This window comes from Carex rostrata, chromosome 10, assembly GCF_964058835.1.
Source record: "Carex rostrata chromosome 10, lpCarRost1.2, whole genome shotgun sequence".
NCBI lineage: Eukaryota > Viridiplantae > Streptophyta > Magnoliopsida > Poales > Cyperaceae > Carex > Carex rostrata.
The window spans coordinates 8532981-8605069 of record NC_135927.1 but is presented as its reverse complement, the minus strand read 5'-3'; the positions used below and the strand labels follow the sequence as shown (position 1 = coordinate 8605069).

The window sequence follows — 72089 nt, the reverse complement described above, 5'->3', positions numbered from 1 at the left end:
AATGTTGAAGAATACATAAATTTCCGAGTAGAACTAGGGTGTTCTTAAGTTCACCAAGCTCTTTGGTAAACTCAAGTCTAAAACCCATCAAATCGACTTCAAATGATAAATCCAAACCGTTGAAACATGCCTACCTTATGAGTGAAACGTCTACATATGAAAATTTTTAAACATTCGAATTAATTTAGTATAAAGTCAATCGGTCAAAATTAGAAGGTTAATAAATTAATTTTAATGCATTTATTTTTTGAACAGTTTTGACCGCTTGACTTTATACTAAATTAATTTGAATGTTTAAAATTTTCACATGTAGAAGTATCACTCGTAAGGTAAGCTGGTTTCAACGGGTTAGATTTATCATTTAAAGCCGATTTGATGGGTTTTAGACTTGAGTTCATCAAGAGGCTTGGTGAAATTAAGAACACCTTAGTTTTACTCTAAATTTCCTACTTGTAAATATTATTTACTTTTTTATTTTTGTAAAATGATTATGTATGTTATGCAAATAATGATATTTTTTATTATTTAAGATTTAACATTCAATAAAAAAAATGTCAAATAATAATTATATTAAGTGGAGTGTTTAAAGTATTATTCAGCCAACATATATAAGAACAGTTTTATTTCACTAAAATTAATGAAACCGATTTTACTTTTTCAAACAAATAAAACAAAATCATTCGACAGGAACACTTTTGAAAATGTAATTCCAGACATACAATTCTAACGAACGACGGATCCGAATCTGCTGAAATCCGAGGTCAGTACTGTTCACCCTGAAATCCCTGCAATCTGAATCCAGCCGTCAAACTGTTTTGAGATACGTGCAAGGAAAAACTAGCTGTTTTGAGATGCGTCCTCGAAAAATTTCAATGGCTGAATTTTGGATTGCAGGAATTTCAGGATGAACAGTACCTGATTTCAGAATTTCAGCTGATTTATTTCCAACGAATGACTCAGAAACTTCTTGCTAAGTAAAAGTTTCAGATCCACTAAAAACAATCCATGAGAACAAATGACACCTTCTAGACACCTAACTATTCTAAACTTTACATCACCTCTTACCATTGACTGTGAAGCAAACTCAGAAAAATCAATAAGAAAAAAAAACCTATTACACCACGGAGGAAGGTCCCTACAAACTTCTACCTTAAGGTTTCTATTATATTTTAAAAACCAACCACAATAAACACAAAAACGATCAATGTAAAAGATAATTGCATTGAGATAAAGTATCTAGATTCCAGAGCAAAATGAGGGCAGTTCTCCAGTCTTTTGTAAAGACTAAGCTTGGAAGATTTTTGCTTGTAGACTAGGCAGAAAGGAAAATAATATAAAATGATGACATAACTAAAAGTCTATAATAGTGTATTTTATTGAGGTTAGTATATAGTTGACTTAGTCAAAGTCTTCTCTTGTTTTTTTTTGAGAAAACAAAGTCGATCTTCTTTTGTCATTCTCTGATTATGACACCTCATTTATTTTCAAAGGATCAGATTTTCTAATACAATTACTTCATATCTAAGAGTCTGTCCAACCAGATATTGACTGCTTTGTTGACTAGCTAGCTATGGAATCAAACATGATTAAAAAAAAATTATAAAAATGTATTTCAGACTAAAAAAATGTATAAAATTATATTTTACTCCAAAAATTGTCTTCAAAATATGCTTTATCATCTCCAAAGAACAAGTAGTGAATTCGTTTTGTTGCTGTTGTTTTAGTTGTAAACAGATACCAAATTGTTGGCTGAGAGATGGGAATGAGAAATGAAGAGAGCAAAACACAGATTGATTGATTAATAAGCGAGATCTAGAGATGCGAATTAGATATTTACCCGATCGAAACAGAGGCTTTTGGTTATAATCTAATTTACATTAATATTTTGGTGGTCATATATCTAAATTAAATCTAATTAAGGTGTTTTTTTTAGAAAAAAAATGTAATTAAGGTGTTGTCATCTCCAAATTTTAATACTACAATTTTTATATCCTAACCATTAAACTAAAGCCCCTTTGTTGATTTCACTGATAGAGAGTGCTTTAATGTTTATGCCTATCATATCTTCCAGTATATTGAACCGCAATATTTTAGTGCACCTACCTAATTTATTTTTGGAAGTTCTTGTCCCAACCTCAACCACCCCATATTTTAGTGCATCTACCTAATCTTTTGGTGCATCTACCTAATTGAATTGCTTTCATCATTTTGATAGTTTTGCTACAGATTTGTTTAATTCTCAAAAAGAAAAGCTTTAATATATCCGTTGAAATTTGAATATATATAGTAAGACTACCATACATTACAATGCATAGGCATTCTTGTGTATTTGACTATAAATCACCGGATTCAAAGTCCAAATGACCGATCCAACTGTTAATCTTGTTCTCCATATTAATATGTGCTTGGAGACCAAATTTTACATTTTTTTGAATTTTTTTTTTTACTATTTACTAAGCCACTTTGAAAATCTCTGATCCAACGGTGCCTTTTGATTTAACTATTACCGTTGGATCAGCAATTTCAAAGTGGCTTAGTAAATAGTAAAAAAATAAAAAAAAATATAAAATTTGGTCACCAAGCACATATTAATATGGAGAACAAGATGAACAGTTTAGATCGGTCATCTGAATTTTGAATCCGGTGATTTAAAGTCCAATGCGCAAAAATGCATAGGCATTGCAATGTATGGTAGACTTACTCATATATATATATAAAATTGATGACAATCATTAGGTGATAACAGAATCAGAGTGAAAACTATCCAAACAGAGGACATGAAGATGTTAATTACATTACCAAAATATTGTTTTCATAGAAAAATATATTATTAAATCTAGCTGTAATGTTTCTTGAATCAAGACCATGTAACAATAATTATTAATAACAAAAACAACTACAGTTATAATTATTAGTAATCAGAGGCCGAACTAGAAAATTGAGATAATTTCATTTTATAAGGGGGTTAAAAATATTAATGCTCACAAAAATCATAAAATATAATAGACCAAATTGAAAATTTTCAATTTATAGCGCGGCTTAGCTCCATTTTCCCTCACTACCATCCACCCCTCGCCGAGGGAAATAAATCTGCTGTGATCCGTAGGAATTGCAGAGATCCTGTTATTCAAAATCTAATCTTTTATTTGTTTCGAGATCCGTGCACATAAACAAAATTTATTGGAATTCGTGCGTTCTAAAAGAATAAAAGGTTAGATTTGGAAATAGCAGGGTCCCTGCAATTCCTACGGATCACAGCAGATTTATTTTGCTCCATGTTGGCTGAATAGCTAGCTTGTGTTTATCACTTCATCAAATGTTATTCCAGTATTCTAATTGACATACTCATGGCATGTTAAGCATAATCCGTGCAAACTAAGTGGCATTAAATAAAGTATATATCTCGCCCAAATGAGATTTCTTTGCCATCTTTTTTTTTTTTGGTTTTGTTTTGTTTCGAGAAGGTTGGAAGGCAAGGGCTTAATCAGTTTGTAGCATTATATTGTTCCTTGTTTCTTTCATCACAACTTAAATTGCATGTCATCTGACATTATGACAAAAATGTAAACATTTTAGCACTTATATAAATGAAAGACCCATTAAATACAATTAATCATAGAAACTACTTCAGCGACTTTTGTTCTAGGAGAAGTTTTTTGTTTTTTTTTTTTTTTTGGTTTAAAAGGTCATATAGACCCAGTTTCATTTAATCAAACGAAACATACAGAGTCAAACAGTAACGAGAGCACAACATCATAGACTATCCTGGTATACCTATCTGATATCAAAAGGCCCCATACCACAATGAAAATAAAATAAAGGGGACTGGACACAAAATCTTAAAAGGGACTGTCCAAGTGCAACCCTCACTGAGAGCGTGCATATCCCAGAAGCTGCTATATGTAAACTACTGACTATTTCTATAACTCGCTATGACAGTATCAGTAGTTGTGTCACACACACTCTCTATGGACGATTCCGGCAAGTGAAAGGAATCACTTTCTTCGTCTCCTGGCCACATAACTCTGAGAGGTACAGCATCCATGTCCGGCAACCATTTGTGAGTAGCGTCCTTCACTTTTGGCTTCACCTTAGAGCTACCTGTCCAATAAGAAACAAGGGAAATTATGAGATAAAGTAAAGATCGAACTGATTTGGGTGACACGTGTTGGAAGCATATTTCGTTTCTATGTTTCCAAATGGTCCAACACGTAGCACTAAACACAATTAAAAAAGCAAATCGGTCACAGGGGGTCAAGGAAATGGCAAAATGAAACACATCTTTAAGAGAACGCCAGTTCTGGTAGACGCCTTGTGATTGCCCTAGCCAGTGCCATATTTGTTTGGTGACCACACAGTGTAGGAAAAGATGATTGACTGTCTCAGGGAAAGTACAAAAAACACAGTGATTAGGCCCTTCCCACCCTTTTTTAAGCAAATTAGTCCTGGTAAGTATTTTATTTCTAAAAGTCAACCACATAAATATTTTGATTTTAGGAGGCACTGGTAGTAACCACCATAGTAAAGGTTGTTCAGGTAGAATGCCTCTGTAGTTGAGAATAAGGTACAGAGATTGCACATTAAATTCCCCATAGTCAGACCATCGCCATGACAGTTTATCAAAGTGATGAGTAAAAGAAAAATGACTAAGAATATTCAGAATTGCATTCCATTCATCCCGACAAACACCCATTAGTATATCGGAAAAGATCATAGCTTCCCCTTGCGAATTGATAACATCCTGAAATAGAATTTGTGGGTTAAGGCATTTAGAATAAAGCTGAGGGTACTGAGAAGCTAGGGAACAATTGCCCCACCAGATGTCTTCCCAGAACCTGACATTGGATACTTGCCCAGGTGTGAATTGTGTACAATTGGATCCTAACTCAGATAATTTTACAATCTCAGCCCAAAAAGGAGAGCATAAAGGATGAGAGGATGTTGTATCCTGGTAAATAAACTTCATAAGGGTTTTCCAATGGCTATGATAGTCTGCATCCTGGTATTTCCACCACCATTTTAACAATAGAGCTGTGTTCATATCTTTTAAATCTAAAATCCCTAATCCTCCATATTGTTTTGAGAGACAAACAACAGACCAATTAATGAGAGCAAACTTTTTCCTAGATTTAGTTGTGCCTTGCCAGAGGAATCGGCATCTAATCTTATCTAACTCTTTTAACACTGTACTAGGAACTCTGTATATAGAGAGTGCATAGAGAGGAACAGAGGATAGGACTGAGTTGATTAGGGTGTGTCGACCTCCAATAGATAATAATTGACCCTTCCAATTTTGCAATTTTTTATCTACTTTATCAAGTAAGAATCTCCAATCTGAGACAAGCAATTTTCTATCATGTAGTGGTAAACCTAGATATTTTATGGGAAAAGCAGCTGTTTTACATTTAAATGCAGCTGCTAACATGGTCAAGTTTTGTGCAGATGTGTTAATTGCATACATCTCAGTTTTATCTAAGTTAATCCTAATACCAGAGATAGCTTCAAAGGCCTGCATGGCCCACCAAGCAGAGGTAATCACTGCTGGATTAGATTCTAAAAAAAATATAGTATCATCGGCATAATGACTATTAGTAATGTTGGTATTATCGAAACATTTTGGTCCTAAGCCTCTCAGTATATTGGCTTGCTTACCTTTATTAAACATTCTACTGAGGACATCAGCTGCTAATATAAAGAGGTAAGGGGACAAGGGATCACCTTGCCGTACCCCTCTTTGATAGTAAAAGTATGGAGTTAATTCCCCATTAACACTAATACAAGATTGAGAGCTAACTAGACAATTATGTATCCACTGAATCCATCTAGATCCAAAGCCCCTACTAGAGAGAACTTCTATAATGTAATCCCAATGGATTTTGTCATAAGCCTTTTCAAAATCAACTTTGACAATGACCCCACTTTGTTCATGTTGTTTGCTATAATGTATAAGTTCCTGACTTAAAACCACATTATCTAGTATATACCTATTTGGCAAAAATGCAGATTGACTATCATTGATTAGTCGAGCCATGACAGATCCTAATCTATTAGTGAGAATTTTAGAGAGCAGCTTAAAGATACAGTTCACTAAACTAATAGGTCGATACTTATTAATGGTGGCTGCATTTGCCTCTTTGGGAATAAGACAGATAATTGATCTATTAAGGTAAACTAAATTTAGAGAATTGGTGTAAAAACTGGAGCATAAAAGGACAATATCTGATTTAACTAGATCCCAAAAGTGTTGGTAAAATTTGAAGGAAAAACCATCTGGACCTGGAGCCCCATTAGGCTCACAGGAGAACAAAGCCTGTTTGATCTCCTCTTCTGTGAAAGGTTGTTCCAGTATATGATTCTCCTTAGAGGTAACTATTTGATGGGAATCCCAAAAATCAGTATCTAAAGATGCATATTTAGATCCTCTAGTTCCTAAAATCTGTTTATAATACTCAAGCACATGCGGTTTAATATCTTCCAGAGATTGAGTAGGAGAACCGTTAACAACTAAGGAATTGATTCTATGTTTCTTTTTTCTATGATTGGCTACTATGTGAAAGTATTTGGAGTTGGAATCTCCCTCCTCTAACCAGGTTTGTTTAGATTTATGTTTCCAGTATAACTCTTCCTCTAAATATATATGTTCCAATTTAGACTTAAGGGTATGCCATTCCTCCACCTCATGTGGAAATAATGCCCTATCTTCCTGAAGACATTCTAGATCCTTAAGTTGAGCTAAAAGTGTAAATTTTTCTCTTTTTTTCCTAGCATAGAAATTCTTGGCCCAGCCTCTAATTTTCCTTCTAAGAAAACCAATTTTTTTAGACCAGTATTTGGCTATGTCATGACCTTTCTGGGAAAATTCCGTCCACCATTTAACAATTAGATTACAGAATTCTTCCTGTTCTAACCATAAAGGATCAAATCGAAATAAAGGAGGATGAGAATGTGTAGAGGGTGTTAATTGCATAAGTATTGGACAATGATCTGATCCATTTTTACTAAGATCGATAACGCTACTATGAGGATATTGTATATCCCATCCCATATTGGACAGATATCTATCCAAGAGTGCAAAATTACCCCCACTAGCCCAAGTAAACCTTCTTGTCGGTAATTTATGTTCGACCAAACTATGCCTATTAATGAAATTATTGAACATTTTACTAATCTTAACATCAAAATTGGGACCAGATTTTTCCTGATGATTTCGGATAACATTAAAATCGCCACAAAGAAGCCAATGTTTAGTCATTCCTATTCTTAGACTATCTAATTCTGTCCATAGAGCTTTCTTCAAGCTTCTGATAGTAGGACCATATATGATTGTAAATTGCCATGCAGTTTGATCTAATTTATTAATAAGGTGTATATCTATGCAAAATTGATGTAAAGAATGGTGTGTAATCTCTATTGTGTTACTATCTCCTCCAAAAAGAATTCCTCCAGAAGCACCATTAGATGGTAAATAGAGCCAAATATCAAATCTAGGTGCTATATTCCTAAGCATTCGATCACTGAATGTATCTTTTTTGGTTTCCTGTATTGCTATCATATCTACGTGATATTGCCTAATATAATCACTAAGTGCTTGTCGTTTCCGAGGAGAATTCATCCCTCGGATGTTCCAATTTAGTATATTCATAAAACTAATGTCAAATCTCTACCGGGGGGCTGTGTATCAGCCTTCCTGAATTGTTCTACATGCTGTAATTGGAGGCAAATTACCTTATCTGATTGGTTAGTGTGGTAATCCAATGAAACTAACAATTTCTCAAACATATTTCTATCCATGTGCTGCAGAGCAGTGATTAACATAGCTCTATCCTGATCATTTTTACCTAACACTATATTATAGACTCTAAAAAGGTGCTCTATTTGTTCGAAAGTAAACCTATGATAAGGAAAATTATAAAGTAAAGGAGTACCTTCTGGCTGTGAGGAACCAGAGGCCTTTCTCTTTTGAGCTCTCTTCAATATAGGAGTTTGAGTATTCTTAACTTGGAATCTGAAACTTCTGCGGGGAACGCTTTTGTTATACCGCCATTCATTAGCAGATATGGGAGCATCTGCGATTGTATATTCTGTGGAGGTGTCTAAGATCTCCATGACACCAGGGGTGTGCGGAGGTGGTGGGTGAGGGGAGATGCATGTTGTAGGTTGAGAAGTTTTTTGTTTTGTTTTGTTTTGTTTATATGGAGCAGAAGCAGAGGACCTTTATTTTTCAATTTAATGTGATACCCATTCTCCATAAGATGCTGAGTTCAGATCTGATGAGGTACCTTAACGCGTAGAGTTAAATCCAATTCATTCATTACTTATTAGTACGAATCCTAAAGGGATCTCGTAAATTCTGTATCCAAATTCTTTCTTTCACAGCCCATTTTGAGTAACCTCACAAAGTGAGATACCTCAGAGGATACTCCTAAAAGCACTCTGTGCGCACAAAATTAATAATATGTTTCCTACTGTAATGCACCTACCTAGCTAATGGCGATCAAGGAAAACATCAAAACATGGGTTCCATTCCTCATAGATCCAAGCATAGGGAGTATGGATAATTGTACATTACACAAAACAGAGGATCCGGAACTCATCCAAAGTAAAATACAGTGATTAATTAACTTTAACTGATCAGTACAAAACCAGCTTAAAATTAGAGTTTTTTTTTTTACAAAAACTAACGTACAAAGAGAAAATTGCAATTTTCTTAAATTATTAATGCACAATAATTCATTTGTAGAGAATTATTCTATTGTTATACATATCTAATACCTATTATATTTTAGAGTCATTTTAAAGTTCTTTACTTTAGAATACTTAATATTTGTTATTAATAATTCTTCAGTGAACTCTACATTAATGTCTTTTTTTTTTTTTAGTTGTGGACAACAAAATATTTCCTTTCTATTGTAATCAAGGTTTTAAATAGCGTCTATCGCGTCATAGCTTTTTTTATTTTTATAAAAAATATATCATATATTTGTACTAAATATCAACATTATCTAAGTCTCATAGAACAATAAATAATATCAAAATGATTAAAAAATATATAATATTCATATTGAATCAATACAAAGTTCAAATTGCGACTCAAAATATCCATAGTAATACTAATATCATAAACTATCAATCTTTTTCTATTCAAAATATATTCAGTATCATGACATAATCTATATTTTTTCTATTTAAATTTCAAAATAACCTAGACATCATGACATAATTAACTATCTTAATATATTCAAAATATTCAAACTACTGTATAGTAAGTATCATTTTGTTACTTCAAGAAATATCTTAATATATTCAATCTAAGCCTTTATTTAAAACTCATATAAATTGAAAAAAAAAACAGCAGCTCATGTTGCATAGCGCATTGTAGCTTCTTTATTTTGATTTCATTTGATGGATTTCTCATTAAATATTTAATAGTTTAATATAAAGCTTAGTACATCAATTGCAAAAAAAATTATGGTTAAAATCCAATCTGAGCCTTTATTTAAAGCTCATATAAATTGAAAAAAAAAACAGCAAATGTTGCATAGCGGGCGCTATTTGCGCTGCACGCTATGCGCTAAAGCGGACTGCTATTACCGCTATAGCGTCCATAGCTCAAATAGCGCGTTATTATGCCATAGCTTAGCGTTTAGGGTACAAAAACGCTATAACGCGTTATTTAGAACACTGATTGTAATACAGAGGACAACGATGTAATCTAGCCAGCTAGATATGGTTAAATTTATGGCAGGAAAAATAACTGTATTTCTTGTATTATATTCTATTAGCTTGACAAATTTTTTTTCTTTATATTATTTTTTTTAGTACAAAACAAGGTGCTGACAAAAAAAAAGAATCTGAATTTCCGATTCGATTCAACCGATTTTGACTAATTGACCGATTCCATTTCCAATGTCAAAAGTGACCGATTCCAATTCCGATTCCGGTTTTTGCGAACCGTGGCGTTTGGATTTTAACCCTACATGGTATTTTTTTTACAACCCAGTTTTGGCACAATTACTGTATTCCTTAGATTGACCTTACACATGATTGTATTTTGCTCGGGAAAGAAAAGATGCTGGGACCTATGCATCCAATCTACGCAATATTATACAGGGGTCTTAAACGAGTAGGAAACTTCTTAGAATTTAAATAATTAAAATAAAAGCTTATTCGAATTTCAAAACTTGGTATACCAAAAGTTGGTAAAAAGTGGGGCTAACAAGAAATTAATTGCTTGATTAGGTAGAAAGATAAATAGATAAAAGGGAGTCAATAAACTGACACTGATGAAATATTTTTATTATATTTTGAGGAAAAAAGAAGAGATGTGCGGATAAAACTCTAGCTCTTCCATTCCAGATATGTGAAATATTAATTGATTTGATTACCAAATGATGAAATGGGAGGTTTTTTTATGAAAAAAAGGGAATGGGGAAGGAACTGAGCAACCTGCTTTTAATCTGTTGTTTTCTTCTTCACACCTTTTTGCAAATTCAGCTAATGGAATTATGTGGCATTTTAGCAAAAATTCCTTTTTTGCAAATTCAGAAAATATTTAGTACAGGAAGTTGGTGCAAAATATCTAAAAATAATGACAAAGAAACAAAAAACATAAAACAACTAAGCTTGAATCTGATTTATTGTTTCAAAATTTTCAAGCACTAATAAGATGATAATTTACCCCTTCCTCCAAGTAATACATCAAACATCAATGAAGCCTTTAACTTTATTATTATTATTTTTTTGGTTTGGGGGGGGGGGGGGGGGGGGGGGCGTGGTGATGATGCAAATTTGGTCGGGAGATTACCCGAATACAGATAGTTCCCATTTCGCTTCACCTATTGCCTCCTAATATATCCAGTGCCAGTATCATCTCACTCTCCACTGCTGAGATTTGTATTCGGTCTCTGTGTCAGTTAATTTTTAATTAAATATTATTATCAGCAATCAAACAATCCAAGCTGTTTATTTATTTATACACTACTGTAAATATGTGAACTTACGTGAAGCATGTATCAGCCCGGTCTTGCCACTTTTGTATTGCAGTAAACAAGCTCCATATATAATTTGGAAGCTTGGGTCTCTATATGGCTCAGTTCCTTACACATTTGTATACAAGTGGTAGAGTATACTCTACAATCTACATGTTTCATATGTCCTAATTCAGGGGGAAAGAAATCAATTAAATACTTAAATAGTTTTGCATGAACATATGTCGTGATCTAAAAAATAAACTGAAAGGGTGAATGCATAATCGGTTAGTTTGATAAATCACCTTGCTGATTTGACAAGCATTTTCTCACTAACTGGAGGGAAGCAAAGGAAAATTACACGTGTCGTCACAGATAAAACCTGCATGTTAAGAAACTGGCTGTATTAGTTTGCTTATGTATCAGAAAACAAGAGCACTAAAAACACATTAGTTTAATCCCAAATAAGGTTTGTAATTTCAATGTGCAATTAATCTGGAATTTAATCAAATTTTACATTGGGCAATTTTTAATTTTGGAAAATTCGGTTAGTGTCAATTTGAGTTACAATTCTGCAAACCACAAACCATTATTGAAATAATAACCAGCACATTTGTATTACAAGTGTCCAACTAATTCCAATACCAGCCCCTAGCTGGTACAATAACCAAGATACTACAACCAATGACAGGTTACAGAAAAAAAAATCAAGTCAGCAGTAACCTGGTGCAAAGCCTGATTTCTCGCATGTCGGCCTTGTACTCTGACAGACTCACATGAGGACTCAGGCCGCAGGGATGTGGCTTACTTGAACCATTGCTGACAAAATAATCTACCACTAGAAAAGGCTGTACCAGTGAATCCTAATTTTAGTAAAAAAATCCAAATAGTATAAGGTCAGGATTGCGGGAATTTTGCAAAAATGATAATAATGGCACGGGGTTATTACATGAAACTGTTAATCCTAGAAGCGCCTGGTTGGAGTTCCATCCCGCATATCCACGCAAGTACTCAACACCACATCTGCCTTCATGCATTCAAATCCGAACACACATCCAAAAAAAAAGACTTCATCTCTTTTACAAAATCAGATAAGAGAAATTCAAAAGAAAGAAAGAAGACGATGAAAGCACTATCAATGGCCTCCTGTGTTCCACCATGTCTTCCCTAATTTCTCATTAACTGATTAATTGCAATGTACGATAATAGACTAAAAAATGTGAACTAATCAGCCTGACTAGAGATAGAAATAGTAATATTATTATGTGATGAATAACAAATTCCAATCCATTGCAAGAGCTTTCTATTGATTGGCATTTCAGAAATTTAGAAGAAAGTACCTTGTGAATAATGAAAGCATTATCCCACTTAACACATCTTATTTTTTTTCTTCAACATGAGTTGGGGAGATCTGTTATGAAATAATTGAACGGTCCAGATCTAAACAGATATCTCTTTAATATTCGCACAACTTCTAATTGAACGGTCCTGATCTAAACAGATATATTTTGTATGGAGGTTTTCAACAAATCCGGGTTTCTATTTCAACAATTCGATTTCTTTTTTGTTACCTTCGGTGATATGAATTCTTATTGTACGGAGGATTTCAACAAATAAAATTTTATTTTTCAAAAATAATATTATATATTTGTTTGATTAATCTAATACTAATGGTAACTTGAGGTTTCAAATTAATCTAATACGAATGATAACGTTCTTTGAGTGAAAACATAGGCTCAAAATACAACGGAAAAACCCTTAAAAATATTTAAATTAAACAACTTAATTTCCATCTTTGTCTAAAAAAATATTAATTAGCTTATGTTAATGAAGTTGACACCAGTTCTATCTAAACTGATTCTAATTCAAATATTTAAAAAACAAATGAGCCCAATTAAACAGAAAGCAGATAAATCATAATGGGCCACACTTTTAAGCCCAGTCCAATTTCAGACACCAAGTTAATTTGAAAACCAAAAAAATTTTACAACTAAATTCAACACAAGGAAATATTGCACTCGCCAAGTGTCCCTTCCCTATAAACACAATGGATCCCACGGTCTATATACTTCTCCGAAAACCCACACAAGGAACTCCTCAAAGAAACCCCATTGCAAATCTTTCATCTCTCCTCCTCTCCTCTTCCTTGTACCATCTCTCAGAACCAGAACTATCCTCTCCTATTCTTGTTTAACAAACACCTCGACAGATTGCACATGGCGTGCAACTTTCTCAGGCGCTTTTTGTTACAATGTTTTGGAAGCGAGCAAGACAACCCCAATGGCAATGGAAACTTGCATGGCCGGTTTTCAATGGCTGGGACGCAAGCTATCTTACAAATAGAGGATCATAGCCAGCTGGTTACTGAAGCCGAGACAGAAAGCTCAGAGACATCGATTCAAGGTTCCAGTGGAAACATGTTATTCCAATTGAAGTTGGCCCGTCACTTGTACGGCATGTTTTCAATGGCCGGGGTGGGACCACCTACTAACTTCCCGAACAAGGATCGCAGCCAGCTGGTTTCCGGGAATCTGACAGAACGAGAAGATGGGCCCTGTGGGGTGTTCGTTGGCATCTATGACGGCCATGGAGGGACCACCTGCTCTCAGTTCCTGCTTGACCATCTTTTCCACAACCTCAAGCGTGAGGAGCTTTTCAAATTTTACTTTTTTTCGTTTTTTTTTTTTTTAAATTTCTAGTTGTTTTGAGGGAGTCCTGTAAATTTCTTGTTTTGGAAAGAACTGGAGGGGCAATGTGGAAAATTTCTTGTTGTTACAATCTTGGGGTTAAACTCTTGGCAGCCAAGTATGATTCTTGGAATTTCTTTATCATCTAAGTTGTTTAATTTCTTGAATTTTGAATTATCAGGTATCTGTTAACAGTGCAAAGCACGTTAGTAATTTCCCAAGAACTCCATATCTGATTTTATTTTACATAGTGAGATGTTGAGCACAGTTTATTTTCATTGTTCTGTTTCTTGAACAAACAAGCCGCGCATGCATTTTAATTCGATATATTATTTTATCTTTAGTCTTCTGTGCAATGGTAATTAACATGTGATAAGCGATTCAAATAACTTCAGAATATATTTAATTTCTTGACAGTATACTTCCTTAAATTTTTTCTATCTTTGTTTGCTCTGGTCACTTGACATTTGTAATTAACAAATATCTTAAAGATGCACATGCAGTTTTTATTTCTGACAGCTTATTAATTTAAGAAAATATATGCATGGGCTAATTTACATTTATTTAAGTACTAATTAAGATAAGACAAACAACATCTTTCAATTTACAAACATGCATGGGCTAATTTATCATTTTATTAAATGTAGGTGCTATTGCAAATAAAAATGGTGTGATCAATGAAGAAGTGTTCCAGGAGGCGTATAACAGAACCGAGCTAACATTCGTGAATCACGTGAGAACTAATTGGCAAAATGAACCACAAATTGCAGTGTTAGGGTCGTGTTGTCTGGTTGGTGTCGTGGTCAACAAAGTTCTCCATGTGGCAAATGCCGGCGATTCTCGTGCAGTTCTGGTAAGATGGCCGGACGGGGGTGGCTTGGATGACATGGTGGTGATTCCGCTGTCAGTTGATTATAATGCTAAATATAGAGAAAGAAGGGATGAGGTTTCAGAAGAGCATCCTCCCGGTACCAGCCTCTTTGAAGAATTCGAGGGATGTTCTTATGTCAGGGGGTCTCTTCCGGTAATTACTTTCTCATGACCGGTGATCAATTATTCTGATAAAATTGTTGTTTATCATTTAAAATTTAAAAATTTCAGGTGACTAGGGCAATTGGACACGTGTATCTGAAATACGATGAATTCAACCAGGCCCCGCTACCTGCTGACTACATACAAAAGGAGCCGATTGTCCGGCCTATTGTGAAGGCGGAACCGATGATTCGATCACGCCAACTCGGTCCTGATGACAAATTTGTCATTTTCGCCTCACACGGGCTCTGGGATGAGATGGACAACAAAGAAGCTGCCTTGCTTGTCCGGAACGCTCCTCGAGATGTATGTGGCTATGTGCCCCCAGAAGAGAACTAATTTATTTGTTTTTTTGTACCAGTAGATAATTACTTTTAATATGAAAACCAAGGATTTTCAAACTTTTTACTCTGCAAAATATGATATGCATATTTAATTAGTTCGTTTATCACCTAACCTATTGAGTATTTCTATTGTATAGGGTGCAGCTGCATTGCTATTGAAGGAAGCGATGCGCAAAGCAGCCGCCAAACATGAGATGGATTTTCTCGATTTGAGACCTTTCTTGCCTAGTGATAAGCGGTCCTATCATGATGACATCAGTATTATCATTCTTTTCTTTGACAACTTGTAGGCACCAGCACCATAAGCTGTGAACGCATTGAAAGAGCTGAAGTTGGTTTAGGCTAGCTGTAGTTGCATTTAGGCTTGTGAAACCTGAACTTGGCATTTTATTTTTATTTTTATGATATATCTAGACATTTTATCTTTGAAGGGTTTAGAACAATTAATTGTCAATGATTTTTTTCTTTCTTTCTTTCTTTCTTTAAGCTTTAGTTCTGTGAATATATCCAATTTTGGAATTGCTAATATCGTGACGTCTGGTGAAATATTATAGTATGCTCAAGTTTTATCTGAATGCAAATCGATTTTTCCTTCGTTTTATTTTGGTTAAATGGTTTATGCAACGTCAGTTCAAATGCTGTTCTATCTTTTGAAAATAGATTCATTGTAGTGGCAACTGGCAACCGCATTCTTTGTTCAATTAGCTAGATGCTACTAGTATCTCCCTAAAGAGTCTACCAAATAGTAAAAAATAATATTAAATAAATAAAAAATCGAAGGCCATAAAACTGTCCTTGATGTATGCCCATAATTTTGATATCTTTAATTATAAACTTTGCTGAAGATAAATTACTTGTCAACTCATACTAAAAAATTTACTTGACAACTTATTGTTATTTGGGGCTTCTTGGTTTTCAAATTAACTTGAGATCTAACATTGGGCTCAACTAAGAAGATCAGATTATGGTCGAATTAGACCATTTGTTTCTTGCTTTACAATGCGTTTTGACAGAACTTGTGTTACCATTATATAAGCTAATTATTATATTTACTAGTATCGTAGCTGTGCGGTGCAATGAAGACATATTATTAAAATAAAAATAAAAAATAATCATAAAAAATAACATATTTTCATAAAAAATAGGATGTGTTATTTTGAGAGCATGATTTTGATTATTGAGGTACAATAATTATTATCTTGTGAGGTGCATTTTTTATCTCATTGTAATATATTTCTAGTTTCCTATTGTGTTGTGCATTAGTTGAATAAAATATTAAATGAAAGAAATTGCCAAGGCCAATATGGGTATAAAAAGGGAAAAGTTTCTCTCCGCTCCCAATAACCAAAATAGTAATCTCTGAGAAAATTGACCAAGCAAAAGAGAATTGACCAAGCAAAAGAGTTAATTATTCAACAATATTTATAAATTATTTTTAAATAACAAATAACATTCTTTAAAAGATATAAAAATGAAAAGAAATGAAAATATGATCAATTAATTATCAATCAATTCATTTTTTTTCTTAAATAACATTTAAAAAATAGAAAGAAATCTTGACCAATCAGAAAATTGAGTATTTAACAACCAAATAAGAAAATTTAGGAAAGTACGTGTGGCAAGTATGTGTCTAACTACATTTTGAGGCACAATGTATGTACTCTAACTGCTAACTGTTAACAAAATATTAATTTATTATATTTTAATTAGTCATCATTGAATTTAAATCACCAACTTAAAAGCTAGTGCAACTAGAAAAAAAAAACATATTTTTAGCTTTGATAAATCAAGAAAAGCAATTAGCATGGACAACACAAAACTACACAAAGAAAAGCTATAACATGTTTTGACATCCAAAGTAATTAATTATTACAAAAAGAAGTCCATAACTAGATTAAAAAAAAAATGTATCTAGAGTTTCGAATCTTCATGCATTACTATTACAAAAGAAACATACACCACATCTCAAAATTTTAATTAAATCCTTATTCAAAACAAGAAAACAATATTTCCCAAATTTTCTCCAGCATTCATACAAAGTTTTTAATTAAAAACTATATATATGTGTGCTTCAAACATTCATATACGGTTTATTTTTTTAATAAAGGACTGTGTATAATTGGACCTAATTGGCACAATTTATTTTCGGATGAATGTTCCAACAATTGTACACAATTTTATAGTATTATCTGTGTGATGAAAGAAATACAAATTTTTTCATGTCATCGATCCGTGCTTTCATGTTAGAATGCATCTCTATCTATTCTTTTCAAAGTAATTTCTCTCATTTCTAAAGCATCTCTTCCCTGTATATGTATTTCTCTGTAGCATCTCTTATAAACAGGCAAGACTAGGGCAAGGGATAAGACAAGGGAGGTGATATCTAAACATGGACACTGAAATCGGACACTCCAACAAGGAAAGGCTAGGTCAAGGGACGCTTAAATTGGACACTCGAGAACAAAGTTATGTGATCCCAGACGAAAACACTTAAACGGGGCATAACTTTTTGCTCGAGTGTACGGTTTCAACGTTATTTACTAATTCAGAAAACTTGTGACGAGAAGATATCGATTGTCTTTCTCTCAAAAGCTGCATTAATTAAACTATGATAAGCTTTTTATCATAGACTCCCTTTCTTTTGTCAACGCTGCATTTGTAGGTATGCACAAAATGCTCATGCTCGTAACTCGTTCGAGATCAGGTTGGGTTCAACCCATCAACAACTTGTGGTGTAACTGACTCGAGTTGATGAACTCGGTTGGGAGCAACTCGTTTATGAGCAACTCAAGTCAGTATAATTTGATAATTTGCACTTGTTTTACAATTTGTAGACTGTTTTTGTAATATATTAGACAATATAGGAAATTGTGGATTTTATAAATACTGTGAATTGTCATGGTAATTTGTAGATTGTTTATTTCAGACTATTATTTCCTCTCAAAATTAAAATTACAAAATTTAATGAGTTGGATTACGAGGTACGATTTGACTAGAGTTGCCCGTGAGTTCACATCCAATTAAGTTGAGTCTGAGGTGCTCCAACCCAAATCATGACTATTTCAAATGCACCCTACTGATTTCAACGAGGATTTTCATTTGCATGGACCTGGAGTATAATCTTAATTTACAAACACTTACTACTAACTTTCCACTTATTTTGAAATGTTGTTAACTTATACGACGTATTCTAGTTGTCTACTGCATATATTTTCTTAAATAATTATACGATGAGAGTTCTTTTCTTGAAATATATATTAATTGTTTATAATATAAAAACGACAAAAATAATATTTTAAAGCAACAAAGAAATTAAAGTTCTCCAATCGTTCAAGAAAAATCAAGAAGTTATTAATAGAAAAATTATCATTTAATTAACACACATTAATCGGAAGTGTACCTAAATAAAATTCTACAAATTACAATTTCCTTACATAATTATTATTATTTAATTACCACATCGTTTGATATATATTTGTCTATTCATCCTTTATATATAAAAATAAAGAAATACAATATTATGTTTATCTTAGTCGTTCCTAGGCATTAAGCATTTCAATGCGCCAGGTGCACTTAATTCTCCCTCCCTTGATAAACAGAAATCAGTTATATCGAAAACAAATCAGTTATATTTCACCAACCAACAGACCTTAACGCCTCTCACTCTTCTTGCTTGTGGTCTATATACTTGTCCTTCTACCATCTCAAAGAAATCTCATTGCAAATCTTTCATCTTTCCTCCTCTCCTCTTCCTTGTACCATCTCTCAGAACAAAGAACTACCCTCTCCAATTTCTTCTACCATCTCGATTGCGAGATTGCACATGGCAGGCAAATTTTACAATCTCTGGGTGTCACGATGCTTTGGAGGCGAGCTGAACTACCCTTATGGCATTGGAAACATCTGTCGCTCTCTCTTTCGCCGGATGAAACAATGCTTTGAAGGCGAAGGAGTAAACCGAGAGACGTCAATTCAAGGTTCCAGTGGAGACTCGTTGAGCCAATATAGAGAATGAGGATTTCAGCCAGCTGTACGGCATGTTTTCAATGGCTGTGGCGCAAGCTAACATAGAGAATGAGGATTTCAGCCAGCTGGTATCAGGGTCTCTGACAGATAAAGAGTCAGTGGGCCCCGCGGGGTGTTCGTTGGTGTCTACGATGGCCATGGCGGGCCCGCCTGCTCTCAGTTCGTCCTTGAAAATCTCTTCAAGAACTTCAAGAGTGAGTTGGTTTTCAAATTTTAATATTTCCTTTCGTAATTTCTTGTTGTTTTGAGGGAGTCTTCAAAATTTCTTGTTTTGGAAAGAACTGGAGGGGCAATGTGGTAAATTTGGTTCTGCTTGAATTAGAGTTTAGTCCTCTGTTGGAAAAGATCAAGTTTTGTTGTATTCGTTGAATTGTGTTGGTTTAATTAACATTCAATCTTGAACTCTAAATCTGGGCAGCCTTGTACAGCTCTTGGAATTTCTTTATCATATAATTCCTTGAATTTTAAATTATCTGTTTAGTGTTTACAGTGCAAAAACACGTAAGCAAATTCATTTTACTTGTTCTGTTTGTTTAACAAACAAGTCACGCATGCAACTAAAAAGATAGACCAATAATTTCATCTTTGGTTTGCTGTGCAATGGTAATTTAACATGTGATAAGCGCTCAAATAACTTTGCAATATACCTTAATTTATTGGAAATTTCTTGACAGTATACTACCTTAATTTATCATCTTTCAAAGTTTCAATTTACAAGCATGGGCTAATTTATCATTTTCTTAACTGTAGGTGCTATTGAAAATCAAAATGGCATGATCGATGAACAAGTGTTAGGGGAGGCGTATCACAGAACCGAGCAAATGTTCGTGGATCACGTGAGAAGTAATTGGCAGAACGAACCACAACTTGCAGTGTCAGGGTCATGCTGTCTGGTTGGGGTCGTGTTCAGTAATGTTCTCTATGTGGCGAATGCCGGTGATTCTCGTGCAGTTCTGGCAAGATGGCCGAATGGAGCTGGCTTGGATGACATGCAGGTGATTGAGCTGTCAGCTGATTATAATGCTAAACATATAGAAAGAAGGAATGAGGTCTCTGTGGAGCATCCTGGCACTAACCTCTTCCAAGAAGTCGAGGGATGTTTTCTTCTCAGGGGGTCTCTTCATGTAATTACTTTCTACTATTTTATGTTAATTGATTTTTAGTTATTCTATTTCAAGTGTTTTCTGTGGGCTGTGCTTGTTTAATTCAGTCAGTACTAATCAACCGCTCTACCTGTGGTACTTCAATTGTGCTTGTGGTTGACAGTGGCAAAGTTGAAGGTTCAAAATAACTTCTATTTCAACATGACTGTACCTTGTTTTGCACTCTTCCTAACGATGGAAACTCTTACCATTCTTGTCTAAACCCCAATTTATCACACAAAATAGAAGGAATGTGAAAAAAAAAAAAAAAACTGGTCAGCATCAACCATGTGCCAATAAAAAATCTCGTTCATCAGTTTAAATAAATTTTTTTTTCCAGGTGACTAGGGCAATTGGAAACGTGTATCTGAAATACAATGAATTCAACGAGGTGCCACTACCTGCTAAGTACAGACAAGGGGAGCCGATTGTGCGACCTATTTTGAAGGCAGAACCGATGATTCAAACACGCCAACTTGGTCCTGATGACAGATTTGTCATTTTCGGCTCACGTGGGTTCTGGGATGAGATTAGCAACGAAGAAGCTGCCACTTCTGTCCGAAACTGCACTCCCGATGTAAGTGCTGCTCTCGGGCCTTATGACAGAGTTGTTATTTGTTTTTAAATTAATTTGTTTGTTTTTTGTTTTATGTACTTATTGGTACCCGTAGAGAACTACAGCATGCTTTCATGAAAAGCAAAGTAATTATTTATTCTTTAGTTTGTTTAATTATCACCTAACCTATTGAATATTACTATTGTGAAGGGTGCAGCGGCAAGGCTGATGAGGAAAGCATTGGAGAGAGCAGCCAGAAAACATGGGACGGGGTACTACGATTTAAGATATTACGATCCTGGTGCTAAGCGGGACTATCATGATGACATGAGTGTCATCATTCTTTTCTTTGACAGTGCTTTCTTTGACAATGCTTTCTTTGACAGCCATTTCTCTAATTTCTTAACATAGAGATGTACTGGCTGTGTTTTGTGACTCTCTTTGGTACGATTTGGAGCAGTTAGGCTTGTGGAATCTAAATGCAATAAATTGAATTTTCCTTAGTTTAATTGGTGAAGTTCATTGAAATTATGTTGTTGCTCTATCTTTTGAAAAATGATTCATGGGTTTTATGTTGTTCGCTGATAATAAAAGCAACGGAATGTACATGCGTAATAAGTACATATAAGAGCACTTGATTTAGATGGTCTGTACATGCGTAATTTGCAAATAAAACTTATGCATTGAATTGTCATTATCATTCTATATATGTGATCGATGTAATTTGTAAATAAAACTTAATATCCTTTTGTATATATGATCGATGTAATTAATGTTATAGAGCCGAAGTTGTTTGAAGAAAGAAAATTTAATTAACCATAGAGTTCTCGTGCAATGAAGTTGATAAAAGCAATAAACTATGGGTTCCAACAATATTGGTATTATCGTAAAAGAAATATTGCTCTAATAAACTTAGCATAAAGAGATGTATTATCTGACCACCAAGCATATGAGAAGGTTTATCAATTTTTTTTTTTTGCATTCACTATTTCTTGAACGTTTTTCACTAATTCGAAAGATTCTATATAAATTAATTCGAAAGTTTCAAATTTTCGAATGTTGATAGGTTTCAAATTTTCGATTAGTTTACAAAGAATCTTGATGAACTTAAGAACACCATAGTTCTAGTCCTATCTTAGTACATAAATTAATGTAATAGCTGGTATTAATTTAAATTTATCTTAGTACACATTTTCTTTATTAAAATATACACAGGAATTTATATATTGTCAAAAGTTTCGAACATTCGAACTTATTTTTCGAATCCAAAAATAAGCTCAAACTATTACATAATATGCATTCTTTATTCTAAAGTACTTATTAATTGTTTTGAATTTTTACCTTCATTATCTTGACCACGTCTAAAATTTTCACTTAATTATTACACAATACGTACTTGGAACTGCAAAATGCACATGAGATTATTTATTTTATTTTTTTTGATAAAAGTGGAAAGTCTCCTATTTCATTAGAAACATAGTTGTTTGTACAAAACTAGAAATGATAAAATCCTCAAGGTGTGAAGCACCAAAAAGATATATCTAAAGCTAATATTAGAAAACATAAAGGCATAACATATTGCCAGTATATCTAACGCACAATATATCCAACAACATATATAAGACACATCAAAATAACTTGACAAGCACATACTAATCAACCCTAACAATAGAACGAGTAGAGGAACTAGCAAAAGAAGAACCAGAATCAGCAATAGATGGATCAGTCGCCATAAAAGCAGCATCAATAACATCACACTCAGCACTGTATCTAGGTAATAAAAAAAATCAGAGCTCTCGAGACCAAGACATGGGTCTTCCTCTTACTGGTTGCTTACCCTTTCCTGCGTTAACATAATACCTGTCAATATAATTGTCTATTAAATACCAGATCTAGTTAAAGAGGATTGTTCAATATCATCAGCCACATAAATTGTTGGATTAGAAGCAATTCTAAACAAGTTAGGATAAGAACAGTACAATGCACGTTCTCCAAACCATCTATCCATCCAAAAACTAGTATCATGACCATTACCAACTATTCTATTAATGCCTATGCCAACAATAAATTTAATAGACATAATTCCTGACCAGAATGAAGCAAATCTAGACATTTCCAACCCAGAAGAACTATATTTATCTTGAAGAATTGATTTCCATTGACCTAATACAGAGATATTTTCCAATCAATGCAATTTGTTTTCAATATTATTTTTGATGAAAGCAAAATATAATTAATTAGAATAAATATTTCTTTCTCCCAGTTTATTTCCCCATCCATCCCCCAATCATTAATTATATGAGGGGACCACATGCAACTTTCAGCACAAAAAGAAAAAAGAAAACGTGCATCAGTAATTAATAATGTGGGGGACCGCTAATTAACTAGAGGACCACTTATATTTGAAAAACTTTACAACTGATGCGTGTAAATATGTATACTTATACACGCAAGTATTAACATCTAATATAGTAAGTATTCATATGTAAGATATCAAGTATTTATTTAAACAATCTTTCTTATCACATACTCATTTTTTACACATTTTTAAAGATTAGTTTTTTTTTTCTTACTTCAATGTCGTCCATATTTCTGACAATCTATGAATTTTTTTGCGAATCTAAAGTCACAGACGTTTTCTAATGTAATTTTCTCTTTCAAATGAGATCTATGATGAAGTACTTTTGAGTTGTCCGCTGCGCAAATATTCATACCTCGTATTGCAAGTATTCAAAACTTGTCGTGCAAGTATTCATAACTCGTCATGCAAGTATTCATAACTCATCGCGATCTCGATCCAGACTGCATCACCTCCGACTTCCTATCCATCCACTCCTACCGATCCGCCGGCAACAAGGTAGGTTGTTACAGGCGATTTATGAATACTTTCCAAGCGAGGTATGAATACTTGCTCGACGAAGTATCAATACTTGCACAAAGATGTATGAATACTTGCTCGACGTGATAGAATACTTGCCCAACGAGGTATGAAACTACATGACAAGATATGAATACTTACGCGACGGACGACTCGAAAGTATGTCATCATGGATCTCATTTGAAAGAGAAAATTACGTAAAAGACGTTCATGATATTAGATTCACAAATTTCATCACAGATCGTCAGAAATATTGGCGAGATTGAATGGGGGAAAAAAAACCCACCTCTAAAACGTGTAAAAGATGAGTGTGATGTGTCCAGTTTTTTTTAAAAATACTTGATCTATTATATATTAACATTTGCGTGCATATGTATCCATATTTGCGCGCGCCAGTTGTAAAATCTATCAAATATTAAGTGGTCCCTCAAGTAATTAGTGGTCCACCCAGTAAATAAGCGGCCTCTCAACTTAATAATCGATAAGAACACATTTTGTTGTCTTTTAGTATTGGAAGTTGTGGTCCCCCTCTTAATTAATGGTCAACAAAGTCAGTTATTGACTGGGGGATAAATGGGGGAAATGAATTAGGTGATAGTTAGTTGATCCCAATTAATTATTATCAAATTTTAAATTGTTTTGTTCATTAGATTAGATCAAAGTAAAAATGACTGAACTAATATATAGCACCACCAATTTTAAATAATTTGTCAAGCCACCAATATAAAGTGTTATTAAAATTCTATGAATGGACCAAATCTATTTTGTTTATTATATTAAAATAAAGTAAAAATACTGGACAATTATATATTGCAAAGCCAATTTAGTGTATACGAAAAAAAATTTGAACTCCAGTTCTGCCCAAGGAAACAAGTCCATAAATACTCATGCTCTCAAAAAGAAAAATCTAATTTGATCTCTTTTAAATAGGTAAAGATAAAAAAAAGGCACCATTCTTGACCTTCTATCAAAATATAATCAATAAAATTAAAATTCTAATTCGGATACCAATTATATATAAAGCGTTAACAAAATCGCATGAAGGCATTGACAACAAATCATAAAGTTGTCTTGAAAAGTTTACACAAACACCCACCACTACCATCAATGTCTCTTTTGTTGGTCTCTCTTGGCGTTTCTATCGGAATTTGGTTTTCCTTCTGGTGGGGTTGCGTTCAACCACAGAGCTGGGATATGTCTGTTAGCAATGCCAAGAGAGGCGTGAAGAAATCGGGGCGCATGTGGGATTTAGATAATGTTCGGACAGAAAGGAGAAGGGAGGAGAATGATTTCAGAATATGAAATTTATCGTGATCAATGTCTTATTGTCGTAGTATTTACAAATTAACATGTACTTCTTTATCATAAACAAGGTTGATGTTTTGGAAAAAAAGGAAGTATGTCAATCATGTTATTTTACATTAAAATCGATCTGAGTAGAAATAATTTCGAGCTCTTTTCTTATTATCTTGATGAGAATATCTTACTTGTGATTGTAAAGTTGACTGATAGGTGTTCCTTGAGCCAAAGATTTTTTTTTTATTAATACAAATCTTGTCAAAAAAATATAGAGAGAGAGGAAGAGAGAAGAATAATTTTATTACTATTGGAGGCAGGGACGAAAAGAAAACCCTAACAAATGTTAAGAGGAAACCAGTCTAAACTTGTAGTTTTCTAACCATTAGTGATTTAGTTGTTATGTATCAGGCATAAGACAAGATATTATTTTTGTGTGTTGAGAGGAATTTTGCCGAAACAGAAAAACCAGAGCCAAATTTGTACAAGATGTTCTTCATTATTCTAAATTTTTGATAACTCAAATTCTAAGTTCAAGTACTAAGAGAGAATAATTTGGTAAGATCAATGCCACTTTTTGTACATACATAAAGAAATTGGGCAATTTCACATTATTTTATTTTAATAGATATCAAGAGATTGTAAAAATCTCCCCGTGTTAAAAATATTTCTAGATGTTAACTTCGGAGTTCTTATTCCCGTAAAAACAATTTAAAAATAAAGCAATTATTTTATGTGTAGAGTAGAAAATTTGGCTAGGTGGAGGCAAAAAGGTAGAGAATATAAGAAAAATCAGATGTAATGTCCTCAAGTTATCAATTTCCTATAAGAAATGAAGGAATTTACATTGTATCATGTTAGGGGAAGTATGACTTTACAAATTGTATAGCAAGTACCCCATATCCGTGTAAATAACAAAGGAGATCAATGCACAAACAAAAATCTTCAAGGACAGTATCTGCAAAGTATGACTTTACTTCAAGGACAGTATCTCCAAACTTAGTTAATTTTTAATTTTGTCACTCTAAATAATTAATGACTAAAATATCCTCCCCATCCTATCTAATTTGGAATTCGTGATTTCAGCTAGCTAATTGTTTAATTTTGAGACTAATCTAATATTAAAATATTAATTCTCTGCCCAACAAGAAAAGCATTCTCCATTTCTGCTTCATATACCTCCGAACTACTTAATTTCTGCTTGTAATATTGTCGATGGCTATCATGAAAATTGTTCCATTTGGGATCGATCGCTCATCACCGCGTACATTGAAATTTTCTTTCTTCAGGTCATGTGATTTCAATTTGATTTCTGGTGTTTTCTGGGAGCACTAGTGGAGGACATACAATTAGTGTCGTCTCAAAAAACCGACACTAATACTTTAGTATCGGTCGATTACAAAAAGCCGACACTAATACAATTAGTGTCGGCTGTTTATAATTAGCTGATACTAATAACTAATAATTAGAGTCGGCGTTTTAGAAATAGCCGACACTAATACTTTAGTGTCGGCTTTTTATAAATAGCTGACACTAATAAAAAACAATTAGTGCCGGCTGTTTAATAGTTTAGTATTGGCTATTTATAAACAACCGACACTAATTATTAGTTATTAGTATCGGCTGTCTATAAACAACCGATACTAAAGCTTTCGTTCATTTCAAAACCCAACGCGCCTTTTTAGGGTTTATCAAAACATTTATTGATTATTACACAATACATACTTGGAATTGCAAAATGCACCGGAGATTATTGTAGAAACTAATCGCAGAGAGATATTTTCGAATCAATGCAATTTGTTTTCAATATTATTCTGGATGATTGCAAAATATTATTGATTATTACATCTGAAATAAAATGAATAGCAAATTTTAAATTTGTTTGTTCATTAGACTAGAACAAAGTAATAAATACTGAACTATATATATCACCACTAATTTTAAATAAATTTGTCAAACCAACAATATGACGTGTTATCAAAATTAATAATAAATTATTGAAAACTTTACCATGACTCACCAAATCTACTTTGTTTGTTATATTAAAACAAAGTAAAAATACTGAACTATAGATGGCAGCACCAATTCATACGAATAAATTTTGAACTCCATCCCTGCTACTCATGCTCTCAAAAATAAAAATCTAATTTGATCTCTCTTAAACAGGCAAAGATAAAAAAAAGGCACCATTCAATGTCTCTTTTGTTGTTCTATATATAAAGTCCATAAAATTCTTCGCGAGAACCTCTAATTAAGATAGGCACAGATAATAACATGTCATATAGTATCTCTTATTCAGAAGATCCTCAAACAAGTATAATCTGCGCATACCTCAGATGAAGTTACCAAATTATATCAGACTTAAGACATATACACTATATGAACATTAATGACATAGGCATACACAGACCTGGCCCTTATATAATGTTCAGTATTATGTCACTTCCAATGTCATAATCTTATATGCATTTGTGATATTAAACCGACTCTTGTCGCTTGATTTGTGAAATTCAATCAACATTTAATCATCACACTAATCAAATGTAATTAGTGTTCTAGCTAATTACGAATAATAGGGAAATCTAGAGTTCATCACTTGTTACGAGATAGTGTCTCACAATCTGAAACCCCGTTCTAGATACTATAAGTAATGTTAAATTCAAGGAACATGTTGATTAATAAATCACCCAATACATGAATAAACAAGCAAATAATATTTGCTCTAGGACATTAACTCCATCACATAGGATGCTTGGAGGTAGATGGAATAAGCTGAGAATGTTAAGATTACACTCGGTTCTAGCATAACTTGGGGATCAAGCTGAATCCTCTAGAAGATTTATATCTACTCAAAAGGAGGAAAGAAGAAATTTAAGGATATCAATCATATATGTATCTAGTGAAATAGGCGATAGATAGTATTTGATTATTTGTCATTCTAAGGATTGGTTTCCATATTTAGCATGATATACAAAATATTTCTAATTGATAAATAGACATGTAAGAGGCATGTAATTCATACAAGAAAAAAATAGAAAAATAAAATAGGGTGGGAAGGGAGATTTCTTGGGAGTCTTGTGTTCCATTTATTTTTTCTAACATAATTTGACATGGTATTAGAGCGTGGCTGCCTCGTGGTATAGCTAGAGAAATTGTTGTCCTTCTTGTCTTTAACTTCAATTTTTCTAGTTGATACTGCTAGCCCGAGCTCTTTGCATTGTTGCTCATCTGGATAGAGGCTCTTTGGGGTAGCAACAAAAACTTGTCGCGCCATCTCAACGCCTGACAAGCACTGGTGCACATAAACTGATGCCTCCTCCACACGCCTCTTCAACTTAGGTGACCTTAGAGATGCATATTCATCAAGCGAGTCAACACAGCTCCATTTATTCAAGGAAATTCAGAATTTTTTCAAATTATACCCTGTATATTCATTCAAATTACACCAGCCATGGTAGGAGAAGAAGAGGAGGTAGTAGAAGGAGAAGAGGACAAGAAGGGAGGGTATTTTAGTCATTAATTATTTAGAGTGGCAAAATTAGAAATTAATGAAGTTTAGAGTGGCATTATTATAATTTCAAATTTTGAGATGACATTTTTCAAATTTGATGGTTTTGGAGTGGCAAATAACCAATTTTCCCAAATTTTTAAGGGGCCAGAGGATAAGCTCGATTGAGGGATGAAAGGTGAGGATGGTTGTTGAGAAGAAATAGTGGGATGGACCGGATCAGTTGTGGTATTCGTATGATCACACTTGTGTTGGTTATTGCCAGAGACAGCAGGTGCATGGTAGAACTGGGAGCCATGCAACAATGTTTTAGGAGGCAGTAGAGGCTGAGACTGAACCAAAAGCAACCGTTTTGAAAGGGAGCTGAGACTGAACCAAACGAACAATTTGTTAGAATCAAGATATAAATATTTATAGCCTTTTTGAGAAAGTAACCAATAAACACACTAGGTTTGGAACGTGCTTGAAGTTTATGATTGTTATAAGGCCTCATGTAGGGGAAGCAGAAGCACCCCAAAACCTACAAAAATGAATAATCGAGTTGTTTATTAAAGATTTTAGAAATAGGGGAGGAAGAAGAATTTGTCGAGGGTTGGTAGTTGATCAAGTAAATCACACTAAAAAATATGTCATCCCAAAACTGTGCGGGAATAGAAGCGTGTGCCATATAAGCAGAAGAACCATTGGAAGGAACAAAACCAGCTAGATGATCAATCTCCATCTAGCTCTGATACCATAAAGAGAGTGATAAGTAGAGAGAAAGATCGGATTTCAATGAGAATCTTTATTTCATCTTTTATTGTGTAATCTCACAACTATTGTATTACATCTCTAGCTAATTACATGTTGGACAACTAACTAGCTAACTAATTAATCTGTTGTTATCTCATCATCTCTATTTACATCCATGCCACTAACTAACGTCATATCCTAACTAACTCTATTAGTAAGCAATGTTCAACTAAGCCACAATATGAGTTTGGCTAGTATAACATCAGTGTCATTTCAATCTATATAACACCAACTCTAAAACCAATCAAATTGACTTCAAACCGTGAATCCAAACCGTTCAATCCGATCTACTTCATTAGTTGTGCATTTACATGCAAAATTTATAACTTTTAGAATTTATTTAGTATTAAGTCAAGCGGTCAAATGTGTGAGTTTTTAAGTTAATTTTAATACATTCATTTTTCAATATTTTTACCGCTTGATATGATACTAAAATAACTCGAAAATATAAAAAAAAAATTGTATGTAAACGCATCACCCATAATGTAAATCGGTTTGAACGGTTTAGATTAGTTATTCAAAGTCGATTTGATAAGATTTAGAGTTGGTGTTATATAGACTAAAATGACACTAACGTTATATTAGCCAAACTCCCACAATATTTTTCCAAGTACTCGAAGGTTTATAATCCACAATTTCATAGCACTAGACTTTAAAAGGTCAAAAGTGACAAAAATAAAATTTTCGGATTATAAAATTTATGATGTTTGAGTTTATAATTATTTTGGTATTCATGATCTGGTTTGGTGCCAAAAGTCCAAAACATTGCATGAACAGGTTGGTGGAGATGTCGACACATAGCTTTACTTGGCTCTTAGTGCAATGATTGATATCGGAGAGCTATACCAGATTTGGCACAAACCAAGTATGCAAAAATCGAAGAGGGCAAGGCAGCACCTTAATTGTACCATCTCCTATGTTGTATCTACAAAGATATTCCTTGTTTTTCAAGAAGTAAATGCAATTCCCTTTGAATCCAGGAAAGTTACTTGCACATACAGATAACCCACTGTAATATTGCAAAAACAAAATTTGGTCACCGATATCGGTGATCTTTACCCAACAAGGTGTCTGTTTTTTATCACCAAAATAAAGACAATATATATCAAAGTGGAACTGCTCACCCTTATAATACTGGAATAATCTTAGCATTTTTCCTCCTGAGTCGACTATAATTGTGTAACCTTTTAGATGAGGATTTGTGCCCTTTGGTGGTGCCACTTGATAAGCCAAATTTTTGGTGGAAATATCAATAACATTTGTAGTGCCAGTTTCTCTGTCGTTGCTGAAGTATTGTCCCCTATAAAATGCATTAGAACTGTTGCCGACCCCTTCAATATAAACCCAATCGTTAGCTTTAGGTGGCCAGAAAGCCATTATATTGGGTGTAGGTAGAGACCAGTCCGCATATCCTGATATAACAACAATATTGCTGCCTTCAATTGTATCTGGACCAATATATTCTGGGCATCCACCACCTAGCATATTAACAGAAGGGACATGGATCTGATCATGAGTAAGAGGATTAAGGAGATGCGCATTGCCATTTCTCATGCAAGAGGCAAGTAGGTAGTGCCATGCGGGGCTGCTTATCTTGAAACGATGGGATGTTGGACAGGTGATAGTATGAACTTTACCAGATAAGAGGCAGTAGAAGCGTATAGTGGTGGTTTCTTCCGAGTATTTACGAATCTCTACAAGCCAGGGGAGTTGTGGAGGAGGATCATTGACTGGGGCTGATTACTGCCAGCTCTTGCATACAGCACGAAAGCGTGTGAAATTAGAGATATCAGATAGCTTTTTGGAGAAGAGATGGAGAATGTCTTCTGGAAGTTCAGACCAGTTTCTCTCATGGCTTAGGAGGCCATCGGCACTGCTTCGTTCTTTCATGGTAGAGCTTTTAGTCTTTCGCTTGGGCATCTGATTTTTGGAGGAAAACAAGTGTAGTTAATACTGAAGTTAAGAAGGCCTAAGTTTCTTATTCGGTACTTAATTAATTAAGCATGATAATTCCATTAAAAAGAAAACACAATTGTTTTAATATGCCTTCTTTTTCTAAATATAAGATAGGACATTTTCTAGCCATTTAAACTTAATCGATTATATATGCTAATCACTCACAAAATGCAGTGAATCCCCAATTTATAAACCTAAACATTACATATCATACTGAAAAGCTTGAACCGGTGCTATATAAGGCATAATTGCAATACTGACCTTAACCTAAATTAAACCAAAAATACAATTATTAAAGTTCAATACAAACAAAATAGTTCATACATGTGAAAATTCAACAAAAAAGGCATCCAACAAAAAAGCAGAAAAGATAATGATTCTGGGTAACTAAAGAAGGAAGAAGAATACCACATTTGAGAAAGAGACTAATACCACAATTATTACCGAATTCTATCCCTATTCAACCAAATTGAAAACCTAAACGGAAAAGAAGGTTCTTATCAACTAAAGAACAACACTTAAACACATTTATAATACTAAGAACAACAGTTCACAAATTTATAACATTGACTGGTTCTTCCCTTATCATCCCAATTAAAAAGCCCAAACAGTGTATTGTGCCTAACCAACTAAACACTCTGCACAATTCATGCAAAATAACATTAGCAATGAGACGAAGTTCATGCATTATTCAAACAACATGGATTCAAACTCGGAACAACACAAATTCAGAACATCACTTGACACAAATAAGACCACAATTAAGTACAGCTAGCACATCAGAATAATAATAATTTGGTTCAAAGAAGCAAAGGCCATAACTCAAGAAGAATAAAAATACGAAATTTTTAAATATACCATTTTCTCAAAAATAATAAACCAAAACACCATTTTTTTCTGAAATTTTTAAAAATGCCATGCCCGCATCCTGTAGAAGCGGCCACCTTTTCGGTGGCCGCATCTAGGCAAAGCGGGCAAAAAAACATACCGCTTCTACAGGATGCGGCCATGACTGCTGCTATGGGATGTGGCCATCCCTGGATATCTTTCCTGCATATATAGAATATCTCAACCTAAATTCCACCAAAGAACAATTATTGAAGTTCAACATAAACAAAATAGTTCAATACATGCAAAAATTTAATAAAAAATGGCATCCAACAAAGCAAAATCAGAAAAGATAATGGTTCTAAACAACTAAAGAAGGACAACAAAGTTAGAAACAGACCAATAACACAATTATAACCTAATTCTACCCCTATTCAACCAAATTAAAAATCCAAAAAGATAAGTAGGTTAATAGGAACTAAGGAACAACACTAAACGCATTTAAAACACTAAAGAACAACATTTAACACATTTAAAACATAAAGTTCATGCATTATTCAAGCTAGGCACAGTTCATCACAGCGCAAAATTCAGAACATGATGTAACACTAATAAGACCACAAATAGGTTTAACACATCACAAAATTATAAATTAGTTTCACAACAGCAATTAAGCAAAGATTAAAACAAAAGAGCTTTTTAATTCGTAAATATTACCAAAATTAAATTTCGTTCCGCACCAGCCACCAAGTAACAAGATGTAACCAAAAACCACAAAAATATTGTTATCGGGGTCTAAATAAAAACACTTTCCATAAGTAAAAAAAATTAAATACAAAGATACACCATAAACCCTAAAAAATTTGTTCGTAATTTTAATAAATATTAACAAAAATAAATTCTGACCTTGGGGCTGAGAGAGGATGTGGAGGTAGTGGAAGTGCAACAACGAATAACAATGTTAAGAATGTGATTAAAAATGTTTATGCAACCAGACCAGCACATTAGGCTCAATTAATTTAGCCTAAATTAATTAACCCTCAATCGATCAAATTACATATATAGATACGAAACAACCCACCTTCAATTATATAAGGGACGGATAAAGATGCAACAGTCTGTTTATGACTAATAAATCAGAACATAATCCAAGGAATGAATTTCTTACCATCTCAGCCTTATACATGGATTCACAAGCACCATTAGCAAAACAATGTGGAAAATAATTGCATTCTCTCATTTTACAAGATGTACTTATTCTTTTTTCTAGATGAGTATAAAATTTGTGAATATGAAATTAAATTTATGGTAATAAGACCAGTAATCCTCTCTTACTTCAACCAGGATGAAAAGCACTGCCACAACCACCACCTCTCCGCAAAGTAATGAATTAAAAAGCACTAGGTGCAACGTTGACTCTGGAGTAATCCTCAAGCTGCTGCTTCCCAACAAAGATCAGGCGTTGCTGCTCTAAATTTTAGGGGCAAAATAAACCTTGATTTTTATTGAGGAAAAGTTATCCTCCAATATATAATACTAGCAGCAGTTATATGTTATAATTAACTTCTATTTTTTTGCTTTACCACGAAATTAGGCACGGAACATATTTATCCCAAAATAGGACTTTTATTTTTACATTGCGTATTTGGGGCACGGAACATATTAATACAAAGCTAATTGTTTCAAAATTCGTGCTATAAAAATGTAAACGGTATAATTTTTCTCACGGATCATCAATTAATAAGAAACAAATAAATTGGATCTAAATAAAGCAACAGAAGAAAAAAAAAACAACCAAGATATTTTTTATTTAATCATTTAAGGCAAAGGAATGAGTTGCCAGGTTAAATTTATACTTCAATATATAATACTTGATCAGTAGAACTAGGGTGTTCTTAAGCTCACCAAAGTGTTTGGTGAGCTTAACTCCAAAATCCATCAAATCGGTTTCAAATGATGAATTTGAACTGTTAGAATCCGCTTACCTTACGAGTGATGCGTCTACATATGAAAATTTTAAACATTCGAATTAATTTAGTATAAAGTCAATTGGTCAAAATTAGAAGATTAATAAATTAATTTTAGTGCATTCATTTTTTGAATGTTTTTTGACTGCTTGACTTTATACTAAATTAATTCGAATGTTTAAAATTTTTACATGTAGACGCATCACTCATAAGGTAGGCGAATTTCAACGGTTCGGATTCATCATTTGAAACCGATTTGATGGATGTTGGAGTTAAGCTTACCAAATGCTTTGGTGAGCTTAAGAACACCCTAGTTCTACTCATAATACTTTTGTTAGAATTTCACATATTATTTGGTGTATGCCAATATTTTAAACAAGTTGGTCACTTTATTTCTTTTTTTTAGAGATAATTATTTTTGATAAAAAATAGGGATCATGTCCCTATTTGTGTATTGATAACAAAGTCTTACAATTAGGTTTTGACATAAAACTTGTTACCCCCCTACACATGCGGATCATATGGCAAGTCCTTTTTGAAATTAAATAACAAAACCCCAGAAATTAACTAAAAAAAAAACGTCTTCTATGCTAATTCAATTATGACCATTGATTGTGGACTTCTTCTGCCAGTTCAGTTATTGTCTTGCATTGCTCTCTGAATGTCTTGGCACATCTTTCTCTTCATGTGACAAAATGTATAATTGCCATATATAATTGCTCTTATCTTCGTTGCTGTCTTCTCGTCGATTAGAAGTTGTATCGATCATATCCAAGCTAGTTAAAGCTACTCACCACCGACTGAGGAACCAAAAATCTGTTTAAGGTTGCCATTTGAATTCTTACTGAAGTTACACATTCGCAAAATATGTGCTTTACCTAGTCACCTTCTTCATACACAAGACACATATGTTTGGTATGCGCCATCCTATCTTCATCCATCGTTAGAATCTTGTTTAGCATTACCAACTATGTAAACACCTTTATTCTTGGTGGAATTCTCAATTTCCAGATTCTATGTACCTTTGTTTGTATTGTGTGACTATTGTAGAGTATTATGTAAGCATATTTTACGGAGAAAATGCCATTGTTCTAACATATCCAAATTGCGTCGTCTTCCACTATTGAGGTGACCGAAATGCTTCCTTGATCTCTCCAAGATGATAGCATGTGTTGTATATCTTCTATGTTGGAATTTAGAGACATCTAAATTACAATTATAATTTGGACTACGTGTTATATAATTATATGTTTCATAATGTCATAAATAAATGTCTAAACAAGTGATCAAATTCAGAATAATGTTGTAACTTTAATTAGGCATTGTACATATTTTAATTAGGATATGGGCCGAAATACGTATAGAATATTCCGGTAATTATTTATAATTGTTGATGGACTGATTATAAATATTACAATATTGACTCGTGATAAATTAGAATAATAAAATTGACTATATTAAATCCTAGTCATATTTGGTTTATTTCTAGTATTTATGGTTATTCTTAAGTCAAATTAGAATTTTAAATTCTGAACGGACTTGATTAATTATAGGATAACCGACTTGACTAATTATAGCATTTTCACGAGTATTTAAGAGTTGGGTCTCCATGGCAGCAGCAATCAATTCTCTCATATCAAATTCTGAAATTAGGTTTGGCGGAGGATACTGATTCCTGCTAGGGCAGTGATGAGCATGTAATAAAAATGAGTTCCAGTCAGATTAAATTTTATAGGAACCTGTCTTAGACTCATGGGATCTCTTAGGCGTGCCATATTAAAACAGACAATTCGGATCTCACTCTACACCCTACAATGCTTCACTGAATCTGAATTAATTCTTGCTCCACATTAATTACCCATAGAAACTTTTACTTTCTCTTGCACCTTATGAGAGAAGAATCTGATAGAGAATCGGATGTAACCTGAGTCGTTCTTTTTAAGTTCATGGTCCATATCTGCTATGATTGCCGATATTATCCTTGGAACTGAATTCTGGAATGGATGACTATTTTGGATTTCTTCAAACTGATCCATGGGGAGCAATGGAGACCATTACCTGACAAGAGTCACCATAATACGGGGCCGTTTGTTATGCTCTGCAAGCAGTACCACTGTATCAGTTAAATGCCATACTGCAGGACTTACTGGTACAGTGGTATACATACATAAAATGGATTATGCTCCGACTTTGTTGTAAATAACTCATTGTGGGCTCAATCTAATCCCCACCCTTTATTGTATGTGCTGATTCATATACTCCTAAGAAGTTATTAGGTTTTTTCTTTGTTGGAACAGAATAGCTAGGACTTTGATCTCATTGTCATTCGTCATTATGCAGTAATATATGTTAATATCATAGAAAAGATTATTTTGACTAATTTGTTGTCCCATTCAATGTGTTCTTAGTTGCACATATGAGATCAAAGAAATGTTCTGATTATAAAAAAAATTAACTAAGCAATGTTCAACTAAGCCACAATATTGTTCCAAGTACTCGAAGGTTTATAAGCCACAATTTCAAAAGTGACAAAAATAAGCTCCACGGATTATAATTTTTTTTATGTTTGAGTTTATAATTACTTTGGTATTCATCTGGTTTGGTGCCAAAACATTGCATGAACAGCTTGGTGGAGACATCCAGACATAACTTTAAGGAAATTTGATGGTAACTGGTACAATGCTATTCTGGTAACATATATAGACCTATCTGTACTAATCATACCATCAATAACATGTGGAAGTAACATAGACTAAATGAATGTCCAACTTTGTAAATAGAAGATATTCATTTGAGAAAACTACCAAGTTTTGAGTGTTACAAGCTATATTGACGTCACCAAACAGTCAACAAAATACTTATTTCACTACATTGGGAAAACAAATACGATAAAAATTACATTTTTTTACCCACGTTGGTAAACCAGATAAGCCAAGAAATGAATTCTAATATAATAATAGTCCCGAGTGGAAAAAAAAATAACCCAAATGGCAGCAGTGACGATCTTTATTTTAGCAATCTCATATATATCTTAATATATGGAAACGCACCTCAAATCTGGCCTTTACTCTTGAGTACCTGAAACCAACATAAGTGAAAACGAGTGAGAGAAAATATCTCGGTCCATTATCTGCACATAAATTTGTAAAGTTCAGGCGGTGGTATTAAACACCAATCTGTAGGTAAATTTGCAAAAGAACCGAGCACTAAAAAGAGTTAGGAAGGCAGTCCCCATTAGAACAACTGAAATAAATTTAAAAAAAAATAAACAAAAGGCTAAATTTATACTCAAAACAAAATAAACAGAAAGGTAAATTAATACTCAGTTAAACTTACTTGGCTCTTAATGCAATCATTGTTATCAGAGTGCTATTCCAGACTTGGCATAAACCAAGTCTCCAATAAATCAAGAGGGCAAGGCAACACCTCAGTTGTACCATCTCCTATGTCGTATCTACAAAGATATATCTTGTTTTTCAGGAAGTAAATGCAATTCCCTTTGAATCCAGCAAAGTTACTTGCACAAAAAGATAACCCACCATAATGGTTCAAAAACAAAATTTCCTCACCGATATCGGTAATCTTCACCCAACAAGGTTTCTCTTTTCTATCACCAAAATAAAGACAATATATATCAAAGTGGCACAGCTCACCCTCATAATACTGGAACAACCTCAGCATCTTTCCTCCTGAGCTGACCATAATTGTGCAACCTTGTAGATGAGGGTTTGTGCCCTTTGGTGGTGCCACTTGATAAGCCAAGTTTTTAGTGGAAATATCAATAACATTTGTAATGCCAGTTCTTCTCTCAATGCTGAAGTATTGTCCCCTATAAAATGCATTAGGACTGTTGTCAACCCCTTCTATATAAACCCAATCATCAGCTTTAGGTCGCCAAAAAGCCAACATATTGATTCGGGCTGGAGGCCGGTCCGCATATCCTGATATAACCACAATATTGCTGCCTTCATTTGTATCTGGACCAATATAGTCTAGGCGCCCACAATCTAGTGCATTAACAGAAGGGACATGGATCTGATCATGAGTAAGAGGATTAAGGAGATACCTCTTGTTGTTTCTCAAGCAAGAGGCAAGTAGGTAGTGGCATGCGGGGCCGCTTAGCCTGGCACGATGGGATGTTGGCCATGTGAGAGTATGAACTTTACCAGATAAGAGGCAGTAGAAGCGTATAATGGTGTTTTCTTCAAAGTAATTACAAGACTCTAGAAGCCAGGGGAGTTGTGGAGGAGGATCATTGATTGGGGCTGATAACTGCCAGCTCTTGCACACAGCACGAAACCGTATGAATTCAGAGATATCAGATAGCTTTTTGGAGAAGAGATGGAGAATGTCTTTTGGAAGTTCAGACCAGTTTCTCTCATGGCTTAGGACGCCATCGGTACTGCTTCGTTCTCTCATGGTAGAGCTTTTAGTCCTTCGGATGGGCATCTGATTTTTGGAGGAAACAAGTGTATCTAATACTAAAGTTAAGAAGGCCTAAGGTTGTTATTCATACTTAATTAAGCATGATCATGCCATTAAAAATAAAACATAATGTTTTAATATGCCTTATTTTACCTTCCCTTTCTAAATATAGGATAGGAAATTCTCTAGCCATTTAAACTTAATACTGAAAAGCTTAAAGATAATAAATATCATACTGAAAAAATGGTAGCCGAGTTAGTGTTAACTCATAACACATTTGCAAGCCAACAAAGGCAAACCAACCTTGAGGTAGCCGAGTCTTTGAAAAAGTTAGATCATAAATTTGATTTGATGACTACCCAATACAAAGTGATTGAAAGACAAGTTGGTCAACTTGCTGCACCACCAACAATGGCGCGAGGTGTGCTTCCGGGAAAACTGGAATATGCCTTGAAAGAGCAAGTATTCACAGAGTTGTCACATAATGAAGCATTATCCCACTGAACATATATTATTTTATTTCTTCAACATGATTAGCTGGGGAGATCTGTTATGAAATAATTGAACGGTCCCGATCTAAACAGATTTTTTTTTTTTTTGAAAAAAAGATGGAGGTCAAGCCTCCAAATTCCATTTTTCATTAATCCCGACACTAGTGGTGTCAAAATTACATTTTTTGATAGAATTAACATAGAAGATACAATCTAAAAGAAATATAAAGTCTGATACTACCAGCAAATTAAAGGAAATAAAACAAAATCATAATTATTTTCTATATTATTGTACTGTGAACCAATCTTTGTAATCCTGCATTATTTCTTCCTGAATCAGGTGGCTTGGCCTTTCTATGTCCCTGAATATCCTGCGGCATCTTTCTCTCCAGACGACAAAGCATATTCTGATTTCCATGTGTCTAACCCTTATATGTTGTGAATTCATGATTACATGTCTGAATTGAGTCGTGTTGTAGAAAGGACATTGCATGAGCTGTATGCTTGTCATTGCAATTGCCAGTCTAACTTGCGTAGTGTAATTACAAGTCTCAAACGTGTTGTACCGTTTCTTCTGCCCTTTTACACAGCACACATCTATTTGGGATGATCCATCCTTTTCTTCTTAGGTTATCAATTGTTAGTATTCTGTTTTTAGCATTAACCAGGTGAAGATTAGCACCATCGGTGGCGCCTTGATATTCCAAATTTTGCTTATGTCCTGCCCTATGCTTGGCCCTTGTGCCATTGCTCTATAGAAAGAAGCCAATGTAAATTCCCTATTTGCCCCCCACTTCCATTTCAGCTGATCTTGTACAGTTAAACAGATATATTTTGTTACCTTCGGTGATATGAATCCATCAAACAAAATAGATATTGTACGGATTGTACGGAGGTTTTCAACAAATCTGGGTTACTATTTCAACAATTTGATTTCTCTTTTGTTACCTTGGGTGATATGAATTCCAATTGTACGGAGGTTTTCAACAAATAAATTTTCTTATTTTTCAAAAATAACGTTCCATATATATTTAATTAATCTAATACTAATGATATTATTCTTTGAGTGAAAACATAGGTTCAAAATCGAACGTAAAAACCTTTAAATATATTTAAAATTAAACAACTTAATTTTCATCTTTATCAAAAAATTATGTCAAGTTGATACCAGTTCTATATAAACTGGTTATAATTCCAAAATTCTAAAAACAAAATGACCGAATTTGACACGAATCAGGCCTACTTAAATTGATCCCAATTAAACTGAAAGCATGCAGGTAAGTCAAAATGGGTCACACTCTTAAGCCCAGCCCAAGTTAATTTGAAAACCAAGAAAATTTTACAACTAATTTGAACACGCATCAGTTATTTTTTTGAAATCGCACTCGCCACGTGTCTCCCTCCCTTATAAACACATCAGATCCCACTGTCTATATACTTCCCAGTACCATTTCTCTGGACAAGAACTATCCTTTCCGATTCTTGTTTACTAAACACCTCGCAAGATTGCACATGGCGTGCAACTTTCTCAGGCGCTTTTTGTTAGAATGTTTTGGAAGCGAGCAAAACAACCCCAATGGCAATGAAACCTAATTTTACATTTTTTTAAAATTGTTACTACTTTTTAGAATTTTTAAAATGAGCCTTATAATTGTACCTCAAACAAAATCTTCAAGCTCGTCCCACAAGTAATTTGATAAAAAAAACCTTCTAATGTTATCTAACTTTCATTTTCAGCGCTAATATTTAAACATTTAAATCTTTGTTTATAATATTTTACAATGCTACTTGCAAGCATTTAAACCTCTATCTGCAAGCATTAAAATTCTAAATCTGTATAGTTTTAACTTCTAACTATTTTTGTTTTCAAGTCAAAAACAAAAAGATCTCTTTCACCCAATTTTTTTATTTTTTTCTCTGATCATTCTCATCTATTTTTTCGATGATTCGTAATGAATTTTTCGAATCTAAAAATATGAACGTTTTTTACCCGATTTTCTCTTTCAAATTAGATCCATGAAGAATAACTTTCGAGTTATATTTGTTTCGTAATTTTTTACCACTTTAAATCTCTGTGACTTTCAGTTTTTTTTTTTTTTTGCTTCAAAATAATATAAACCTCTTTTTACAAGCATATAAACATAATTAATAACACGTTAAATCTCTAGAATAAAACATATAAAATCTCATGTACAAAGAATTTAAACCTCAACAATAGCACTTCAAAGCATATAAACCTCATGTACAAAGTCTTGAAAATTTTAATGGTTGTAGACTAAGTTTTATAAACTTGAAAATTGAAAGTGCTAATGATTATTACTTTAAAAAAAATGACTTTAAAATTTCTCAAAAGTATTTCTTCATTAATCTTAGTTGAAAGATAAAATCGAATAGAAAACGTTGGTATTTTTAGATTCGTAAAATTCATCACGAATCGTCAGAAAAATAAATTATAAAGATCAGAAAAAAAAAGAAAAGAAAAGAGTGAACGAAAATAATTCTTTCCTTTTTTGACTTGAAAATGATAATTACGTCCCTTTTCTTAATCAAAACTGATGGCACAACACTATTTCAACACAGTTATTTAAAAAACCAATGTTATGAATATTTTTAACATGGATTTTTTTATTAAATAACCGGTTTTTAACCTGTTGTAGAAAAGCTCCTATTTTCAGCCGCCATAAAAATAATTGGAAATAGCATGATATATGACAAGCTCCTATTCTAGTTGTCTACTGCATATATTTTCTTAAATAATTATACGATGAGAGTTATTTTCTTGAAATATATATTAATTGTTTATAATGTAAAAACGACAAAAATAATATTTTAAAGCAACAAAGAAATTAAAGTTCTACAATCGTTCAAGAAAAATCAAGAAGTTATTAATAGAAAAATTATCATTTAATTAACACACATTAATCGGAAGTGTACCTAAATAAAATTCTACAAATTACAATTTCCTTACATAATTATTATTATTTAATTACCACATCGTTTGATATATATTTGTCTATTCATCCTTTATATATAAAAATAAAGAAACACAATATTATGTTTATCTTAGTCGTTCCTAGGCATTAAGCATTTCAATGCGCCAGGTGCACTTAATTCTCCCTCCCTTGATAAACAGAAATCAGTTATATTTCACCAACCAACAGACCTTAACCCCTCTCACTCTTCTTGCTTGTGGTCTATATACTTGTCCTTCTACCATCTCAAAGAAACCTCATTGCAAATCTTTCATCTCTCCTCGTCTCCTCTTCCTTGTGCCATCTCTCAGAACAAGAACAATCCTCTCCTCTTCTTGTTTAACAAAAACCTCGACAGATTGCACATGGCGGGCAACTTTCTCGGGCGATTTTTATTACAATGCTGTCAAAGCGAGCAAGACAACCCCAGTGGCAATAGAAACTTGTATGGCCAGTTTCCAATGGCTGGGGTGCAAGCTAACGTACAGATAGAGGAAGTCCCTGAAGACGAGACAGAAGGCTCAGAGACGTCGATTCAAGGTTCCAGTGAAAACAGTTTATTCCAATTGGAGTTGGCCCGTCACTTGTACGGCATGTTTTCAATGGCCGGGGTGGGACCACCTACTAATTTGCCGAACAAGGATCGCAGCCTGCTGGTTTCCGGGACTCTGACGGAACAAGAAGGTGGGCCCCTCGGGGTGTTCGTCGGCATCTATGACGGCCATCGAGGGACCACCTGCTCTCAGTTCCTGCTTGACCATCTATTCCACAACCTGAAGCGTAAGGAGCTTTTCAAATTTTACTTTTTTTCGTTTATTTTTTGTTTTAATTTCTACTTGTTTTGAGGGAGTCCTGTAAATTTCTTGTTTTGGAAAGAACTGGAGGGGCAATGTGGAAAATTTCTTGTTGTTACAATCTTGGGGTTAAACTCTTGGCACCCAAGTATGATTCTTGGAATTTCTTTATCATCTAAGTTGTTTAATTTCTTGAATTTTGAATTATCAGGTATCTGTTAACAGTGCAAAGCACGTTAGTAATTTCCCAAGAACTCCATATCTGATTTTATTTTACATAGTGAGATGTTGAGCACAGTTTATTTTCATTGTTCTGTTTCTTGAACAAACAAGCCGCGCATGCATTTTAATTCGATATATTATTTTATCTTTATTCTTCTGTGCAATGGTAATTAACATGTGATAAGCGATTCAAATAACTTCAGAATATATTTAATTTCTTGACAGTACACTTCCTTAAATTTTTTCTATCTTTGTTTGCTCTGGTCACTTGACATTTGTAATTAACAAATATCTTAAAGATGCACATGCAGTTTTTATTTCTGACAGCTTATTAATTTAACATTTTTCTCAAAAGAAATAGAAAGAACAGAAAGAGAAACGATATCTTTCAATTTACAAACATGCATGGGCTAATTTATCATTTTGTTAACTATAGGTGCTATTGCACATAATAATGGCGAGATCAATGATGAAGTGTTCCAGGAGGCGTATGACATAGCTGAGATAGCATTCGTGAATCACGTGAGAACTAATTGGCAAAACGATCCACAACTTGCAGTTTTAGGGTCGTCTTGTCTGGTTGGTGTCGTGTTCAACAAAGTGCTCCATGTGGCAAATGCCGGCGATTCTCGTGCAGTTCTTGTAAGCTGGCAGGACGGAGGTGGCTTGGATGACATGGTGGTGAATCAGCTATCAGTTGATTATAACGCTAAATATAAAGAAAGAAGGGATGAGCTTTCAGAAGAGCATCCTCCCGGTACCAACCTCTTTGAAGAATTCGAGGGATGTTCTTATGTCAGGGGGTCTCTTCCGGTAATTACTTTCTCATGACCGGTGGTCAATTTTTCTGATAAAAAATGTTGTTTATCATTTGAAATTTAAAAATTTCAGGTGACTAGGTCAATTGGACACGTGTATCTGAAATACAATGAATTCAACCAGGCCCCGCTACCTGCTGTGTACATACAAAAGGAGCCTATTGTCCGGCCTATTGTGAAGGCGGAACCGATGATTCAATCACACCTACTCGGTCCTGACGACAAATTTGTCATTTTCGCCTCACACGGGCTCTGGGATGAGATGGACAACAAAGAAGCTGCCTTGCTTGTCCGGAACGCTCCTCGAGATGTATGTGGCTATGTGCCCCCAGAAGAGAACTAATTTATTTGTTTTTTTGTACCAGTAGAAAACCAAGGATTTTCAAACTTTTTACTCTGCAAAATATAATATGCATATTTAATTAGTTCGTTTATCACCTAACCTATTGAGAATTTCTATTGTATAGGGTGCAGCTGCATTGCTATTGAACGAAGCGTTGCTCAAAGCAGAGGCCAAACATGAGATGGATTTTCTCGATATGAGAGAATTCTTGCCAAGTGATAAGCGGTCCTATTATGATGACATCAGTATTATCATTCTTTTCTTTGACAACTTGTAGGCACCAGCACCATTAGCTGTGAACGCACTAAAAGATCTGAACTTATTTTTGGCTGTAGTTGCATTTAGCTTGTGAAATCTGAACTTGGCATTTTATTTTTATTTTTATGATATATCTAGACATTTTATCTGTGAAGGGTTTAGAACAATTAATTGTCAATGATTTTTTTCTTTCTTTCTTTCTTTGTTTAAGCTTTAGTTGGAATTTCTATATCCAATTTTGGAATTGCTAATATCGTGATGTCTGGTGAAATATAGTATGCTCAAGTTTTATCTGAATGCAAATCGATTTTTCCTTCGTTTTATTTTGGTTCAATGGTTTATGCAACGTCAGTTCAAATGCTGTTCTATCTTTTGAAAATAGATTCATTGTAGTGGAAACTGGCAACCGCATTCTTTGTTCAATTAGCTAGATGCTACTAGTATCTCCCTAAAGAGTCGACCAAATAGTAAAAAATAATATTAAATAAATAAAAAATCGAAGGCCATAAAACTATCCTTGATGTATGCCCATAATTTTGATTTCTTTAATTATAAACTTTGCTGAAGATAAATTACTTGTCAACTCATACTAAAAAATTTACTTGACAACTTATTGTTATTTGGGGCTTCTTGGTTTTCAAATTAACTTGAGATCTAACATTGGGCTCAACTAAGAAGATCAGATTATGGTCGAATTAGACCATTTGTTTCTTACTTTACAATGCGTTTTGACAGAATTTGTGTTACCATTATATAAGCTAATTATTATATTTACTAGTATCGTAGCTGTGCGGTGCAATGAAGACATATTATTAAAATAAAAATAAAAAATAATCATAAAAAATAGGATGTGTTATTTTGAGAGCATGATTTTGATTATTGAGGTACAATAATTATTATCTTGTGAGGTGCATTTTTTATCTCATTGTAATATATTTCTAGTTTCCTATTGTGCTGTGCATTAGTTGAATAAAATATTAAATGAAAGAAATTGCCAAGGCCAATATGGGTATAAAAAGGGAAAAGTTTCTCTCCGCTCCCAATAACCAAAATAGTAATCTCTGAGAAAATTGACCAAGCAAAAGAGAATTGACCAAGCAAAAGAGTTAATTATTCAACAATATTTATAAATTATTTTTAAATAACAAATAACATTCTTTAAAAGATATAAAAATGAAAAGAAATGAAAATATGATCAATTAATTATCAATCAATTCATTTTTTTTCTTAAATAACATTTAAAAAATAGAAAGAAATCTTGACCAATCAAAAAATTGAGTATTTAACAACCAAATAAGAAAATTTAGGAAAGTACGTGTGGCAAGTATGTGTCTAACTACATTTTGAGGCACAATGTATGTACTCTAACTGCTAACTGTTAACAAAATATTAATTTATTATATTTTAATTAGTCATCATTGAATTTAAATCATCAACTTAAAAGCTAGTGCAACTAGAAAAAAAAAACATATTTTTAGCTTTGATAAATCAAGAAAAGCAATTAGCATGGACAACACAAAACTACACAAAGAAAAGCTATAACATGTTTTGACATCCAAAGTAATTAATTATTACAAAAAGAAGTCCATAACTAGATTAAAAAAAAATGTATCTAGAGTTTCGAATCTTCATGCATTACTATTACAAAAGAAACATACACCACATCTCAAAATTTTAATTAAATCCTTATTCAAAACAAGAAAACAATATTTCCCAAATTTTCTCCAGCATTCATACAAATTAAGTTTTTAATTAAAAACTATATATATGTGTGCTTCAAACATTCATATACGGTTTATTTTTTTAATAAAGGACTGTGTATAATTGGACCTAATTGGCACAATTTATTTTCGGATGAATGTTCCAACAATTGTACACAATTTTATAGTATTATCTGTGTGATGAAAGAAATACAAATTTTTTCATGTCATCGATCCGTGCTTTCATGTTAGAATGCATCTCTATCTATTCTTTTCAAAGTAATTTCTCTCATTTCTAAAGCATCTCTTCCCTGTACATGTATTTCTCTGTAGCATCTCTTATAAACAGGCAAGACTAGGGCAAGGGATAAGACAAGGGAGGTGATATCTAAACATGGACACTGAAATTGGACACTCCAACAAGGAAAGGCTAGGTCAAGGGACGCTTAAATTGGACACTCGAGAACAAAGTTATGTGATCCCAGACGAAAACACTTAAACGGGGCATAACTTTTTGCTCGAGTGTCCGGTTTCAACGTTATTTACTAATTCAGAAAACTTGTGACGAGAAGATATCGATTGTCTTTCTCTCAAAAGCTGCATTAATTAAACTATGATAAGCTTTTTATCATAGACTCCCTTTCTTTTGTCAACGCTGCATTTGTAGGTATGCACAAAATGCTCATGCTCGTAACTCGTTCGAGATCAGGTTGGGTTCAACCCATCAACAACTTGTGGTGTAACTGACTCGAGTTGATGAACTCGGTTGGGAGCAACTCGTTTATGAGCAACTCAAGTCAGTATAATTTGATAATTTGCACTTGTTTTACAATTTGTAGACTGTTTTTGTAATATATTAGACAATATAGGAAATTGTGGATTTTATAAATACTGTGAATTGTCATGGTAATTTGTAGATTGTTTATTTCGGACTATTATTTCCTCTCAAAATTAAAATTACAAAATTTAATGAGTTGGATTACGAGGTACGATTTGACTAGAGTTGCCCGTGAGTTCACATCCAATTAAGTTGAGTCTGAGGTGCTCCAACCCAAATCATGACTCTTTCAAATGCACCCTACTGATTTCAACGAGGATTTTCATTTGCATGGACCTGGAGTATAATCTTAATTTACAAACACTTACTACTAACTTTCCACTTATTTTGAAATGTTGTTAACTTATACGACGTATTCTAGTTGTCTACTGCATATATTTTCTTAAATAATTATACGATGAGAGTTCTTTTCTTGAAATATATATTAATTGTTTATAATATAAAAACGACAAAAATAATATTTTAAAGCAACAAAGAAATTAAAGTTCTCCAATCGTTCAAGAAAAATCAAGAAGTTATTAATAGAAAAATTATCATTTAATTAACACACATTAATCGGAAGTGTACCTAAATAAAATTCTACAAATTACAATTTCCTTACATAATTATTATTATTTAATTACCACATCGTTTGATATATATTTGTCTATTCATCCTTTATATATAAAAATAAAGAAATACAATATTATGTTTATCTTAGTCGTTCCTAGGCATTAAGCATTTCAATGCGCCAGGTGCACTTAATTCTCCCTCCCTTGATAAACAGAAATCAGTTATATCGAAAACAAATCAGTTATATTTCACCAACTTGTCCTTCTACCATCTCAAAGAAACCCCATTGCAAATCTTTCATCTTTCCTCCTCTCCTCTTCCTTGTACCATCTCTCAGAACAAAGAACTACCCTCTCCAATTTCTTCTACCATCTCGATTGCGAGATTGCACATGGCAGGCAAATTTTACAATCTCTGGGTGTCACGATGCTTTGGAGGCGAGCTGAACTACCCTTATGGCATTGGAAACATCTGTCGCTCTCTCTTTCGCCGGATGAAACAATGCTTTGAAGGCGAAGGAGTAAACCGAGAGATGTCAATTCAAGGTTCCAGTGGAGACTCGTTGAGCCAATATTATTGGCATAAGACCCTGGCCCACCACCTGTACGGCATGTTTTCAATGGCCGTGGCGCAAGCTAACGTAGAGAATGAGGATTTCAGCCAGCTGGTATCAGGGTCTCTGACAGATGGAGTCAGTGGGCCCCGCGGGGTGTTCGTCGGTGTCTACGATGGCCATGGCGGGCCCGCCTGCTCTCAGTTCGTCCTTGAAAATCTCTTCAAGAACTTCAAGAGTGAGTTGGTTTTCAAATTTTAATATTTCCTTTCGTAATTTCTTGTTGTTTTGAGGGAGTCTTCAAAATTTCTTGTTTTGGAAAGAACTGGAGGGGCAATGTGGTAAATTTGGTTCTGCTTGAATTAGAGTTTAGTCCTCTGTTGGAAAAGATCAAGTTTTGTTGTATTCGTTGAATTTTGTTGGTTTAATTAACATTCAATCTTGAACTCTAAATCTTGGCAGCCTTGTACAGCTCTTGGAATTTCTTTATCATATAATTCCTTGAATTTTAAATTATCTGTTTACTGTTTACAGTGCAGAAACACGTAAGCAAATTCATTTTACTTGTTCTGTTTGTTTAACAAACAAGTCACGCATGCAACTAAAAAGATAGACCAATAATTTCATCTTTGGTTTGCTGTGCAATGGTAATTTAACATGTGATAAACGTTCAAATAACTTTGCAATATACCTTAATTTATTGGAAATTTCTTGACAGTATACTACCTTAATTTATCATCTTTCAATTTACAAGCATGGGCTAATTTATCATTTTCTTAACTGTAGGTGCTATTGAAAATCAAAATGGCGTGATCGATGAACAAGTGTTAGGGGAGGCGTATCACAGAACCGAGCAAATGTTCGTGGATCACGTGAGAAGTAATTGGCAGAACGAACCACAACTTGCAGTGTCAGGGTCGTGCTGTCTGGTTGGGGTCGTGTTCAGTAATGTTCTCTATGTGGCGAATGCCGGTGATTCTCGTGCAGTTCTGGCAAGATGGCCGAACGGGGCTGGCTTGGATGACATGCAGGTGATTGAGCTGTCAGCTGATTATAATGCTAAACATATAGAAAGAAGGAATGAGGTCTCTGTGGAGCATCCTGGCACTAACCTCTTCCAAGAAGTCGAGGGATGTTTTCTTCTCAGGGGGTCTCTTCATGTAATTACTTTCTACTATTTTATGTTAATTGATTTTTAGTTATTATATTTCAGTATTTTCTGTGGGCTGTGCTTGTTGTTTAATTCAGTCAGTACTAATCAACCGCTCTACCTGTGGTACTTCAATTGTGCTTGTGGTTGACAGTGGCACAGTTGAAGGTTCAAAATAACTTCTATTTCAACATGACTGTACCTTGTTTTGCACTCTAACTAACGATGGAAACTCTTAACATTCTTGTCTAAACCCCAATTTATCACACCAAATAGGAGGAATGTGAAAAAAAAAAAACTGGTCAGCATCCACCATGTGCCAATAAAAAATCTCGTTCATCAGTTTAAATAATTTTTTTTTTCCAGGTGACTAGGGCAATTGGAAACGTGTATTTGAAATACAATGAATTCAACGAGGTGCCGCTACCTTCTAAGTACATACAAGGGGAGCCGATTGTGCGACCTATTTTGAAGGCAGAACCGATGATTCAAACACGCCAACTTGGTCCTGATGACAGATTTGTCATTTTCGGCTCACATGGATTCTGGGATGAGATTAGCAACGAAGAAGCTGCCACTTCTGTCCGAAACTGCACTCCCGATGTAAGTGCTGCTCTCGGGCCTTATGACAGAGTTGTTATTTGTTTTTAAATTAATTTGTTTGTTTTTGGTTTTATGTACTTATTGGTACCCGTAGAGAACTACAGCATGCTTTCATGAAAAGCAAAGTAATTATTTATTCTTTAGTTTGTTTAATTATCACCTAACCTATTGAATATTACTATTGTGAAGGGTGCAGCGGCAAGGCTGATGAGGAAAGCATTGGAGAGAGCAGCCAGAAAACATGGGACAGGGTACTACGATTTAAGATATTAAGATCCTGGTGCTAAGCGGGACTATCATGATGACATGAGTGTCGTCATTCTTTTCTTTGACAGTGCTTTCTTTGACAATGATTTCTTTGACAGCCATTTCTCTAATTTCTTAACATAGAGATGTACTGGCTGTGTTTTGTGACTCTCTTTGGTACGATTTGGAGTAGTTAGGCTTGTGGAATCTGAATGCAATAAATTGAATTTTCCTTAGTTTAATATTGGTGAAGTTCATTGAAATTATGTTGTTGCTCTATCTTTTGAAAAATGATTCATGGGTTTATGTTGTTTGCTGATAATAAAAGCAACGGAATGTACATGCGTAATAAGTACATATAAGAGCACTTGATTTAGACAGTCTGTACATGCGTAATTTGTAAATAAAACTTATGCATTGAATTGTCATTATCATTCTATATATTTCTGTACATGCGTAATTTGTAAATAAAACTTATGCATTGAATTGTCATTATCATTCTATATATGTGATCGATGTAATTTGTAAATAAAACTTAATATCCTTTTGTATATATGATCGATGTAATTAATGTTATAGAGCCGAAGTTATTTGAAGAAAGAAAATTTAATTAACCATGGAGTTCACGTGCAATGAAGTTGATAAAATTTAATTTGTCAATGAAGTTGATAAAAGCAATAAACTATGGGTTCCAACAATATTGGTATTATCGTAAAAGAAATATTGCTCTAATAAACTTAGCATAAAGAGATGTATTATCTGACCACCAAGCATATGAGAAGGTTTATCAATTTTTTTTTGCATTCACTATTTCTTGAACGTTTTTCACTAATTCGAAAGATTCTATATAAATTAATTCGAAAGTTTCAAATTTTCGAATGTTGATAGGTTTCAAATTTTCGATTAGTTTACAAAGAATCTTGATGAACTTAAGAACACCATAGTTCTAGTCCTATCTTAGTACATAAATTAATGTAATAGCTGGTATTTAAATTTATCTTAGTACACATTTTCTTTATTAAAATATACACAGGAATTTATATATTGTCAAAACTTTCCAACATTCGAACTTATTTTTCGAATCCAAAAATAAGCTCAAACTATTACATAATATGCATTATTTATTCTAAAGTACTTATTAATTGTTTTGAATTTTTACCTTCATTATCTTGACCACATCTAAAATTTTCACTTAATTATTACACAATACGTACTTGGAACTGCAAAATGCACATGAGATTATTTTTTTTATTTTTTTTGATAAAAGTGGAAAGTCACCTATTTCATTAGAAACATAGTTGTTTGTACAAAACTAGAAATGATAAAATCCTCAGGTTGTGAAGCACCAAAAAGATATATCTAAAGCTAGTATTAGAAAACATAAAGACATAACATATTGCCAGTATATCTAACGCACAATATATCCAACAACATATATAAGACACATCAAAATAACTTGACAAGCACATACTAATCAACCCTAACAATAGAACGAGTAGAGGAACTAGCAAAAGAAGAACCAGAATCAGCAGTAGATGGATCAGTCGCCATAAAAGCAGCATCAATAACATCACACTCAGCACTGTATCTAGGTAATAAAAAAAATCAAAGCTCTCGAGACCAAGACATGGGTCTTCCTCTTACTGGTCGCTTACCCTTTCCTGCGTTAACATAATACCTGTCAATTGTCTATTAAATACCAGAGTTAAAGAGGATTGTTCAATATCATCAGCCACATAAATTGTTGGATTAGAAGCAATTCTAAACAAGTTAGGATAAGAACAGTACAATGCACGTTCTCCAAACCATCTATCCATCCAAAAACTAGTATCATGACCATTACCAACTATTCTATTAATGCCTATGCCAACAATAAATTTAATAGACATAATTCCTGACCAGAATGAAGAAAATCTAGAAATTTCCAACCCAGAAGAACTATATTTATCTTGAAGAATTGATTTCCATTGACCTAATACAGAGATATTTTCCAATCAATGCAATTTGTTTTCAATATTATTTTGGATGAAAGCAAATATAATTAATTAGAATAAATATTTCTTTCTCCCAGTTTATTCCCCCATCCATCCCCCAATCATTAATTATATGAGGGGACCACATGCAACTTTCAGCACAAAAAGAAAAAAGAAAACGTGCATCAGTAATTAATAATGTGGGGGACCGCTAATTAACTAGAGGACCACTTATATTTGAAAAACTTTACAACTGATGCGTGTAAATATGTATACTTATACACGCAAGTATTAACATCTAATATTGTAAGTATTAATATGTAAAATATCAAGTATTTATTTAAACAATATTTCTTATCACATACTCATTTTTTACACATTTTTAAAGATGAGTTTTTTTTTCTTACTTCAATGTTTCTGACAATATATGAATTTTTTTGCGAATCTAAAGTCACAGACGTTTTCTATGTAATTTTCTCTTTCAAATGAGATATATGATGAAGTACTTTTGAGTTGTCCGCCGCACAAATATTCATACCTCGTATTGCAAGTATTCATACCTTATCGTGCAAGTATTCATAACTCATCGCGATCTCGATCCAGACTGCATCACCTCCGACTTCCTATCCATCCGCTCCTACCGATCCGCCGGCAACAAGGCAGGTTGTTACAGGCGATTTATGAATACTTTCCAAGCGAGGTATGAATACTTGCTCGACGTGGTAGAATACTTGCCCAACGAGGTATGAAACTACATGACAAGATATGAATACTTACGCGATGGACGACTCGAAAGTATGTCATCATGGATCTCATTTGAAAGAGAAAATTATGTAAAAGGCGTTCATGATATTAGATTCACAAATTTCATCACAGATCGTCAGAAATATTGGCGAGATTGAATGGGGGAAAAAAAACCCACCTCTAAAAATGTGTAAAAGATGAGTGTGATGTGTCCAGTTTTTTTTTATACTTGATCTATTATATATTAACATTTGCGTGCATATGTATCCATATTTGCGCACGCCAGTTGTAAAATCTATCAAATATTAAGTGGTCCCTCAAGTAGTTAGTGGTCCAGCCAGTAAATGAGCGGCCTCTCAACTTAATAATCGATAAGAACACATTTTGTTTTGTCTTTTAGTATTGGAAGTTGTGGTCCCCCTCTTAATTAATGGTCAACAAAGTCAGTTATTGATTGGGGATAAATGGGGGAAATGAATTGGGGGATAGTTAGTTGATCCCAATTAATTATTATCAAATTTTAAATTGTTTTGTTCATTAGATTAGATCAAAGTAAAAATGACTGAACTAATATATAGCACCACCAATTTTAAATAATTTGTCAAGCCACCAATATAAAGTGTTATCAAAATTCTATGAATTGACCAAATCTATTTTGTTTATTATATTAAAATAAAGTAAAAATACTGGACAATTATATATTGCAGCGCCAATTTAGTGTATACGAAAAAAATTTGAACTCCAGTTCTGCCCAAGGAAACAAGTCCATAAATACTCATGCTCTCAAAAAGAAAAATCTAATTTGATCTCTTTTAAATATGTAAAGATAAAAAAAGGCACCATTCTTGACCTTCTATCAAAATATAATCAATAAAATTAATTAAAATTCTAATTCGGATACCAATTATATATAAAGCGTTAACAAAATCGCATGAAGGCATTGACAACAAATCATAAAGTTGTCTTGAAAAGTTTACACACACCGACCACTACCATCAATGTCTCTTTTGTTGGTCTCTCTTGGCGTTTCTATCGGAATTTGGTTTTCCTTCTGGTGGGGTTGCGTTCAACCACAGAGCTGGGATATGTCTGTTAGCAATGCCAAGAGAGGCGTGAAGAAATCGGGGCGCATGTGGGATTTAGATAATGTTCGGACGACAGAAAGGAGAAGCGAGGAGAATGATTTCAGAATATGAAATTTATCGTGATCAATGTCTTATTCTCGTAGTATTTACAAATTAACATGTACTTCTTTATCATAAACAAGGTTGATGTTTTGGAAAAAAAGGAAGTATGTCAATCATGTTATTTTACATTAAAATCGATCTGAGTAGAAATAATTTCGAGCTCTTTTCTTATTATCTTGATGAGAATATCTTACTTGTGATTGTAAAAATTGACTGATAGGTGTTCCTTGAGCCAAAGATTTTTTTTTATTAATACAAATCTTGTCAAAAAAAATATAGAGAGAGAAGAAGAGAGAATAATAATTTTATTACTATTGGAGGGGACGAAAAGAATCTACTCATAATACTTATAAGGTAGGCGGATTTCAACGGTTCGGATTCATCATTTGAAATCGATTTGATGGATGTTGGAGTTAAGCTTACCAAATGCTTTGGTGAGCTTAAGAACACCCTAGTTCTACTCATAATACTTTTGTTAGAATTTCACATATTATTTGGTGTATGCCAATATTTTAAACAAGTTGGTCACTTTATTTCTTTTTTTTAGAGATAATTATTTTTGATAAAAAAATAGGGATCATGTCCCTATTTGTGTATTGATAACAAAGTCTTACAATTAGGTTTTGACATAAAACTTGTTACCCCCCTACACATGCGGATCATATGGCAAGTCCTTTTTGAAATTAAATAACAAAACCCCAGAAATTAACTAAAAAAAAAACGTCTTCTATGCTAATTCAATTATGACCATTGATTGTGGACTTCTTCTGCCAGTTCAGTTATTGTCTTGCATTGCTCTCTGAATGTCTTGGCACATCTTTCTCTTCATGTGACAAAATGTATAATTGCCATATATAATTGCTCTTATCTTCGTTGCTGTCTTCTCGTCGATTAGAAGTTGTATCGATCATATCCAAGCTAGTTAAAGCTACTCACCACCGACTGAGGAACCAAAAATCTGTTTAAGGTTGCCATTTGAATTCTTACTGAAGTTACACATTCGCAAAATATGTGCTTTACCTAGTCACCTTCTTCATACACAAGACACATATGTTTGGTATGCGCCATCCTATCTTCATCCATCGTTAGAATCTTGTTTAGCATTACCAACTATGTAAACACCTTTATTCTTGGTGGAATTCTCAATTTCCAGATTCTATGTACCTTTGTTTGTATTGTGTGACTATTGTAGAGTATTATGTAAGCATATTTTACGGAGAAAATGCCATTGTTCTAACATATCCAAATTGCGTCGTCTTCCACTATTGAGGTGACCGAAATGCTTCCTTGATCTCTCCAAGATGATAGCATGTGTTGTATATCTTCTATGTTGGAATTTAGAGACATCTAAATTACAATTATAATTTGGACTACGTGTTATATAATTATATGTTTCATAATGTCATAAATAAATGTCTAAACAAGTGATCAAATTCAGAATAATGTTGTAACTTTAATTAGGCATTGTACATATTTTAATTAGGATATGGGCCGAAATACGTATAGAATATTCCGGTAATTATTTATAATTGTTGATGGACTGATTATAAATATTACAATATTGACTCGTGATAAATTAGAATAATAAAATTGACTATATTAAATCCTAGTCATATTTGGTTTATTTCTAGTATTTATGGTTATTCTTAAGTCAAATTAGAATTTTAAATTCTGAACGGACTTGATTAATTATAGGATAACCGACTTGACTAATTATAGCATTTTCACGAGTATTTAAGAGTTGGGTCTCCATGGCAGCAGCAATCAATTCTCTCATATCAAATTCTGAAATTAGGTTTGGCGGAGGATACTGATTCCTGCTAGGGCAGTGATGAGCATGTAATAAAAATGAGTTCCAGTCAGATTAAATTTTATAGGAACCTGTCTTAGACTCATGGGATCTCTTAGGCGTGCCATATTAAAACAGACAATTCGGATCTCACTCTACACCCTACAATGCTTCACTGAATCTGAATTAATTCTTGCTCCACATTAATTACCCATAGAAACTTTTACTTTCTCTTGCACCTTATGAGAGAAGAATCTGATAGAGAATCGGATGTAACCTGAGTCGTTCTTTTTAAGTTCATGGTCCATATCTGCTATGATTGCCGATATTATCCTTGGAACTGAATTCTGGAATGGATGACTATTTTGGATTTCTTCAAACTGATCCATGGGGAGCAATGGAGACCATTACCTGACAAGAGTCACCATAATACGGGGCCGTTTGTTATGCTCTGCAAGCAGTACCACTGTATCAGTTAAATGCCATACTGCAGGACTTACTGGTACAGTGGTATACATACATAAAATGGATTATGCTCCGACTTTGTTGTAAATAACTCATTGTGGGCTCAATCTAATCCCCACCCTTTATTGTATGTGCTGATTCATATACTCCTAAGAAGTTATTAGGTTTTTTCTTTGTTGGAACAGAATAGCTAGGACTTTGATCTCATTGTCATTCGTCATTATGCAGTAATATATGTTAATATCATAGAAAAGATTATTTTGACTAATTTGTTGTCCCATTCAATGTGTTCTTAGTTGCACATATGAGATCAAAGAAATGTTCTGATTATAAAAAAAATTAACTAAGCAATGTTCAACTAAGCCACAATATTGTTCCAAGTACTCGAAGGTTTATAAGCCACAATTTCAAAAGTGACAAAAATAAGCTCCACGGATTATAATTTTTTTTATGTTTGAGTTTATAATTACTTTGGTATTCATCTGGTTTGGTGCCAAAACATTGCATGAACAGCTTGGTGGAGACATCCAGACATAACTTTAAGGAAATTTGATGGTAACTGGTACAATGCTATTCTGGTAACATATATAGACCTATCTGTACTAATCATACCATCAATAACATGTGGAAGTAACATAGACTAAATGAATGTCCAACTTTGTAAATAGAAGATATTCATTTGAGAAAACTACCAAGTTTTGAGTGTTACAAGCTATATTGACGTCACCAAACAGTCAACAAAATACTTATTTCACTACATTGGGAAAACAAATACGATAAAAATTACATTTTTTTACCCACGTTGGTAAACCAGATAAGCCAAGAAATGAATTCTAATATAATAATAGTCCCGAGTGGAAAAAAAAATAACCCAAATGGCAGCAGTGACGATCTTTATTTTAGCAATCTCATATATATCTTAATATATGGAAACGCACCTCAAATCTGGCCTTTACTCTTGAGTACCTGAAACCAACATAAGTGAAAACGAGTGAGAGAAAATATCTCGGTCCATTATCTGCACATAAATTTGTAAAGTTCAGGCGGTGGTATTAAACACCAATCTGTAGGTAAATTTGCAAAAGAACCGAGCACTAAAAAGAGTTAGGAAGGCAGTCCCCATTAGAACAACTGAAATAAATTTCAAACAAAATAAACAAAAGGCTAAATTTATACTCAAAACAAAATAAACAGAAAGGTAAATTAATACTCAGTTAAACTTACTTGGCTCTTAATGCAATCATTGTTATCAGAGTGCTATTCCAGACTTGGCATAAACCAAGTCTCCAATAAATCAAGAGGGCAAGGCAACACCTCAGTTGTACCATCTCCTATGTCGTATCTACAAAGATATATCTTGTTTTTCAGGAAGTAAATGCAATTCCCTTTGAATCCAGCAAAGTTACTTGCACAAAAAGATAACCCACCATAATGGTTCAAAAACAAAATTTCCTCACCGATATCGGTGATCTTCACCCAACAAGGTTTCTCTTTTCTATCACCAAAATAAAGACAATATATATCAAAGTGGCACAGCTCACCCTCATAATACTGGAACAACCTCAGCATCTTTCCTCCTGAGCTGACCATAATTGTGCAACCTTGTAGATGAGGGTTTGTGCCCTTTGGTGGTGCCACTTGATAAGCCAAGTTTTTAGTGGAAATATCAATAACATTTGTAATGCCAGTTCTTCTCTCAATGCTGAAGTATTGTCCCCTATAAAATGCATTAGGACTGTTGTCAACCCCTTCTATATAAACCCAATCATCAGCTTTAGGTCGCCAAAAAGCCAACATATTGATTCGGGCTCGAGGCCGGTCTGCATATCCTGATATAACCACAATATTGCTGCCTTCATTTGTATCTGGACCAATATAGTCTAGGCGCCCACAATCTAGTGCATTAACAGAAGGGACATGGATCTGATCATGAGTAAGAGGATTAAGGAGATACCTCACGTTGTTTCTCAAGCAAGAGGCAAGTAGGTAGTGGCATGCGGGGCCGCTTAGCCTGGCACGATGGGATGTTGGCCATGTGAGAGTGTGAACTTTACCAGATAAGAGGCAGTAGAAGCGTATAATGGTGTTTTCTTCAAAGTAATTACAAGACTCTAGAAGCCAGGGGAGTTGTGGAGGAGGATCATTGATTGGGGCTGATAACTGCCAGCTCTTGCACACAGCACGAAACCGTATGAATTCAGAGATATCAGATAGCTTTTTGGAGAAGAGATGGAGAATGTCTTTTGGAAGTTCAGACCAGTTTCTCTCATGGCTTAGGACGCCATCGGTACTGCTTGGTTCTCTCATGGTAGAGCTTTTAGTCCTTCGGATGGGCATCTGATTTTTGGAGGAAACAAGTGTATCTAATATTAAAGTTAAGAAGGCCTAAGTTTGTTATTCATACTTAATTAAGCATGATCATGCCATTAAAAATAAAACATAATGTTTTAATATGCCTTATTTTACCTTCCCTTTCTAAATATAGGATAGGAAATTCTCTAGCCATTTAAACTTAATACTGAAAAGCTTAAAGATAATAAATATCATACTGAAAAGCTTGAACAGGTTCTATTAAGGCACAATTGCAATACTGAACTTTAACCTAAATTCAACGAAAAAACAATTATTGAAGTTCAATACAAACAAAATAGTTCATACATGTGAAAATTCAACAAAAAAAGACATCTAGCTAGGAAGAAACATACCACATTTGAGAAACATACTAAAACCACAATTATAACCTCATTCTATCCCTATTCGACCAAATTAAAAATCTAAAAGAAAAGAAGGTTCTTATCAACTAAAGAACAACATTTAAACACATTTAATATACTAAAGAACAACAATTCACACATTTATAACGTTGACTGGTTCTTCCCTTATTATCCCAATTAAAAAGCCCAAACAGTGTATAGTGTCTCACCAACTCAACACTCTGTACAGTTCACGCAAAATAACATGAACAACGACACAAAGTTCAAGCATTATTCAAACAACATGGATTCAAACTCAGCACAACACAAATTCATCAGAACATCAGTTGACACAAATAAGACCACAATTATGTACAACACATCACAATACTAAATAATTTGGTTCAAAGAAGCAAAGGCCCTAACTCAAGAACACATGAAGTATCACCATAACTATAAACTTTTTGGTAATTATTACCATAATTAAATTTGATACAGCACCAGCCAAAACAGTACAATAGGTGACACAAATTTTTTTTTTTTTTTTTGAAAAAGGCCATCACAAAGTATCAAGATATAACCAAAACCAGAAAAACACTGATCATAATTGTGGTATTGGTATGTTTCTTCCTTTGTTGTACTTCTTTAGTTGTTGAGAACCTTTACCTTTTCTGATTTTTCTTTGTTGGATGCCATTTTTTGTTAAATTTTTGCATGTATTGAAACTATTTTGTTTATGTTGAACTTCAATAGTTGTTTTTTGGTAGAATTTAGGTTAAGATATTATATATATGCAGGAAAGATAGTAAATTTATAAAAATTTCAAAGTGTTATTTAACAAATGTTAGTTATGGGGAAACATAACAGATTTTTTTTATTTTGGACATATTCTCCAATAATATTACCAAAATTAAATTTCATTCCGCACCAGCCACAAAATATCAAGATGAAACCAAAAACCACAAAAATATTGTTACGGGGTCTAAATAAAAACACTTTCCATAAATAAAAAATTTAAATACAAAGGTAAACCCCCTAAACCCTAAAAAAGTTGTTCGTAATTTTAATAAATATTGACAAAAATAAATTCTGACCTTGGTGCTGAGAGAGAATGTGGAGGTAATGGAAGTGCAGCAGTGGTCTTGACGAGGCAGCGCTGCAACAACAAATAACAATGTCAAGAATGTGATTAACAATGTTTATGCAACCAAACCGGCACACATTCGGCTCAATTAATTTAGTCTAAATTAACCCTCAATCAAAGTACATAGATACGAAACAACCCACGTTCAATTATATATAAGGGACGGATAGTGATGCAACAGTCTGTTTATGACTAATAAGTCAGAACATAATACAAGGAATGAATTTCTTACCATCTCAGCCTTATACATTGATTCACAAGAACCATTAGCAAAAAAATTGGAAAAATAATTGCATTCCCTCATTTGGTACTATGAGGTTTTACAAGATGTACTTATTCTTCTTTTCTATAGAACAAAATTTTTTTTTTTCCAGATGAGGATAAAAAATTTGGGAATATGAAATTAAATTTATGGTAATAAGACCAGTAATCCTCTCTTACTTCAACCAGGATGAAAAGCACTGCCACAATCACCACCTCTCCGCCAAGTAATGAAAAGCACTAGGTGCAACGTTGATTCTGGAGTAATCCTCAACCTGCTGCTTCCCAGCAAAGATCAGGCGTTGCTGCTCTAAATTTTAGGGGCAAAATAAACCTGGATTTTTATTGAGGAAAAGTTATCCTCCAATATATAATACTAGCAGCAGTTATATATAAGTTATAATTAACTTCTATTTTTTGCTTTACCACGAAATTAGGCACGGAACATATTTATTCTATATTTCACATGTTCTCAAAATAGGACTTTTATTTTTACATTGCCTATTTGAGGCACGGAACATATTAATACAAAGTTAATTGTTTCAGAATTCGGGCTATAAAAATATAAACGATTAATTTTTTTCACGGATCAATTTGTAAGAAACAAATAAATTGGATCTAAATAAAGCAAATAGAAGAAAAAAAAAGCAAGCAAGATATTTTTTATTTAATCATTTAAGGCAAAGGAATGAGTTCCCGAATTTAATTTATACTCCAATATATAATACTTTTGTTAGAATTTCACATATTATTTGGTGTATGCGAATATTTTAAACAAGTAGGTCACTTTGTTGCTTTTTTTTTATAGAGAATTATATAATTTAGCTTTCTTAAGTGTAAAAGAAGGATTATGAGCAGCAAAAAAACAGATAACTATTTTGAGCACATACTGTCTTTTAGGGATTTTTTTTTTATTTTACAAACTTTTGGGTTCATTTTTCTAGTCATCGACCTAATGCTATTTTATAGCCTCACACAGTCATAAATTATTCACATCAGTAATCTTAGTTACAATTAATTATCGTTAGAAGTATATAGAGAAAATGATACATTTTATTTTAACAATTCAATTTGAAAATTTAAGTTATAAAATTTTCAAAAATGGGGACATAAAATATGAGGATATTTTAAACACAGACTTAATTTATAAAAATAAAACTGAAAGAGATAATAATTGTCTCGACACTATTACTTCTGTTTCAATCCCATTCTTTGTCCTCTGAAGCGCTTAAATTCGCTCTTACAGGCAAATCATCACACAATGTTGCTTCCCTCTGTAGCAAATGTGATGTAGTTTCTGCATGCAGATGCTGCTGAAGCCACAACCACATGTACATTTTGGTTTGCATTGTGAGCCCGCTCAGAATCAATATAAGCTCATCAGAAGGCCCAAATAAAAATTCATATATATGGGCTGTTCCCATATAAACAAACGGGCCTTGAATGAACTTAGTCGGTGTATTAATAGTATGCTCCTCTGCAGGTATGCAACTTCCCTTAAAAATGGAAATTAAAAAAGGAGATTGTTTTGCAAAGATTATATTTGTCTACTAGAGACAGAGGCGGAGACACAGTCAAGTATTGGAGGTCAATTGATTTCTATTTATTTTTATTTTTTTTCATAAATATACACCATATTCAATATAGTTTAGAGTAAAATATTATGGATACTGTAAAATTGACCCCCATTCGTAGTACAAATATTTTATATAATTGACTCCCATTAAGATCTCATATGAATGCAGCCGCAGGTGGAAACATAAGCCGAAAGGATCCCGATGAAGCGCTAGCTATATATGCATGATAGAGGACATGGTGCTAAGTCAACGCGAATGGATGGCCGGCCGAGATGGCCAAAAGCGAGGCCTCCACGAGGTTGATGAAGTCATTGCCCTTCAAGCAAAGGTCAATGCCATGCAAAACCAAATAGCCAAGATGCAACAGGTAAAATCAGTGGCTAAAGGCGTGGCATGCAGCATTTGTGCTGAGGTAGGACATGTCACTATCGAATGCCGAGTCATGAGTGAGTATGAGCAACATGAAAAATGTAATGGGTTATTTTATTCGGAAGGCGATAAAATAAATAACCAATATAACCCTACCAATTTCAACACCTATAATTCCAACAATAGATGGAACCACCAGAATTTTAGGTGGAGGAATGACCAACAAAATGATGAAGGGGTCAAAATAATTTTCAAACTAGGTCAAACCAATACCAAAATCGAGCACCACCTCAACAAACCGAACATGAAAAAATGGTAGCCGAGTTAGTGTTAACTCATAACACATTTGCAAGCCAACAAAGGCAAACCAACTTTGAGGTAACCGAGTCTTTGAAAAAGTTAGATCATAAATTTGATTTGATGACTACCCAATACAAAGTGATTGAAAGACAAGTTGGTCAACTTGCTGCACCACCAACAATGGCGCAAGGTGTGCTTCCGGGAAAACTGGAATATGCCTTGAAAGAGCAAGTATTCACAGAGTTGTCACATAATGAAGCATTATCCCACTGAACATATCTTATTTTATTTCTTCAACATGATTAGTTGGGGAGATCTGTTATTAAATAATTGAACGGCCCCGATCTAAACAGATTTTTTTTTTTTTTTTGAAAGAAAGATGGAGGTCAAGCCTCCAAATTCCGTTTTTCATTAATCCCGACACTAGTGGTGTCAAAATTACATTTTTTTGGTAGAATTAAAATAGAAGATACAATCTAAAAGAAATATAAAGGAAATAAAAAAAAATCATAATTATTTTCTATATTATTGTACTGTGAACCAATCTTTGTAATCCCGCATTATTTCTTCCTGAACCAGGTGCCTTGGCCTTTCTATGTCCCTGAATATCCTGCGGTATCTTTCTCTCCGTACGACAAAGCATATTTTGATTTCCATCTGTCTAACCCTTATGTGTTGTGAATTCATGATTACATGTCTGAATTGAGTCGTGTTGTAGAAAGGATATTGAATGAGCTGTATTCTTGTCATTGCAATTGCCAGTCTAACTTGCGTAGTGTAATTACATGTCTCAAACATATGTTGTACCGTTTCTTCTGCCCTTTTACACAGCACACATCTATTTGGGATGATCCATCCTTTTCTTCTTAGGTTATCAATTGTTAGTATTCTGTTCTTTAATTAGCGTTAACCAGGTGAAGATTAGTACCCTCGGTGGAGCCTTGATATCCCAAATTTTGCTTATGTCCTGCCCTATGCTTGGCCCTTGTGCCATTGCTCTATAGAAAGAAGCCAATGTAAATTCCCTATTTGCCCCCCACTTCCATTTCAGCTGATCTTGTACAGTTAAACAGATATATTTTGTTACCTTCGGTGATATGAATCCATCAAACAAAATAAATATTGTACGGATTGTACGGAGGTTTTCAACAAATCTGGGTTACTATTTCAACAATTTGATTTCTCTTTTGTTACCTTCGGTGATATGAATTCCAATTGTACGGAGGTTTTCAACAAATAAATTTTCTTATTTTTCAAAAATAACGTTCCATATATATTTAATTAATCTAATACTAATGATATTATTCTTTGAGTGAAAACATAGGTTCAAAATCGAACGTAAAAACCTTTAAATATATTTAAAATTAAACGACTTAATTTTCATCTTTATCAAAAAATTATGTCAAGTTGATACCAGTTCTATATAAACTGGTTATAATTCCAAAATTCTAAAAACAAAATGACCGAATTTGACACGAATAAGGCCTACTTAAATTGATCCCAATTAAACTGAAAGCATGCAGGTAAGTCAAAATGGGTCACACTCTTAAGCCCAGCCCAAGTTAATTTGAAAACCAAGAAAATTTTACAACTAATTTGAACACGCATCAGTTATTTTTTTGAAATCGCACTCGCCACGTGTCTCCCTCCCTTATAAACACATCAGATCCCACTGTCTATATACTTCCCAGTACCATTTCTCTGGACAAGAACTATCCTTTCCCATTCTTGTTTACTAAACACCTCGCAAGATTGCACATGGCGTGCAACTTTCTCAGGCGCTTTTTGTTAGAATGTTTTGGAAGCGGGCAAAACAACCCCAATGGCAATGAAACCTAATTTTACATTTTTTTTAAATTGTTACTACTTTTTAGAATTTTTAAAATGAGCCTTATAATTGTACCTCAAACAAAATCTTCAAGCTCGTCCCACAAGTAATTTGATAAAAAAAACCTTCTAATGTTATCTAACTTTCATTTTCAGCGCTAATATTGAAACATTTAAATCTTTGTTTATAATATTTTACAATGCTACTTGCAAGAATTTAAACCTCTATCTGCAAGCATTAAAATTCTAAATCTGTATAGTTTTAACTTCTAACTATTTTTGTTTTCAAGTCAAAAACAAAAAGATCTCTTTCACCCAATTTTTTTATTTTTTTCTCTGATCATTCTCATCTATTTTTTCGATGATTCGTAATGAATTTTACGAATCTAAAAATATGAACATTTTTTACCCGATTTTCTCTTTCAAATTAGATCTATGAAGAATAACTTTCGAGTTATATTTGTTTCGTAATTTTTTACCACTTTAAATCTCTGTGACTTTCAGTTTTTTTTTTTTTTTTGCTTCAAAATAATATAAACCTCTTTTTACAAGCATATAAACATAATTAATAACACGTTAAATCTCTAGAATAAAACATATAAAATCTCATGTACAAAGAATTTAAACCTCAACAATAGCACTTCAAAGCATATAAACCTCATGTACAAAGTCTTGAAAATTTTAATGGTTGTAGACTAAGTTTTAAAAACTTGAAAATTGAAAGTGCTAATGATTATTACTTTAAAAAAAATGACTTTAAAATTTCTCAAAAGTATTTCTTCATTAATCTTAGTTGAAAGATAAAATCGAATAGAAAACGTTGGTATTTTTAGATTGGTAAAATTCATCACGAATCGTCAGAAAAATAAATTATAAAGATCAGAAAAAAAAAAGAGTGAACGAAAATAATTTTTTCCTTTTTTGACTTGAAAATGATAATTACGTCCCTTTTCTTAATCAAAACTGATGGCACAACACTATTTCAACACAGTTATTTAAAAAACCAATGTTATGAATATTTTTATTAAATAACCGGTTTTTAACCTGTTGTAGAAAAGCTCCTATTTTCAGCCGCCATAAAAATAATTGGAAATAGCATGATATATGACAAGCTCCTATTCTAGTTGTCTACTGCATATATTTTCTTAAATAATTATACGATGAGAGTTATTTTCTTGAAATATATATTAATTGTTTATAATGTAAAAACGACAAAAATAATATTTTAAAGCAACAAAGAAATTAAAGTTCTACAATCGTTCAAGAAAAATCAAGAAGTTATTAATAGAAAAATTATCATTTAATTAACACACATTAATCGGAAGTGTACCTAAATAAAATTCTACAAATTACAATTTCCTTACATAATTATTATTATTTAATTACCACATCGTTTGATATATATTTGTCTATTCATCCTTTATATATAAAAATAAAGAAACACAATATTATGTTTATCTTAGTCGTTCCTAGGCATTAAGCATTTCAATGCGCCAGGTGCAATTAATTCTCCCTCCCTTGATAAACAGAAATCAGTTATATTTCACCAACCAACAGACCTTAACCCCTCTCACTCTTCTTGCTTGTGGTCTATATACTTGTCCTTCTACCATCTCAAAGAAACCTCATTGCAAATCTTTCATCTCTCCTCGTCTCCTCTTCCTTGTGCCATCTCTCAGAACAAGAACAATCCTCTCCTCTTCTTGTTTAACAAAAACCTCGACAGATTGCACATGGCGGGCAACTTTCTCGGGCGATTTTTATTACAATGCTGTCAAAGCGAGCAAGACAACCCCAGTGGCAATAGAAACTTGTATGGCCAGTTTCCAATGGCTGGGGTGCAAGCTAACGTACAGATAGAGGAAGTCCCTGAAGACGAGACAGAAGGCTCAGAGACGTCGATTCAAGGTTCCAGTGAAAACAGTTTATTCCAATTGGAGTTGGCCTGTCACTTGTACGGCATGTTTTCAATGGCCGGGGTGGGACCACCTACTAATTTGCCGAACAAGGATCGCAGCCTGCTGGTTTCCGGGACTCTGACGGAACAAGAAGGTGGGCCCCTCGGGGTGTTCGTCGGCATCTATGACGGCCATCGAGGGACCACCTGCTCTCAGTTCCTGCTTGACCATCTATTCCACAACCTGAAGCGTAAGGAGCTTTTCAAATTTTACTTTTTTTCGTTTATTTTTTTTTTAAATTTCTACTTGTTTTGAGGGAGTCCTGTAAATTTCTTGTTTTGGAAAGAACTGGAGGGGCAATGTGGAAAATTTCTTGTTGTTACAATCTTGGGGTTAAACTCTTGGCACCCAAGTATGATTCTTGGAATTTCTTTATCATCTAAGTTGTTTAATTTCTTGAATTTTGAATTATCAGGTATCTGTTAACAGTGCAAAGCACGTTAGTAATTTCCCAAGAACTCCATATCTGATTTTATTTTACATAGTGAGATGTTGAGCACAGTTTATTTTCATTGTTCTGTTTCTTGAACAAACAAGCCGCGCATGCATTTTAATTCGATATATTATTTTATCTTTAGTCTTCTGTGCAATGGTAATTAACATGTGATAAGCGATTCAAATAACTTCAGAATATATTTAATTTCTTGACAGTACACTTCCTTAAATTTTTTCTATCTTTGTTTGCTCTGGTCACTTGACATTTGTAATTAACAAATATCTTAAAGATGCACATGCAGTTTTTATTTCTGACAGCTTATTAATTTAACATTTTTCTCAAAAGAAATAGAAAGAACAGAAAGAGAAACGATATCTTTCAATTTACAAACATGCATGGGCTAATTTATCATTTTGTTAACTATAGGTGCTATTGCACATAATAATGGCGAGATCAATGATGAAGTGTTCCAGGAGGCGTATCACATAGCTGAGATAGCATTCGTGAATCACGTGAGAACTAATTGGCAAAACGATCCACAACTTGCAGTTTTAGGGTCGTCTTGTCTGGTTGGTGTCGTGTTCAACAAAGTGCTCCATGTGGCAAATGCCGGCGATTCTCGTGCAGTTCTTGTAAGCTGGCAGGACGGAGGTGGCTTGGATGACATGGTGGTGAATCAGCTATCAGTTGATTATAACGCTAAATATAAAGAAAAGGGATGAGCTTTCAGAAGAGCATCCTCCCGGTACCAACCTCTTTGAAGAATTCGAGGGATGTTCTTATGTCAGGGGGTCTCTTCCGGTAATTACTTTCTCATGACCGGTGGTCAATTTTTCTGATAAAAAATGTTGTTTATCATTTGAAATTTAAAAATTTCAGGTGACTAGGTCAATTGGACACGTGTATCTGAAATACAATGAATTCAACCAGGCCCCGCTACCTGCTGTGTACATACAAAAGGAGCCTATTGTCCGGCCTATTGTGAAGGCGGAACCGATGATTCAATCACACCTACTCGGTCCTGACGACAAATTTGTCATTTTCGCCTCACACGGGCTCTGGGATGAGATGGACAACAAAGAAGCTGCCTTCCTTGTCCGGAACGCTCCTCGAGATGTATGTGGCTATGTGCCCCCAGAAGAGAACTAATTTATTTGTTTTTTTGTACCAGTAGAAAACCAAGGATTTTCAAACTTTTTACTCTGCAAAATATAATATGCATATTTAATTAGTTCGTTTATCACCTAACCTATTGAGAATTTCTATTGTATAGGGTGCAGCTGCATTGCTATTGAACGAAGCGTTGCTCAAAGCAGAGGCCAAACATGAGATGGATTTTCTCGATATGAGAGAATTCTTGCCAAGTGATAAGCGGTCCTATTATGATGACATCAGTATTATCATTCTTTTCTTTGACAACTTGTAGGCACCAGCACCATTAGCTGTGAACGCACTAAAAGATCTGAACTTATTTTTGGCTGTAGTTGCATTTAGCTTGTGAAATCTGAACTTGGCATTTTATTTTTATTTTTATGATATATCTAGACATTTTATCTGTGAAGGGTTTAGAACAATTAATTGTCAATGATTTTTTTCTTTCTTTCTTTCTTTGTTTTAGCTTTAGTTGGAATTTCTATATCCAATTTTGGAATTGCTAATATCGTGATGTCTGGTGAAATATAGTATGCTCAAGTTTTATCTGAATGCAAATCGATTTTTCCTTCGTTTTATTTTGGTTCAATGGTTTATGCAACGTCAGTTCAAATGCTGTTCTATCTTTTGAAAATAGATTCATTGTAGTGGAAACTGGCAACCGCATTCTTTGTTCAATTAGCTAGATGCTACTAGTATCTCCCTAAAGAGTCGACCAAATAGTAAAAAATAATATTAAATAAATAAAAAATCGAAGGCCATAAAACTATCCTTGATGTATGCCCATAATTTTGATTTCTTTAATTATAAACTTTGCTGAAGATAAATTACTTGTCAACTCATACTAAAAAATTTACTTGACAACTTATTGTTATTTGGGGCTTCTTGGTTTTCAAATTAACTTGAGATCTAACATTGGGCTCAACTAAGAAGATCAGATTATGGTCGAATTAGACCATTTGTTTCTTACTTTACAATGCGTTTTGACAGAATTTGTGTTACCATTATATAAGCTAATTATTATATTTACTAGTATCGTAGCTGTGCGGTGCAATGAAGACATATTATTAAAATAAAAATAAAAAATAATCATAAAAAATAACATATTTTCATAAAAAATAGGATGTGTTATTTTGAGAGCATGATTTTGATTATTGAGGTACAATAATTATTATCTTGTGAGGTGCATTTTTTATCTCATTGTAATATATTTCTAGTTTCCTATTGTGCTGTGCATTAGTTGAATAAAATATTAAATGAAAGAAATTGCCAAGGCCAATATGGGTATAAAAAGGGAAAAGTTTCTCTCCGCTCCCAATAACTAAAATAGTAATCTCTGAGAAAATTGACCAAGCAAAAGAGAATTGACCAAGCAAAAGAGTTAATTATTCAACAATATTTATAAATTATTTTTAAATAACAAATAACATTCTTTAAAAGATATAAAAATGAAAAGAAATGAAAATATGATCAATTAATTATCAATCAATTCATTTTTTTTCTTAAATAACATTTAAAAAATAGAAAGAAATCTTGACCAATCAGAAAATTGAGTATTTAACAACCAAATAAGAAAATTTAGGAAAGTACGTGTGGCAAGTATGTGTCTAACTACATTTTGAGGCACAATGTATGTACTCTAACTGCTAACTGTTAACAAAATATTAATTTATTATATTTTAATTAGTCATCATTGAATTTAAATCATCAACTTAAAAGCTAGTGCAACTAGAAAAAAAAAACATATTTTTAGCTTTGATAAATCAAGAAAAGCAATTAGCATGGACAACACAAAACTACACAAAGAAAAGCTATAACATGTTTTGACATCCAAAGTAATTAATTATTACAAAAAGAAGTCCATAACTAGATTAAAAAAAAATGTATCTAGAGTTTCGAATCTTCATGCATTACTATTACAAAAGAAACATACACCACATCTCAAAATTTTAATTAAATCCTTATTCAAAACAAGAAAACAATATTTCCAAAATTTTCTCCAGCATTCATACAAATTAAGTTTTTAATTAAAAACTATATATATGTGTGCTTCAAACATTCATATACGGTTTATTTTTTTAATAAAGGACTGTGTATAATTGGATCTAATTGGCACAATTTATTTTCGGATGAATGTTCCAACAATTGTACACAATTTTATAGTATTATCTGTGTGATGAAAGAAATACAAATTTTTTCATGTCATTGCTTTCATGTTAGAATGCATCTCTATCTATTATTTTCAAAGTAATTTCTCTCATTTCTAAAGCATCTCTTCCCTGTACATGTATTTCTCTGTAGCATCTCTTATAAACAGGCAAGACTAGGGCAAGGGATAAGACAAGGGAGGTGATATCTAAACATGGACACTGAAATCGGACACTCCAACAAGGAAAGGCTAGGTCAAGGGACGCTTAAATTGGACACTCGAGAACAAAGTTATGTGATCCTAGACGAAAACACTTAAACGGGGCATAACTTTTTGCTCGAGTGTCCGGTTTCAACGTTATTTACTAATTCAGAAAACTTGTGACGAGAAGATATCGATTGTCTTTCTCTCAAAAGCTGCATTAATTAAACTATGATAAGCTTTTTATCATAGACTCCCTTTCTTTTGTCAACGCTGCATTTGTAGGTATGCACAAAATGCTCATGCTCGTAACTCGTTCGAGATCAGGTTGGGTTCAACCCATCAACAACTTGTGGTGTAACTGACTCGAGTTGATGAACTCGGTTGGGAGCAACTCGTTTATGAGCAACTCAAGTCAGTATAATTTGATAATTTGCACTTGTTTTACAATTTGTAGACTGTTTTTTCTAATATATTAGACAATATAGGAAATTGTGGATTTTATAAATACTGTGAATTGTCATGGTAATTTGTAGATTGTTTATTTCGGACTATTATTTCCTCTCAAAATTAAAATTACAAAATTTAATGAGTTGGATTACGAGGTACGATTTGACTAGAGTTGCCCGTGAGTTCACATCCAATTAAGTTGAGTCTGAGGTGCTCCAACCCAAATCATGACTCTTTCAAATGCACCCTACTGATTTCAACGAGGATTTTCATTTGCATGGACCTGGAGTATAATCTTAATTTACAAACACTTACTACTAACTTTCCACTTATTTTGAAATGTTGTTAACTTATACGACGTATTCTAGTTGTCTACTGCATATATTTTCTTAAATAATTATACGATGAGAGTTCTTTTCTTGAAATATATATTAATTGTTTATAATATAAAAACGACAAAAATAATATTTTAAAGCAACAAAGAAATTAAAGTTCTCCAATCGTTCAAGAAAAATCAAGAAGTTATTAATAGAAAAATTATCATTTAATTAACACACATTAATCGGAAGTGTACCTAAATAAAATTCTACAAATTACAATTTCCTTACATAATTATTATTATTTAATTACCACATCGTTTGATATATATTTGTCTATTCATCCTTTATATATAAAAATAAAGAAATACAATATTATGTTTATCTTAGTCGTTCCTAGGCATTAAGCATTTCAATGCGCCAGGTGCACTTAATTCTCCCTCCCTTGATAAACAGAAATCAGTTATATCGAAAACAAATCAGTTATATTTCACCAACTTGTCCTTCTACCATCTCAAAGAAACCCCATTGCAAATCTTTCATCTTTCCTCCTCTCCTCTTCCTTGTACCATCTCTCAGAACAAAGAACTACCCTCTCCAATTTCTTCTACCATCTCGATTGCGAGATTGCACATGGCAGGCAAATTTTACAATCTCTGGGTGTCACGATGCTTTGGAGGCGAGCTGAACTACCCTTATGGCATTGGAAACATCTGTCGCTCTCTCTTTCGCCGGATGAAACAATGCTTTGAAGGCGAAGGAGTAAACCGAGAGATGTCAATTCAAGGTTCCAGTGGAGACTCGTTGAGCCAATATTATTGGCATAAGACCCTGGCCCACCACCTGTACGGCATGTTTTCAATGGCCGTGGCGCAAGCTAACGTAGAGAATGAGGATTTCAGCCAGCTGGTATCAGGGTCTCTGACAGATGGAGTCAGTGGGCCCCGCGGGGTGTTCGTCGGTGTCTACGATGGCCATGGCGGGCCCGCCTGCTCTCAGTTCGTCCTTGAAAATCTCTTCAAGAACTTCAAGAGTGAGTTGGTTTTCAAATTTTAATATTTCCTTTCGTAATTTCTTGTTGTTTTGAGGGAGTCTTCAAAATTTCTTGTTTTGGAAAGAACTGGAGGGGCAATGTGGTAAATTTGGTTCTGCT

General features: G+C 33.6%; 2 protein-coding genes across 2 annotated transcripts; one reads left to right on the top strand and one right to left on the bottom strand.

Moving 5' to 3' along the window:
• The first annotated feature begins 13183 nt into the window (after positions 1-13183).
• Positions 13184-15320, top strand: LOC144560252 (putative protein phosphatase 2C 46). The gene is made up of 4 exons (XM_078309416.1): positions 13184-13610; positions 14302-14678; positions 14756-14992; positions 15168-15320. Exons 1-4 carry the CDS (start codon positions 13184-13186, stop codon positions 15318-15320), a joined length of 1194 nt encoding a protein of 397 aa, XP_078165542.1.
• Positions 15321-51414: 36094 nt separating this feature from the next.
• Positions 51415-58409, bottom strand: LOC144560251 (putative F-box/kelch-repeat protein At5g24040). Its single transcript, XM_078309415.1, has 4 exons — positions 57382-58409; positions 57041-57068; positions 51623-51633; positions 51415-51532 (listed from the first exon to the last, which is right to left on the bottom strand). Exons 1-4 carry the CDS (start codon positions 58407-58409, stop codon positions 51415-51417), a joined length of 1185 nt encoding a protein of 394 aa, XP_078165541.1.
• Positions 58410-72089: the final 13680 nt, after the last annotated feature.

Bases quoted from the DNA above. Each gene is read 5' to 3' on its own strand.
- LOC144560252 (XM_078309416.1), top strand. From the start codon at position 13,184: ATGGCGTGCAACTTTCTCAGGCGCTTTTTGTTACAATGTTTTGGAAGC. The intron at 13,611-14,301 runs GTGAGGAGCTTT...TATTAAATGTAG, and splicing joins TCTTTTCCACAACCTCAAGC to GTGCTATTGCAAATAAAAAT. The intron at 14,679-14,755 runs GTAATTACTTTC...TAAAAATTTCAG, and splicing joins ATGTCAGGGGGTCTCTTCCG to GTGACTAGGGCAATTGGACA.
- LOC144560251 (XM_078309415.1), bottom strand. From the start codon at position 58,409: ATGAGAGAACCAAGCAGTACCGATGGCGTCCTAAGCCATGAGAGAAAC. The intron at 57,069-57,381 runs GTTTATGCCAAG...TGTTGGTTTCAG, and splicing joins CTTGATTTATTGGAGACTTG to GTACTCAAGAGTAAAGGCCA.